This window comes from Humulus lupulus, chromosome 2, assembly GCF_963169125.1.
Source record: "Humulus lupulus chromosome 2, drHumLupu1.1, whole genome shotgun sequence".
Lineage (NCBI taxonomy): Eukaryota > Viridiplantae > Streptophyta > Magnoliopsida > Rosales > Cannabaceae > Humulus > Humulus lupulus.
In genome coordinates this window covers 230,896,302-230,968,390 of record NC_084794.1, presented here as the reverse complement: position 1 = coordinate 230,968,390, position 72,089 = coordinate 230,896,302, and the positions used below count along the sequence as shown (strand labels likewise).

The 72,089-nt window shown below is 39.6% G+C and overlaps 1 protein-coding gene across 1 annotated transcript; it reads right to left on the bottom strand.

The window, feature by feature from the left end:
* Nucleotides 1–21,747: 21,747 nt before the first annotated feature.
* LOC133815245 (uncharacterized) lies at nt 21,748–31,216 on the bottom strand. Its single transcript, XM_062248102.1, has 2 exons — nt 30,883–31,216; nt 21,748–22,160 (listed from the first exon to the last, which is right to left on the bottom strand). Exons 1-2 carry the CDS (start codon nt 31,214–31,216, stop codon nt 21,748–21,750), a joined length of 747 nt encoding a protein of 248 aa, XP_062104086.1.
* Between the last annotated feature and the right edge of the window lie 40,873 nt (nt 31,217–72,089).

The following is a 72,089-nucleotide window of genomic DNA, read 5'->3' as shown; positions in this document are numbered from 1 at the left end:
CCCTGCCTAAACCTCAACCGTGGCGGCTGAGCCGCTGGTCATGTACATTCCGCTCGCAGAGCTCTCCAAATCAGGGCTGACCAAGTTTGCCCTTGCCTTAACACCTAGTCACAATCAAGATATAGGGTTCCATTAATATTCAGATAAGGGTTTCCGGATACAAAACTAACTTCCGGGAAATCAAATTCCACCAAGCACGGTGGTGAAATCGATCCCGAGCACTCGAGTCTAGATTCCCGTGCTTTAAAATCCTAAATGTTCAAGTACACACCTAAGGGTTGCGGCCTTTGAAGCCTAGCCGCAGCCCTGCCCCAAAACTGAACCTAAGGCATCCTTGGAAGAAGACACGTGCCGCGGCCCTTGCTTTGGGCGCCACAGCGCTTAGCCCTGGCCAAGCCTCCCTGGCTCCTTTGCATCCTAGGGCCACAACGCTCTAGAACAGAGTCGCGGCCCTTCCCTTCGTGCCCAGAAATTCCACCATTTTCAACACCTAAACCTTAACCAAAATCATCCCAAAGCTTCCTAATTCAAAAACCAATCAATCCCAACACTTTTAGAATGATTTAAACAACATATCCCAATAGAAATCCAACCCAAAAACCTACTAAAATCCCATTTTCAATTTCTAAAACTCAAGAACTTCAAACACTAAAACCAGCCATACAAACTCAGATTGAAACCTCTAAATCATGAATTAGAGCTTACCTCTTCTGCTGAACCACTTCTCTAAGGAAAATCCAAGTCAATTCCCAAGATTTACCACCTTAATTCTGACCTTAACATCAAAATCACAACTATCTCACTACTCAGCCATAACTCAGAATTTCTAACCAAAAAGAAAGGAATTCAATGCTTACCTTAGTACTGATTAAATTTCTTGGATGATTCTTGAGCTAAGCCTCTAAATCTCTCCTTCAATCAATTGAAGTCCAGCTGAATTGCTCTAAAATTTTTAGTGTTTTCTTGTGTTTTCCTTGAGAGAGAAGAGAGAGAAAAGGGCTGAGAAAAGAGTCGGTCTTATTTTTGTTCTACTGTTTTCCTTTAACTCAATTTACCCTTATCCTGTTAAGTCAATCCCGAGGCTCGGGGTGCCAGAACCGTCCTCGAGGACCAAATGGTTAAATTCCCCAATATTCCCGCCTAGACTTCCTAATCTCAAATATATCTCCATATATTTATTTGCATATCCCGATAGTCTAAATAACTACTCGATACCTAAAATACCCCTAACTTATCCAAAGTCAACTGCTAAGCCTTGTTGTGACTTTTCCTGCTATCTAGCCCTAGGATCGCCTTGAGTTGTGCCCTACAAACCTACCCACATAATAACGTGGTTCTCACAATACCATATATATATATATCACATTAACATCAATATAGTCAAACAAGCATTATTATTCATATAATTATGATTTTCAATCAATAAAATCATTCAAATCACATTTAACCCAATCATGCCCTCCCGGCACACTAATCAAGGCCCATAAGCCTCATTAGCAAATTTGGGGATTAGTTACAAAAGCTAGCAAAATCTAAAGGTAAGAAAACTACACCTGGTTATGTATTGGTGATGGGACTAAGAGCTCCCTATATCTGTATGATGTCATAGATGGTATTATGCCATGGGACATGTGATAAACGGCTTAAGGGTGCCGTAAATAACCTGTGTGTGGCCCGGCCACTGGTAGCTGAGGATAGCTTAATATTCACTAAGCTCGGTTTAAGTGGGTCGGAGTCAGTGGGATAAATAGAGGGTGCAGCCTAAGGGCGTTAACCCTGGTTATCATATGTGAATTGATTATTGATATGAAATGATATACTTGATATGCTGAATACTTGAATAACATGAATGCTTAGCCTGTTGAGTACATGTTTATACTGTATGAGTTATCTGGTTGTTTGTTTGATGATTATGCTCTGTTATTGTGTTTTCTTGCAGGGCCTTGGCTCACGGGTTCTACGTGGTGCAGGTAAAGGCAAGGGAAAGTTGGACCAGTCCTGAGATGGAGAGCTTTGGGGATGAATGTACATAAACAGCTGATCGGCCGCCACGGCCGAGGAGCGATACAGGACAAGAAAAACTTAATTTTCTGTTTTTCCTTAGAGTGGCTAGTAACTGTATTTTTAATCCTGAGGTTTTGTAAACTGTCTTTTAACTTTACTACTTTTGGGATCCCATGTAAAAATGTTTCATTATAAGAAATGAAACTTTTGAGACCGAAATCTTTTAACCCTAGTTCCACTTTAGTTACTGTAACACGTTTCCAGCTACATGGCTTGATTAGCGAGTCTTGCGCCTTCATAAACACACAATGTAACGGTCTTGGCTATCTAGGGCATTACATATACCATTTTCTTCACAAAATGTATTGAATTCATTAGAGAAGTACTCTCCTCCTCTTTCACTTCTTAGCACCTTAATCTTTTTATTTAGTTGATTTTCAACTTCTAATTTATACAATTTAAAAGCATCAAACGTTTCATCTTTATGCTTTAAAAGAAGCACATAGGTATATCTACTAAAATCATCTATAAAAGTAAGAAAATACCTTTTACCACCTCTAGTTAAAACACCATTTATTTCACAAAGATCACTATGGATTAAATCTAGTAAATTAGATGATCTTTCTACACTAGGAAATGGTTTCTTAATCTTTTTTTCCTTAACACATGTTTCACATTTACCCTAGTTTTTAATATTGCATGCAATCATACCACATTTAACTACTATTTTCATCGTTGAAAATCCTATATGCGATAGTCTAAGATGCCACAAAAATAAAGAATCATACTCAATAATATAGGCAGAATTAGCATTTTTATTGACAACATTGAAAGTTACATCATTGGTGTACAATTTAACCATACCCTCACAAGAGTACCATTTTCCCAAAAATACATTTGATTTAGTAAGTATAAGTTTACCGGACTCAAAAACGGCTTTAATGCCGGGCTTGCCAAGCAAATCACCACTTACCAAGTTTCTACTCATTTCGGGAACATAAAGTACATTCACTAATGTAACTTTCTTGCCGGAGGTGAGAAAGACTTCAATGGTACCTTTGCCAAGTACCTTGGATTTGTCCTCATTGCCCATTTGAATCTCATGGTTGCCCTTTGACTCTTCAAAGGTCTTGAACAATGATTTGTCATAGGTGACATGGACGATGGCACATGTATCATACCACCACCCTTTCAGCTTGCCTTGGACCGCATTCACCTCACTAAGGGTTGCAACAATGTTTTCCTCTTGAGTTGCATTCACCTTAGGTCCTTGTTGGTCTTTTCTATGCCTACACTCTCTAGCATGGTAACCCTTTTTCCCACACACAAAGCAAGGACCTTTCTCGCCCTTAAACTTGTTTGGGTTGGTTTTTCGACCCAAAGGTTTCTCATTACCCTTTTTCCCTTTGTTTTTGGGATGTTTTGGTTGTGACACCGCATTTTCTTTGGAAGTCTCTCCATTAGACCCCTCCACAAGTTTATCTCTACATATCGATTCCTCTTCGATTCGAATATGCTTTTGGATTTCCTCGAAATAATAATCCTCATTTTTATGAAGGATTCTTTTCCTATAGCTCTTCCAAGTTGGTGGTAATTTAGCCACTATAACACCAACTTGAAAGGCCTTGGGAAGCTCAATCTTTAAAACTTTCAGTTTGTTAACAATTATTTGTAATTCATGAATTTGAGGAAGAATAGGTTTATCACTAAAAAATTTGAAATCAAAGTATTGAGATATCAAAAAAATTTTGGTACCTTCCTTTTCTGCCTTGAACTTTTTCTCAAGTGCATCCCATATCTCCTTGGCGGATTTGGTCTCGGTGTAGAGGTCATAGAGCCTATCAGAATGGGCATTGAGGATATGTACCCTGCAAAGGAGATTGTCCTCCTGCCTCTTCCTTCTTTTCTCCACCTCCTCGGGAGTGTCCTTGTCGGATGGCGTTGGGAGAGGTTCTAGAGTGGATTCTAGAATGTAGGCGATTTTGAGAGTAGTCAAAAGGAAGCTCACCTTGTCTTTCCACCTAGTGAAATTGGATCCATCAAACCTATCCAACCTCACTAGGTCTTGATTCATTATCTTGATGGTCTCTCCTTCCATTGAAACAAACAAAGGGATAAGCTTTTGAATGTTAGGAAAAATTACATCGCCTCAATAGAAATAGGTAAGAATATTACAACTCTAGGCAATATATTACAAATAAATATAGATTGATTAAATAAGGGTACAACTCAATGATTGAAAGTACAAATAAATATAGAGAAAGGAGAAGAAGAGGATTGAAATAGAAAATACAAATTTTGACAAAAAGATACAAATAAACTTGAGGTAGTAGAAAGAAAGATGTAGATGAGATTACAACTCTTAAGCAAAGATACAAGTAAATATAACAAGAATGATAAGAAGAAAAACAATAGAAGAAAATAAGAACAAGAACAAAATAATAAGATACTCTCACTCACACAACCAAAGTGAAGAGTGTTGGGGATCACCAACTTGAACAAGGTTTGAAACCTTTGTCCAAAAGCTTATTTCCCCCTAACTCAAACACTAAGGGATCTCTCTCAGATTTTGGAAATGCTTTCTGGAATTATCAAGCCTCAAGGTGTTTCTAGCCAAGTGCTCTATAGGCTCCTATTTATAGAGTTTAGAGACACCCTTTGAATTTCAAATTCCACCAACCCCCATGGTTGTTAGCAATGTTTAATTGGATTAATATGGAATTAAAAATGAGATTCGGGAGTTATTTGGGTTTTTTGAGACGTTCAACAAAGATTGAAAAAACTAAAAAAATGTTCAGTTTTGGCCTGTGGCCGCGGCCACTACTCTCTGTCCCACTGGCCGCGGCCACTGACCATTTTCAGCACTTAAAAATGTGCTATTTTTCCAAACGGTTCCAAACCCTCCCAAATGATTTTGTAACTCCCAAAACACATTATTGGGGTTAAAATCATATCTCTAACAACCATTTCACATATGGCTTAATGAAATTCATCTCAATATTGTGTAACACCAAATTTACACAATAATGGCTAATATTTGGAAGTTACAAATTTGTAACATATAATAGAGAGTTACAATATTTAGATATATGAGAGTTACACTCTTTGTCACACTTATTTAATCTAAAACATTATATTATAATATAATATAATATTACATTATATTATAAAATAATATAACAATTCCTCAGATCGCCCCCTCGGGGGTACATCTTGTCCTTTTGGGCCCGTTCCTTTCAGACATTTAGGCCATCGCATAAGTCTATCAAGAAAGTTTTGTGTCCTGAACTGATGGCTTCCAAATCTTCCACGCACTAGTGTCCTCTATGATCCTTGTCCACGGAGGCACTGGGATGAAAACGTTGTTCCCGTCCGGTCTGTCTAGGGACAATCCGGGGCTTGGCACCCTGCGGGCGCTTCCCTTGCGGATCGATTGGATGATCCCGTCCTGGGACAGGACTCGTCCATCCTTTCCTAGGGAGCTGCCCTGGGTTCACCCCAGTTTTTGGAACAGGATTAGTTTTCCCTCTGGGTTCGCTTTTCCCATAGGATCAACAATCTTTACTTTTCTTTTTTCTTGAGCTGGATTCGACGAGTCGTCTTTGGGGTATGGTCCCAGAGGAGGGATTAGGCTCGTGTTCTTAGGTGCACTAGTCCTAATCGGTGGGGCCGGCAGTTGCGTTCCTAGAATTAGAACGGTCGGAGGATTGGCTGCCAATCCTTGGGCAGCAATGAAGGCCCAAAGAGCTAGGAGGGACTCCTGTGTAATGACCCGGATTTTCAAGACTCGATAATGCAGAAATATAAATGTTTTTATTTAACAAAATATCTAAAAAACCTGTATAATTTTTTTTTAAAAGTCATATGGCCATACTTAATATTTAATTACAAACATATTTTATAAAGAGTAGAGTGAGCCTAGTTTAGGAAAATTACACAGCATTTCCAAAAATAAAATAGCTTCCCAAAAGGTCGGTCCACATGTACATTTGCAAGGTAGACTCCAGCGCTCACTACTCTCCCTTGCCCTTGTTCTTACGTACAATAGGAAACAACTAGGTAAGCGAAAACCCTTAGTAAGTTCAACCATAAAAAAAAAGCATGCAGACAATTAGGGTTCTGGATCCATCCGGACCCTACACAATCTATTTCAAGAACGCAAAAGCGTCCTGACAAACTTATGGTCATGCATGATAACCAATGATAAATTATTTCTAATCACCAGATAAATCCCTGCACGCACAAAATCCCAGAGCAAGTAGTTATATAATATCACAATTATTTCATAACAACAATTAAATCCCATAGCAAGCAGATATTATATATCACAATATAATTCGAGACCAACTCCAAAAAGTTTCCAACATTTCAGGAGTAACACGCCCTCTAGCATAAATGTTAATCTGTAAGAGAGAATCGAGTCTCAACACTAAGATCTAGCCAATAAATATCGCAACAAAGGGTAACTATCGCGTTACCTAGCATCACTACTTTCCAAGAGTGTAATCGAATTTACATGAGTTTACAGAGACATCTATGTTAATTCGTGGTGCTGGTGAGCAATTGCCCCTAGGGTGTTCAACCTCACTCAAACTTGGCAATCCCTAGTATCTCTAGGCACTCTCACCGAATGGCCAATATTCACGACTGCTATCCGGGAATAACTTATCAGAGCACTTGCTCGGGTTCTAACCGTTCACTGATTAAGTAAGCATGAGGGCCCTTAGGTCCCATTCATTTTGGTGCCCCTAGGTTTAACCAGCAATCCTCACCTCTTGGCCACTCGTCGCGGTAATGAACCGAACATAATAAAATCAAGCAGTGTGTCGGGGATCAGCCGTCTAGGATATGACGGATATCTACTGTTCATATTTTCTAAATCAGCACTCACTATACTAACGTCTCTAAGAAAATTTCTACGATAGTGTATATATGTGCATGTGTCCCTATACTAACATACAATACAATATTCGTTTCATGTTGCAGCCACACAATATAAGTTGACTTACTTAGAGTCCTTGACACTCAGCAGGTTTTCACCCTCCAACGTTCAGTCCAGTTACGCTTAGTCAATACTATAGTTATCCATATAGTATACTCAATTTAATTATGGCACTCATAATTCATTATTATTATTTTGGGCAGTTTGGTCATTTTTAAAATCATTAGTAAGGATTAAAGATCCTTATTTGGGGATTAAACTCATTAAGGAAATTCATATAAAAATACTTGAGACTAAACCCTAAGTCTCGGGGAGACCTACCCTATGGTCTCGATGCCTAGGCTCGGGTATCACAATAGTATTTTCTCACAATATGATAAAAATCTTTTTCTTTAAAAGTTCTGCTATAAACCCATACTTTCAACAGTCGGTAAAATATATAAAAGATTTTAGCTGGCATTATATCTCGAAAATACTACTTAATTTCCTTAATTAATTTTAAAGAAAATAAACTCTTAATTAGTTTAAGGATTGTGTGGTGCATTGTCAAATGGAGGACCTTAAATTTTCAGGGCGCTTCTTTACTTGGAACAATACGTAGAAGCCTGAAGAGAGAATTTTCTCTAAGATTGATCGTGCCTTGGTGAACTCGAAATGGACAGATTCATTCTTGAATTCAGAAGTTGTCTTCCTTCTGGAATGGGACTTTGATCACTGTCCTATCTTGATCTCGTTTTATAAAGATTTAAGTACTGGAAGGAAGCCATTTAGATACTTCAACATGTGGAAAACAACTCAGAATTATGTAGAAGAGGTTCGGCAAAGTTGGCAAACCCCTATTGCAGGTACACCTATGTATCAGTTGTTGGGAAGATTGAAGAGACTTAAGAAAGTGTTAAGAGCTATTAACAGGGAGGGGTATAATAATATGCACAAGGTTGAAATGCAAGCAAAACAAGAGATGCTAGCTATCCAGGAAGAATTGAATAGAGATCCTCGGAATAGTAATTTAATGGAGTAGGAACAAATGGCTCGAGACAAGTATTCTCATTACCATAAAGCTCACAATATGTTTTTAGCTCAAAAGGCAAAAATTAATTGGGTTAAAAATGGTGATGAGAATACTGCCATATTCCATGCATCTTTGAAAACCCGGAGAGCTCAAAATAGAATTAATTCTATCCGAAATGAGAGTGGCATTTGGATTGACAAACCAGAGGAAATCCAACAAGCTTTTGTGAGCTATTATCAGAAGTTGTTAGGGACCTTAATGAGCAACAGAAGTAAGGTCTTTCAATCAGTAGTGGCTGCTAGACCTGTACTTTCAGAGGAGCACATTCAAGTTCTACAACAACCTTTCACTATCGAAGAAGTTAAAGATGCCATATTTTCTATTCCAGGTATGAAGGCTCCTAGCCCGGATGGGTTTGGGAGTTCTTTTTATCATGATAATTGAGATTTGGTGGGAGAAGGGGTTGGAACTGTTGTGATTAATTTCCTAAACACAGGGAAGATACTTAAAGAGATCAATACAACAACCATTACCCTCATCCCTAAAGTAAAGTGTCCGAATAGTGTCAAAGACTTCAGGCCAATTTGTTGTTGTAATGTGATATATAAGGCTGCTACTAAAGTCATTTGCTCGAGATTAAGGAAAACCCTCCTTGAGATAATAGCAAAGAACCAAGGTGGGTTCGTTGATGGTCAATATATAGCTTATAATATTATGGTATGTCAAGACATTGTTAGGCATTACGGAAGGAAGAATTGTAAACTGAGTTTCATGATCAAAATTGATTTGAGGAAAGCATACGACACCATCGAATGGGGATGCATTGAAGAAATACTTGTTGCTTTTCACTTTCCTCGGAAGTTCATTGATCTCATTATGGTGTGTATCAAAACCTCGAGATTTTCTTTATTGCTTAATGGTGAAATGCATGGATTCTTTGAGTCCAAGAGGGGTTTGAGACAAGGCGATCCGATGTCTCCTTTCTTATTTGTTCTAGGCATGGAATATATGTCTAGAATAATGAGAGAAGTGGGTTCTCAGCAAGGTTTTAAATACCATGACTGATGTGCTACATTAAAGTTGAATCATATGTGCTTTGCGGATGACTTACTATTATTTTGTCATGGTGACTTCATTTCAATTTTGTTAATGTTGAAGGGCCTGAAACTCTTCTCTGTGACTTCTGGTTTGCTGCCAAATGAGGAAAAAACGGTTGTTTATTGCAGTGGTATGCAGGAGGCTGAGGTTACCCGAGTGCTCGAAATGTCAGGATATACAAGAGCTCATCTTCCTTTCAGGTATCTTGGCATCCCAGTTTGTTAAAAAAAAATATCAGCTGCTGAATGTAATGGAATTCTTGAGAAAATGATTGCTCGGATCAAAGTTTGGAGCTCGAAGAATTTGTCATATATGGGAAGAGTTACATTAATCAATTCTATTTTGATTACCATTCACTCTTATTGGGCCCAAATAATGATTCTTCAAAAAAAGTTGTTAAAGGATGTAGAAGCTATTTACCGGGCTTTTCTTTGGGTTTAGTGGCTTGGCAACATGTTTGTTTGCCAAAGAAAGCAGGGGGTTTGGGCTTTAGGAAGGTCCTCGATTGGAATATGGATGTAACGGGAAAATAAGTTTGGGCAATTGCCACCAAAAAAGATAACTTGTTCGTGAAATGGATTAACAGTGTTTACTTGATGGACAAGAATTGGTGGGAGTACCATCCACCAACTGATTGTAGCTAGTATTGGAAGAGATTAGTTGCTGTCAAAGAAGCTTTCAAAGCCAAGACAGATCTGTCATATTTTTCAGCATTGAGGTATAGCATTACAATTGGCCATGATTTACTATTTGATCAACCACTTGCAGTAGGTTGGAGCAAAGTGGTTTGGGATAGACTGAGCATTCCAAAGCATAGAATTGTGCTTTGGCTGGTAATGTTGCAAAGACTTCAAACTAGAGATCAGATTCAAAAGTTTGAGCCTCTAGTGGATCAAACATGTCTGTTATGTGGAGCTGATAATGAGAGCATAGGCCATCTATTTTTTCATTGTCATTATAGTAGTGCTTGTTTGCAAGAAATTAAGCACTGGATGGGTTGGAAATCAGCTTCATTGGATCTGCTGCAATTAATTCGGTGGATCAATAAAGCAAAGAAGATGAGTGCTATTCTGAAGAACATCATGTATGCTACTCTTGCAGCTATAGTCTACCACATTTGGAGAGTCTGGAATGATGTGTATTGGAATAAAAAATTATGGCATATTACTAATACTGTACAGAAAGTGGAAAGGGAAATAAAAGTTAGGATTACTCTTGTAATGCCAAAAAAGGCTCAAACCATAGATAGATATTGGTTCACTAAGATCTGTAAAAAATAGTTGTAGTAGTGGTTGAGATGTGTTTGGTGTTGTAATTGGTTGGTTGTAAACTTTGGAAGTTGAGCAATACAATGATTCTTATTCATAAAAAAAAACTCTTAATTTTCCTTTTATTTTTCTTAAGGTTTTAATCTCTAAAATTTGTTTTAAGAAAATTGCCTAATTTGTCTTAATTAGGAAAACAGTTAAATTTTTTCCATCTTGACTAGTTAATTTTACGAAGTCAATTAATCAAGTTTACTTACTAGAAAAATAATTGACTTTATTATTTTATCAAAATGTAGGGTTTTAAACCCTTTTTTAATTTATTAACTTATTCATTAATGAATTCTTTTATTTTTAGAAAGAATAAAAATTCTTTAATAAAAATAATTACCACTAAACTCAAAGTGGTATTTTAGGTCAAAATATTTTTTCAAGACTTGCCAAGTTTTTATCATGCAATAAGAAAAATTTTACTTTTTACCTTAAGTTCCAAAATCTCATTTTTGAACTAAGTGTGAAAACCCTATTTTTCACATTTTTAACTACATACTTTGTTAGTTCATAACATGAAATTTACTTACCCAATTACTACCAAAATTTTCCAATTCCATTTTTGATATACCTTTTAGGTCTTTGTAAAATCGTTGGTCAAAAAGAGCATTTTTTATTAGTGAAATTATTTTCCAACAATGAGGTAAAAATGACCTTATTTTCAAGTCCCTATTTTTTCCAAACTTTGACACTTAATAACTTTCAAACCATTCAGTATTTTCATACCAAATTTTACATTGGAATACTACATTATGCCAATATTATGTCCACCAAAGTTTAGAAAAAACTGGGTTCATTTGACCTATACAGTGGCTGTCCAAACTTGGTCCCAAAATTAAGAATACGAAAAAAACAGTTTTTTACCTAAACATTGAAATAGCATAACTCACTCATTTTTGAATATTTTTAGTGTTTCAAAAACTCAATTTTATGTACTCAATCTCAACAACATCACAGTACAAATAAATTTTACAAAATAAATATACAGTGGATGCTTGAGCCCTTGGAAGTCACAGCTCAAAACATGTATTTTGTTTTAAGGTTTCTAACAAAAGCCTTGGGGGTTTTGGTCCCTATTTTCAAAAATCAACACACAAGCATCATAAAAATTATAAAACAATTACCATAACCTTATTACATCACCAATAATAAACTTTAAGCATTAAATATTCAAAATAATTCTTAAAAATAAAAACCATACAACAATAACCATAAAAAGTAAACTTTTTACCTCTTTGTTGTTCTTGCTTAAGGTTTGGATCTTCCTATTAGCTTTGGCTCCTTCAAACCCTTCAAAACCTTAACCAACTCCCCTCAACAACATAGATAATTAGCTAATGAAAAATATATGGTTAAAACTTTACAAAAGTCTAGTTTATGGAAACTTTACCCTAGGGAAAACCCTTCCTAGACCAAGGCTTAAATGCTTCCAAGCCTCCTTAGTGTTCTTGAGGTTGAAGATGGAGAGAAAACTTGAGAGAGTTTTCAAAAAAGATGATAGTGAAAGAGAGAGAGAGAGAGAGAGTGTTCGGTTTTAGGGGGAGAGGGGGGGGGGGGGGGGGGGGGTTAGATGAGTTTATACAACTCTAAAATTATCCTAAAAACACTAAGTGTTTTACTACCCACTTGCCTTAACCCTTATCTTTAAATTGGGATTAAACTAAAAAAATTGGTCCACCCTAATAAACCATATCACATGGCCGGCCACCCATTTATTTTATTTGTAATCACATTTTTTTTTTATATAAATGTTAATAAATAATTCCTAAGAAGAAAAATCCAATTTGTCTTCCTATAACCTTTTTCACTCTTATTAACTTTTAAACACAAAACTTAACACATAATAATTAAATTAAATGTCTCTCAGATTTAATTTAATTAATCACAAAATAAAATTTAACCTAAGGTCCATTCATGGAATAAAATTCCCCATTTCGGTAAAATTAAGCATTTAACACAAAATGTCCTATTATTTCAATTTTCCCTTCTGTTTATTATTTTTGACCAAACTTTAATTTTTATGAATATATTTTATGCCCATAATATATTTGCCATAGTTTTTCATTCTAAGTCACAAAATTCATATTTTGACTAGCAATAACTCATAGAATAATTTCCAAACAAATATAATATTATTTAAAATAATATTCTTAACTCGGGGAAAAAATACTGACCCGAGTCGTTTAAAGGTACCCGAAAACGCAGGACGTTACAATACCTACAATTTATAGAGGTTTCGTCCTCGAAACTTAAAACAAATGAGGATACTACTCCCTCATCTTGTCTTCTGTTTCCTAGGTTGCCTCTTCAATGCCATGGTTACACCACTGCACCTTTATCAATGGCACCGTCTTTTTCCTCAACACTTTTTCCTTTCTGTCTAGAATTATCACCAGTTTTTCCTCATAGACGAGTTGAGGATCAATACTCAACTGCTAATAGCTGAGTACATGCGAGGGATCGCGCATGTATTTTCTCAACAAGGATACATGAAACACATCATGCACCTTAGAAAAGGCGGGCGGAAGAGCTAAACGATAAGCTACTTCCCCGATCCTCTCTATGATTTCGAAAGGTCCAACGAACCTTGGGCTAAGCCTTCCTTTCTTCCCGAACCGCATAGCCCCTCGTAGCGGAGCTACCATCAGTAGCACATTATCACCAATCTCAAACAACATGGTCTTCTGCATTGGTCGGCATATTTGCATTGTCAATCAACCGAAGTTTGCAAGCGTTGCTTTATCTGTCGGATGTCCTCAGTAATCTAATCTACCTCATCTGATCCAATAAACTTTCTTTCACCGGTCTCATGCCAATGAATCATTGATCGACATTTCCTTCCGTACAAAGCCTCATATAAATCCATCTTGATGGAATCATGATAGCTATTATTGTAAGCGAACTCTATTAGTGGAAGCTTCTCATTCCATGACCCTTGAAAGTCAAGCACGCAGGCTCTTAGCATATCTTCCAGGGTTTGAATTGTTCGTTCACTTTGACCGTCTGTTTGCGGGTGGAAAGAAGTGTTGAACTTGAATTTAGTACCCAACCTCGTTTGGATTATATTCTAGAATGTCGAGGTAAAACATCCGTCGCGATCTGATGCGATGGAGTTGGGTACACCATGCAGTCTCATTATTTCTGCAATGTAAATTATTCACCCAAAAATGGCTCCTGATGATGTGGCACGAATTTATTACATGTGGTTGGCACGTGGCAACGTTAAAGCGAGGGGATGTTGTTCGCCTATCGACCAGAGGTCTATTGCTTCATCATATCTCACGATTAGATGCGACCAGTCTGGTCGCATGCTTCGGTTTAATTCTTTTAAGATATGTAATCTTGTAATAACCATATTTATTATATTTTCTCTTTATTGCCTTGATATGCTGAGATTAAGGATAATGAGGGCCCATTGGCCCATGTATCCCCCTTGAGCCTATAAATATGAATGAGAGGGCTCAAGGAAGGGACTTTTGAACCTTGAACTTGAATACTCAGAGAGAGAGCATAGTGTGATTATCCACAGAAAGTTGTAATTCTCCTAAGGCTTGTGAAACTCAAGAACCCTAGTCCTTTGATCACGGCACTGGGCTTCAACTTCAATAAGAACACTAAGTGGCGTATGTTATTACCACACAGTTGGGGCCGGACCACCATAAATCATTTGTGTCACCTTCTTCCCATTTGATTTTATTCTTGATTTCCTTTTTGTTTCTTTGTTGTTATTGACTCCGAGTCATTGGAGAAATTGAGGGTCAACATTATGGTGCTTTCATTGAGAGATTAGTTAAAAAGCTTAAAGAAAATCAAATGGCGAAGACATCCAAGAGAGCTGGACAGGCTGCTGGCGCTGCATCATCTCAACCTCCTCCTCCAAATGGGGCTGAAAATGAACCACACTTGGATTTTGAAGAGGAGGAAATGAATTCCGAGATGCTGAGGGCAACACTAGCCGTGTTGCTAGATGAGTTTTCCAGTCTGAGGGCCAATCAGGAAAATGTGGCAAAGACTTTGGCGCTGCAACAAAGGGAGATTGAGCGTCAGTGCCAGGAGCTAAAAGAGTAGCAAACAAAAACGGATCGTCGGCAGAGAGGTGCCACGACCGCTCTTGAAGCAGCCATTCAGTTGGCCAGAGGGCATGCTGCGCCAGCCTCTCAACCGGATTTGCCACCAAGTGCACCTCCGCAACGGGCCCCTAATCCGAGTCCTCCGATCTGGCCAGCAAGCCCACAAAGGCTGGAGTAGCCACCTGTTGCTCAGGATGATGTTCCAATTCGGGATCCTGATCAAAAAACACCTTCTCAAGCTGGTCGCGGCAATCCCCAATGCCAGAGGCAGAATAAGGCCAGGAAACTGCCCCGTAGCCCTAGACGCCTAGGGGACAATGAGCCAAATCCACCGAGCAGGGGGCAACGTCCTCCTGCCCACGGAAGGCATAACAAGTCAGGCTCTGCGGTCAGGGGGCCCCCATGACATAATAATGCACGGGGACCCACCGACCAGCGCAGGCCTCCCCCTGACGCTCGGGAAATGCCAGCCAAAGGAGGAAACAGCGTGACCAGCCTGTCGCGCCAAAGTAGACCGTAATTTAGAGATGACCATGACTACAATGAGGTCGATTCTGGCAGGGGGAATGCTGGTCAAAGGCATGAAGAAAGAGGTGGAGACAGGAACCCCCCACCAAGAGACAATATGCCTGTAAGCCCTAACTCTGAGGGGCAACCCAGACAGCATAACGTCTTTGATCAGCAAGGAGTTAGTGAACAAAGGCGTAAGGATGATGACTTGAGAGACGTACTCAATGACAGGCACGATGAGTATGCTCCTCCAGCACCATTCGCCCCATCAATCCCAGACACGGTTCAGGCTCAAATTGATGCTCTGAACCAGGCAGTACAGCAGCAGGTTGGGAGCCGAACATCCCACATAGAGTACGACCAGAGGAGAGGCACTCTGTTTGTGTAGAGGATTATTATGGAAAAAACCCCTAGCAAGTACAAAATGCCAGTACTGCCAAATTTTGATGGGTACGAGGACCCAGTATCTCATGTCAACAAATTCGAAATACAAATTGATATTCAGAAGGTGTCGGACGAAACCTGCTGCAGGATCTTCCCCGCCACACTATCTGACACCGCCCAGGAGTGGTTCTTTAAATTCCCTCCTGCTAGTATAGTATCTTGGGAAATGTTCGTGAAGGAATTTTACGGACAATTCTACGCGGGTCGCGTACACCCCACTTAGGCCAACCAGCTGGTCAAGATACACCAAAAGGAGGGAGAGCCCTTAAAGGAGTATGTCCAGCGCTTTATGCGAGCAGCGGCTAGAGCCAAAAAAGTGGGGTAAAGGGTACCCAAGAATTCCTGGATCAAGCTGATCGATACATCAAGCTCGAAGATGCGATTGCCAACGAAGGGAAGTCGCCCACGAAAGATAAGGGACTGAAGGTAGATCCCACCAAGGCCGCCAACAGGTTGGATGAACCTAATGGCAATGTTAAAGGGAACGGGAACAGAAATGGCAAAAATGGTGGATAAAGGGCGAGCAATGAGCCCTCAACATCTGAAAATAAACGCCCCAAAGGCAATAAATATGAGGCAAGATTCACCAACTATACGACCCTTGTCGAAAGTAGATTAGAGGTCTACCGGATGACCAACTCTAATGTCCCTTACAAGCGACCAATGCCTATAAGGAAGGATATCTCCAAGAGAGATACGAAAAAATTTTGTCATTTTCACAGTGACTATGGACATGACACCAATGAGTGTAACTAGTTGAAGGACGAGATCGAGTTCATGATTAGGCAAGGACACCTAAGGAGATACGTACGAGCCGCATGAGGTTCTTAGTGAGAGGCTCCAGGTGGTAACGAGTTGGAACCTACACGCCAACGCTCGCCACCTTTACAGCCAACTCCTATGGCAGGAACGTTACTCACCATCTGTGGCGACCCACACATTGCAAGGGATAGTGGGAAAGCAAGGTTGCAATATGCTCGGACTTTACGCCATGACCAGGAGATCGAGATGATGAGTGTGGATGATCGAGCACCAAAGAAAGCTCGAACAGAGGAGGAATTGATAACCTTCTCTGAAGATGATGCTCAACACGTCCGATTCCCACACTCCGATCCGCTGGTCGTTGACGTCCAAATCGCCAACATGATGGTTAAAAGGTTGATGGTCGACACAGAAAGCTCAGTCAACATCTTGTACAAGTCTTCACTGGAAAGGATGAAGTTTCCTGTCAAGGATCTGGAGCCATGCAACCAAACCATATATGGTTTTTCTAGCGAAGGGCTCGCCCCGACAGGATCGATTAAGCTCCCAGTTACAGCTGGAACTAGACCTAAAAACAGGACATTACTCACTACTTTCATATTAGTTTATTGTCCTTCAGCGTATAATGTTGTAATTGGAAGGCCAATTTTGGTCGACCTGCGAGCCATTACCTCGATATGGCACCTTCCCATGAAATTCCCAACCGATGCAGGGATAGGATGCGTGTTGGGAAACTAGCAGGAAGCGAGGGAGTGCTACAACCCCTCAATATCTAAAGCGAAGAAAGGTGTATCGAGGGAAGCTGTTGGGAAAGAGTTGCATATGGCCAGTGATGTGCAAACCCAATAAGGTGATTGTGTCACCAAATAGGGTGTTGCCCAAAGTGAGTACAGGGATTTGGATCCTCACTTTGGGGATTTTGATGAAGAGATAGAACCCATCGAGGACCTTGAGGAGGTCCAACTCGATGACGCAAATCTGACCAGGGTTGTGGAAGTCGGTAAAAACTTAGAGACAACAACGAAGCAAAGGCTGGTGGAATTTTTAAGAAAGAACCAGGAATTCTTTGCCTGGTCGCATAAATACATGGTTGGAATAGACCCTGCGGTCATTAGCCATGTCCTGAACATAGATAAGAGTTTTCCACCAGTGTAACAGAAAAGGAGACTGCTCGACAAAGACAGATCAAAAGCTCTAAAGGAAGAGGTCGAGAAGCTAAAGGAGAATGGATTCATCTGGGTAGCATTTTATCCATCCTGGGTCTCTAATCCCGTACTGGTTCCAAAGCTGAATGGAAAGTGGAGAACATGCGTGGATTTCACAAACCTTAATAAAGCCTGCCCTACAGATTGTTTTCCACTCCCTAGAATCAACCAGCTGGTCGATGCCACTGTGGGGCATGAGATCCTGTCATTCATGGATGCGTACTTCGGGTACAATCAGATCAGTATGCATCCCCCTGACAAGGATCACAAAAGTTTTTGGACCGATACAGGGCTCTATTGTTACAAAGTAATGCCCTTCGGTTTGAAAAATGCTGGTGTGACTTACCAGCGACTAGTCAATCACATGTTTAAGGAGCTGATCGGAACAAACATGGAGGTATACATCGATGATATAATGGTTAAGTCGAAGAAGGCAGAAGGACATATAGGATACTTGCAAGAATGCTTCAACGTCTTGAAAAAATATTAGATAAAGTTGAATCCACTCAAGTGTTCCTTTGGAGTTGGATCAGGGAAATTCCTGGGATTCATAGTAAACTCGTGAGGAATTGAGGCCAATCTCGAGAAGATCAAAGCCCTGGTCGATATGAAATCGTCAAGAAAATTCAAAGATGTTCAAAGCTTGACCGGAAGAATTGCTGCTCTCAGTAGATTTATTTCCAAATCGACAAACAAATGCGTCCCATTTTTTAATCTACTCAGAGGTAACAAGAAATTAGAATGGACGGAGGAGTGCGAACAGGCTTTTCAAGCCTTAAAGACTCACATGTCGCAGCCACCGATTCTATCAAAACCGGTTGATAAAGAAACTTGGTTCATCTACTTGGCAATCACGGAATACGCTGCTAGTGTTGTTCTAATAAGAGAGGAAGAGGGCGTGCAGAAGGCCGTATATTATGTAAGCAACAGGCTAATAGGAGCAGAACTGCGATATCCACCTATTGAAAAATTAGTCTATTGCCTGATCTTATGCTCAATAAAACTGCAGCCATACTTCCAAGCTCACCCAATCAAAGTTTTGACAGACCAACCTCTACGACAAGTTCTGCAGATACCAGAAGTCCCAAGCCAATTGTTAAAATGGGCGGTTGAATCGGGGCAGTTTGATATCTCTTATTCACCATGAGCAGCAATAAAAGGGCAAGCTCTGGCCGACTTTGTCGTAGAACTCACTGGACTTCCAAATAGCGAGCAGTTAGAAGAGCCTAGAGAGCCTGAACCTCAAAGCCAAACTCCCTCATGGAAGTTGTTTACAGATGGCTCTTCTATTGAGCATCACGCTGGAGCCGGAGTGATTTTGATAATGCCTGAAGGGCATCGATTTCACTCCACAATTAGATTCGACTTCACCGCTTCAAACAATGAAGTAAAATATGAAGCGCTGCTTGCAGAATTATGGCTAGCCAGAGACATGCACATAAAGTCACTTGATATCTATAGTGACTCTCAGATAGTGGTCAATCAAATCATTGGAGAATACCAGGCCCGAGGCTTAAAAATGGTCGCTTACTTGAATAAAGCGAGGGATCTATTGGCGCAGTTTGATAAGTAAACTCTCCAGCAAGTACCTCGTGACCAAAATTCAAACGTTGATGCTCTGGCCAAGTTGGCAAGTGCCAAGGATGCTGACACCCTAGACATAGTACCGGTTGATCGACTATATATGCCAAGCATCCAAGCAGAAGAGGCCTCTTTGGTGATTCAAGTGGCGGATACATGGATGGCACCTTACATGGAGTACCTGACGAAGGGTGTCTTACCAGCAGACAAAAACAAAGCTAGGACTCATCGACGGCAGGATGCTAGGTATATCCTAGTCGATGGATACTCAATGTCACTCCTCAGGTGTATTTCGAGGAAAAAGGCCAAAGAATTGATGAAAGAGGTCCACGAAGGCTTTTGTGGAGACCATTCTAGGGGGCAGAGCTTATCAAAAAAGATCCTAAGGCAAGGATACTTCTGGCCAACAATGAATGAAGACTCGATGGAATTTGTGCGGAAGTGCAACAAGTGCCAGAGGCTCTCCAAAATTCCGCAAGCGGCCCCTAATGAACTAAAATAGATGCAAAGTCTGTGGCCATTCACAGTCTGGGGTATAGACCTAATCGGATCTTTGCCCACAGGAAAGGGCGGTGTCAAGTATGCCATGGTGGCCATCGATTACTTCACAAAATGGGCCAAAGTTGAGCCACTTGCAACAATAACGACCAAGAAAATGCTGGATTTCGTAGTTAAAAACATTGTGTGTCGCTATGGATTGCCAAGAAAAATTGTCTCAGACAACGGCACACAATTTGATAGTGATCTGTTCATATATTTCTGCGAACGGCATGGAATTATCATAAGCTTTTCTTTAGTTGCTCACCCTCAGGCAAACGGACAAGTCGAGGCAATCAATAAGACACTAAAAGATACTCCGAAGAAAAGACTTGAAGAAGTGAATGGGGCATGGCCAGAGCAATTGCCTGACGTCCTCTGGTCGTATAGAACGTCCCATCGCACAGCAGTAGGCCATACCCCATTTTCCTTAGCTTATGGATATGAGGCTATGTTGTCTGTTGAGTTATATCCGCCATCGCATCGAAGAATAACGTACGATCAAGGCTCTAATAGCCAGCTATTGATGGAATCTCTAGATTTGGTCGATGAAAAGCGAGAGTAAGCCCAACTCTGAGTGGCAGCTTACCAGCAAAAGGTCGCCTGGTATTTCAATTCTAAAGTACGCGAAAGGAAATTCAATGTCAGAGATATAATACTTTGAAGGGTTTTCCTCAACATCCGCGACTAGGCTACTGGAGTACTCGGACCTAACTGGGAAGGACTGTACCAAATTGAAGAAGTCCTCCACCCAGGCACTTACAAACTTGCTTTCTTAAATGGAGATCACATTCCTCGCTATTGGAATGGATAACACCTATGCAAGTACTATCAATAAACAATTCTTCTTAAAGAATTGGCTTGTATTAATTTTACTTTTTACAAGTTATGAAAAAGGGTTGGTCATTTTATGTGACTGATCGCTTATAAGTGTAAGATCATTTTGGTGATCACTCGTACAGACTCATTTTGTCCCTTTATTACGAGAAATAAAAGGGACTGTGCGCAGCCAGTCAATCTTGCCAACTATTGTATTTGTTACAAGTATTTGCTCATTATGTGCGTTGTTTTGCTATATTCTCATTTTAAAATTTATCCTACGAGCAGAAATGTTCGCACAGGTCTTAGTCAAGGCAAGTGACCAAGGACCTAAAGCTCCTCAATCACTTGGGGGGCATATAAGATACCTAGTAAACAAAGCATATCGAAAGGTATGTAAACACATGAGCAAAATAAGTGAAAGCATGATAGGGTACTTAGAGTATTTTTCAAAATTTTGTTATTTTGTTAAATCAATCCAAAGTACTATGCTAAGTTCGATCATGAGAACAGATGTTAGAATAAATGCAAGTATTATAACATCAAAAAAGAAAAAGATTTCCATTACACCACGAGCAGTACTGCTCGGAAGTAATTGGTTGATTAAAAGGAAAGAAGCTGCCCATGCAGCAATAAAAATTAAAAAGGAAATTATCCTTACATCACAACCTGTAGGTCGCGTATTTAAAAGATAATAAAATAAAGAGAAAAATAAAAGACTACGAGGCTAGAGGATCTTGAGGAGTGTCCTGGTCGACAGTAGTGCCAGCTTCATTGTCCGCACCGTCAATCCCCATTGCTAAGAAAATTTCTGGGGAAGCAGGAATTTTGGCTTTTTCTTCTTCCTCCAGGCGAACGGTGCATCGGGTTATTTGAGTTCGTCTCAAGCGCTCGGATAGATAGCTGAAGTCAACCTCGTGATTATGCTTCCAAAACTCGTAAAAGCAAAGGTGGGTGGCTTCCCTATACTTCTCCAAGTTTTTGGCATTAGTCTCTTCGAGCTCCTCAACGCGCCCCTCCAGCTCCTCCGTCTCCTTTCTGCTCGCAATCAAATCGAGCTCAAGCTGTTTGGCTTCTTGGTAGTTGAGTTTGGCACTCTGCCTAAACTTTTCTTTGTCTTCTTTAGATTTGTTCAGGGTAGCCCGACACTCCAACAGCTCTTCAGTCAGCTGGGCTTTCTGCTTGCGGAGTTCATTGTTCTGGTTGGTCAGTTCTGTGTTTTTCTCGAGTAGGTCAGCATTCTTCCCCTCAAGCACCTTCACCGCCACAGTGTGCCTGGTGTCAAAGTCCTTGGTCTAGGTGATCAAATTCCCCGTGCGGCGCAAACCAGCAGTGATATTCAGCAATCCATGCGATCAGATAAAAGTGGTAAGATGATAACATAAATTAACAATGTAAAATGACTCAGCAATAGAAAACAACTTACACTAGCTATGTCGTTCAGCCCTCAGTTTATTATTTGGTCGACCTCCATGGAGTTGGTGCCAACGATGGCCTCTTGGCTGCGTTTGTGCTTGGAGGGTTTGTATATTCTCTCCCTGGCCAAACTGACCACGGTGCTAGTCAGGGTGTCTTTGGGTTGAGTGTGGCGTGGCTGGTCGGTAGGCGCTGGAGGAGTAGAGTGCTGGTCGACCGGTGCAGTTGGAGATGGTTGGTCGAGTGGAGAAGGAGGTGGCGTTGTTTCCTTTGTAGGAGGTGGCGTGGTTTCCTTCGAAGGAGCAGCTGCTGAAGGACCCTCAGTCTGGGCCTTCTTTGAAGCAGCTTTGCTGCTTTCTCCGCGAACCCTCTTGCTGGCTTTCTTCCTGATCGAGGGAGTAGCAGCAGCAGTGTAGTGATCGAACATATCTTCGGATGACATACCTGCAAGTAAGGAAACATCGCCAGTTAGACAATAATCATAGATGGAACTGAAAGTAAAGACAAGGAAATTATAAGTGAAGTACTCATGCTATAACTACTGGTCACTATATTACTTATTGAACTACCGCTACACTCACTCACTGCCTGGAAGAAATCTGAATTTAAATTGGGAGTATACTTAAAGTTGCCGTCCTCGTCAAAAAAATGACAAGGAATGAGCAAGAAGTCTAAGAATGAGAAGACTGTACTGTTCTCATCTGAAGACTCGTCGATGGGTACAGAGGGTTTGGAAGCTTTCTTTTTTCCCTTTCCCAAAGGGGCAGGGGGAGCAGCTGCTCGCGGGGTGCTGGAGGGTTCCCTGATTGTCACTCCAGTTGGTCTTCTTCTTGGAGGTTGCGACACGTCTGGGTGCTGCTCGGGAATTTCTCCACCAGTGGCACTCCCCGTCGTTGACTCCCTCACGTCCTGGTGAGGTGCCAGATGCCCGACCAGCCTTAGGTTGGCTTTAGTAACCAACTGTTTGACCCTTTTCTCTATGTCAGTCATGCAGACAAGTAGTGCTGCTCGGACCTCCATTTCTGGAGTAGAAGTCGGTCGCAGCCATGGACCTGAAATGTGCTCATCTTCTAAGGGGAATGAAGATAAAATACAAGGAAAATAAACGACTAGAAAAACGAAGAGGTTACCTCCTTGGGCGAAGGCTAGGTTGTTGGCGACCAGGTTAGTAGTCAAAAAGTACTCTTGGTGGTACTTTTCTACATTAGACTTGTAGGTAGTCCTACTCAGGAAGGTGCGGTTTGTTTCCTGGTGGAAGAGATGAAAGAACCCCGTGTTGTCATGGTTGGGGTTATATTTGAGATCGAACAAGTAGTTGATCTCATGAGGCGAAGGGATAGGCCATTTTTTATGGTTGTAAAGGATATAGAGTGCGGAAAGCATTCTATACCCGTTCGGGGGTTATTTGGAAATGAGAGACCTTGAAGTAATTGGCCACTCCCTGGAAGTAAGGATGAAGAGGCAGGATTGCTCCTGCCTCAATGTGATACCTCGACCAGGCGCTGAAGGCGCCACCAGGCAGATTTGCCCATTGGTCGGTGGTAGGAAGGAATAAAGAAACCCCAAAAAGTTCGTACTTTATGAGGTAATTATTTACCATCCTAGGAGTGATTGTGCTAGGGGGAGCAAAGTACCATTCGACGTCTGGTTGAATGGCATTGTGGAGACAGGCTTGTGTTTGGATTTTAGGATCAGTGGTGTCGGCTCTACCACTGGTCGAAGGAATCTCAGCCCGAGGAGCAGGCTGATTTTCAGAAGGTTTTGATGGTTTCTTTTTCTGGGTAGTGGATTTTACTCTACCCATTTGGGATGGACTGGAAGGAGGTTTGTTGGGTGGAATTCGAGAAAAAGGGATTTCTGGGATGAGCAAGGACGGCTGTTCTTCATCCACGAGTAGTTGTCCAAGCAGGTCATCGTCAATTGGCCTCTCACCTCCCCACGGATCTTGCATGAAAATCTGCGAACAGAGAAGGGGAGATGAGAATCTACGGCCTAAAAAATTGTGTTAAAAGTTGGAATAACGTTGCTCGCATATAAAAGTTAAGCTTTTATACGACCAGTAGCATTCTAGCAAAAACACTATGTTTCATACGAGTAGTTTGGAAAATGGATAAAAAAGCATAATTATAAAGTTTTTCAGGAAAATCTTTTTCGACTCTAAAGGGGCGGGAAAAACCCAATTTTTCTACTAGCTTAAAAATCAAATTTTTACTTCGATTTTACGCCCTAAGTTCGTGATCCTAACTACCAAACTAATTCCTAACCCGAACAAGGTATTATTTCCCTACCATATTTAGCACAAATCAGCGTACCCATTTATCCCAAGACCATTTTGCAAGAACTAACAGAGATATTCAAGAACTCAAAGTTGTTGAAAATGAATGGAAAACAAGCATTACACGGCACAACGTGACAGAAAAGAATCTATTAGAAGACTTACTTTGATTAAGGATTGAGAAGATTTCAGAAAATCGGACAGGCGCACCGTGGATCAACAAACTTTTCCGGGTTTAATTTTGCTTTGTTCTTCAGAGTTCTTGAAGGCAAAAGGATCAGTAAAAGGTAAAAAATGAAAGGGATGGGTTATTTATGTTGATCGTAGCACTGTAAAAGAGGTAATCATGGAATTACTTTTTCAAGGCATGGGGAAATGCAATAGCCGTCAGACAATTTTTGGGAAACTAAAAAGACATGATTGGTTGCCTTTTTCGAGAAAGCATGGGCGGCTCTGACATATTTGGTGGGGTATGCGAAGGGTCAGTCTCATAAGTTTACTTTATTCTGGTCGCAGTAAAATAAACTTGGGGGGCAAATGTTTACCCAAAAATGGCTCCTGATGACGTGGCTAGAATTTATTACATGTGGTTGGCACGTGGTAGCGTTAAAGTGAAGGGATGTTGTTTGCTTATCGACCAAATGTCTATTGCTTCATCAGATCTCGTGATTAGATGCGACCAGTCTGGTCGCATGCTTCAGTTTAATTCTTTTAAGATATATAATCTTGTAATAACCATATTTATTATATTTTCTCTTTATTGACTTGATACGCTGAGATTAAGGATAATGAAGGCCCATTGGCCCATGTGTCCCCCTTGAGCCTATAAATATGAATGAGAAGGCTCAAGGAAGGGACTTTGAACCTTGAACTTGAATACTTGGAGACAGAGCATAGTGTGATTATCCACAGAAAGTTGTAATTCTCCTAAGGCTTGTGAAACTCAAGAACCCTAGTCCTTTGATCACGGCACTGGGCTTCAACTTCAATAAGAACACTAAGTGGCGTATGTTATTACCACACAGTTGGGGCCGGACCACCATAAATCATTTGTGTCACCTTCTTCCCATTTGATTTTATTCTTGATTTCCTTTTTGTTTCTTTGTCGTTATTTTGACTCCGTGTCATTGGCCAAATCGAGGGTCAACATAAATATCTGCTAACTTATGTGCCCCATAAGTTACCTTGATCGACAAGAAATGAGCAGACTTAGTCAGCCTATCTACGATAACCCAAATGGCATCTTGTCCCTTAGAAGTGGTTGGTAGACCTGTGACAAAGTCCATAGTGACCATCTCTCACTTCCACTCCGGAATTTCTAAGGGTTGTAACAATCTGGCTGGTCGTTGATGCTCGACCTTTGTCTGTTGACAAGTCAAGCAGTGTGCCACATATTCTGCCCTCTTCTTTTTCAACCCAGGCCACCAAAAGTACTACTTCAATTCTTGGTACATTTTCATGGTACCCGGATGCATGGCATAAGGAGCATTATATCCCTCGTTTCTCACTCGTGCATCAATCATTGAACCCAAGGATCAACTAATTGTCTGCCTTTTATAGATTCCATAATGGTAGGCTCGATAGAGAGGTTAGTCAATTGACCAACTACTATCTCTAAATCCAAGGTAGCAAGGTCGGCTTGTAACTACGACAAAATCTCTTTCACTGTCATCACGTAAGCACTTGGTTGTCGACTCAATGCATCTGCCACCTTGTTTTCTTTACCCGGGTGGTACAGAATGTCACAATCATAGTCGTTAAACACTTCCAACCATCGACGTTGTCTCATATTCAATTCCTTCTGAGTGAACAAATACTTTAGGCTTTTGTGATCAGTGTAGATGTCGCAGTGTATCCCATACAGGTAGTGCGTCCATATTTTTAGTGCAAAAACCACTACTGTAAGTTCCAAGTCATGAGTTGGATAGTTCTTCTCGTAATTATTTAGCTGTCGAGAAGCATAATAAATTAATTTTCTGTGTTGCCTCAGCACTGCTCCCAACCCTTGGCCTGAGGCATCACTATAAATAGTATATCCCTATGTGCCATTAGGGATTGTCAGCATTGGGGCAATCGTCAATCTTGTTTTCAGCTCCTAAAAACTATTCTCACACTTGCTAGTCCATTCATATTTGATGTTTTTGTGGGTGTGGGCAGTCATTGGTGCGGCTATTTTGGAAAATCCTTCCACAAATCGCCGGTAATATCCCACTAACCTAAGAAAACTTCTAACCTCATGAGCATTTTTTGGAGGTTTCCACTGCGTAATAGGTTCTAATTTGGTGGGATCTACTGAAATTCCGTTTCCCGACACTATGTGCCCTAGAAAACTTACTTTCTCTAGCTAGAATTCGCACTTCGAAAACTTAGCGTAAAGCTTTTCGTCTCGCAGATGCTGGAGGACCAATTCAAGATGTGTTGCATGCTCTTCCTGGCTTTTTGAGTATATTAGAATATCGTCAATGAACACAACGACAAACTTATCAAAATACTCACGAAATAAGCGATTCATGAGATCCATGAATGCTACAGGTGCATTGGTTAGTCCAAAAGACATCACTAAGAACTCGTAGTGACCGTAGCGCGTTCTGAAGGTCGTCTTTGGTATATCCATCTCCTTAACCTTGAGCTGATGATAGCCTGATCGCAGGTCTATTTTGGAAAATACTAATGCTCCTTGTAGTTGATTGAAAAGATCGTCAATCCTTGGTAATGGATACCGGTTCTTGATCGTCACTTTGTTCAACTCTCGATAGTCAATGCACATTCTCATCGAGCCGTATTTCTACATCACAAATAAGATCGGGGCTCCACATGGAGAATGGCTTGGCCTTATGAACTTCTTGTCCAGTAACTCTTGCAGCTACGACTGCAACTCCTTGAGTTCAGTTGGTGCCATTCTATAAGGAGTTTTTGAGATCGATGCAGTTCCCGAAAGTAACTCTATCTCAAACATGATCTCTTGGTCTGGTGGAATCCCTGGGAGATCTTTAGGAAATACTTCGGGAAACTAGCACACAACTGTTACATCAGATGGTTGTTGACTCGTCTCTTTATCCTTATCCATTATGTTGCCAGAAAATGGATGCATCCGTCACTCAACATTTTTCTCGCCTTTATCGCAGAAATAATGGGACACTTCTTTTCTCTTGACGTACCCTTGAACTCGAATGGTTCTTCTCCAGTTGGGGTGAAGACCACTTTTCTGCGCTTACAATTGATAACGACTCCATATCTAGTTAACCAATCCATCCCAAATATGACGACGTATTCATGTAGGTCCAAGACTAACAGATCCACTATCAGCTCACGACCTTCAACCTAAACTGGTACGGCTCTAACCCATGTCTGCACCAGCATATCCTCTCTCGAAGGCAAGGATACCCACAGAAAATAGGCATAGGCTTAGGACTTCTATTTAATTTTTCCACAAAGGATGCAGATACAAAAGAATGTGATGCACCAGTATCCATTAATGCATATGCCGAGGTTATGGCGATAGAAATCTGACCTGACACCATATCAGATGGTCCAGCTCCTTTGTCGCTTTGTGTAAGCACATAAACTCGAGGTGGAGTTCTAATTTTTTTATGTTGTCCATTTCCATAGCCCTTGGCTGGGATTTGACAATCTTTAGCAAAGTGCCCTGACTTTCAACAGTTAAAACATACCCCACATACGCCTCGATGGCGTCGGTTACACTTGTTGCATAGTGGCCATTGTTCAAACTCACATCTTGGCTGTTTATTGGGACTAGCCATTGCCTGATTATGAGGTCCCACTTTTCTTTTGTTATTTCCCCCAAAAATCAGTCTTGTGCCTCTTGGATTGTTTGTTCGCCCCAAGTTCTGGCCGAACCTCAGGTTGAACTTTCCCCTTGGGCCATTTTGATTGGCCTGAAACTATATGGGGTTGTTGGGAGTGTACCTCCTGTCTTCGTTCTTCTGTAGTTCTGGCTTGTCTGACACAACCCAAGACTCTTAGCGAAGAGCCCGTTCCACAGCTTTGGCATACGTCTCCAGGCCAGTTCTACCAGTGTCTACACATCTAGCAATGTCTCTACGTAGGCCCTTCATAAAACCCCAGGTCTTATTCTCTTTAGTGTTCACTTGGTTCTTCGCGAACCTAGACAGCTGATCGAATTTTTGAACGTAGTCCTACACACTCAACGTTCCCTGCTTCGGATTAGTGAACTCATTCACTTTGTGCTCAATCACTACCTTACTAAAGTACTTGCAATTGAACAAGGTCAAGAACTCTGGCCATTCCATCTCGACAATATTATGCCCTTTCATGGTTGCGCCCCACCAGATGCAGGCATCTTTTCTTAGCATATAAGTCACACAAACTACCTTATCTCTCTCGGTAGTTCAAATGAATTCAAAGATCCTTTCCAAAATACTGATCCATTCCCCTGCCATTGAAGGGTCACTGCTCCCCTTGAATATAGGTGGATTCTGGTTGCCAAACCTTTCTGATATAGATTTTGCTCGGGTAGCTCTTGGAGCATCTACTTGCAGTACATGTTGCTCTATTATAACCTGCGTGCCAAGGTTCTATTCTTCATTGTTTTCAAGTGGTACTTCGTTGTTTTGAGCATTATTGGGTGGCATGGGGAGTCGTCCCAAAAGGGTGTTAAATCTTTCAGCTTGGAGGGCATCAGCGTCCTCCTGTCTCTTTTGCCTTCTTTGAATTTGGGCCCCCTACATCTCCACTAGCCTTTGCAGATTATTTATCTTCTCAGCTATCTCCCGAACTTTAGCAGCTTGGTTTGTGTTAGGAGTGTGTCCTAAAAGCATGTAAAGACATTTGTTTTTCTGTGAATAAATAAATACAATGGTTTATTATTATTGTTATATTTAGATTGTTAAATTATTGTTTGCATAATTTTGTAAATATCAAAAAAATTCCATATTCATAATTGAGGATGTGATCTTGTATTAGTACTAGAGAATTAAGATCACATGAATGAATAAAAATAGTCAACAACAACAAATTAAAGTTATGGAATTCTTTAATTGGAGTTGTAAGTACGGTTTACTGAGTATCATAATGATACAAATAATCTAGATTCAGATTATTGATGTGGAAAGACATCTCGGTAAAGGTGCTTTATATAATATGATTATATATGACATGGACCGATATGAATTAAAGTCTTTATCCAAAAACCATTTAACAATAAAGACTTGTAATTCATATCATAACTGATGATCATTTGTAGATCAACCTAAATCCTGAGTATTCATGAACTCCTGTTCATGTTTATTAAATCTTTTGATTCATTCGTTAAGGTCTCTTCAAAGAATGAGGCTAATGACTTTTGTTTTGGATATTTAATATCATGGATGGCTTGGAACATGTATCAACAATACAGAATCTAATATTTCCTAACAGATCGTATATTAGTTCCCTTAAGGGTTAATTCTGGAACTAAATGATTTTGAGCTCAAATCTATATTTAGATTATAGATTAATTATTCACTAGTGAATTAATGGTACTTAAGGAATAAGAAGTAAATTAGAAAGGTAAAATGGTAATTCTTCCATTCTAATTTATGAACTAATTAATTAGAGGGTTGAACTATTGTAAGATGGTTATATCAATGGACGACTTAAGAAAAGATTTCTATAAAAGTATATCTATAACATAAAGAGTGCAATTTTGAATTTATAGTGGAGTAATATCAGAATTAATAAATTAACTATTATAATTAAAAGAGTTTAATTATTTAGTTTCAATTTATTGGAGCTTAATGTTATATGTCCATGGTCCCCGAAATGGCTCAAACAATCACTGACAAAGGTAAACACAAAAATGGGCAAAAATGACTTATGTGATAAGTAAAATATTTTTCTATGTATCAAACATAATTATTGCTTAATTATGTGTAATTAATTAATTAATAATTAATTAATCATTTAACAAAAATATAATTAATTTTGAATTAATTTATTTTTTTGGGATTTTTGGTATTTAAATAATAATAAAAATTGGGAAAAATCACATGCCATCACTGGAATGTGGTACACATGTAGCACAGTGCACAGTCACTGTGCTACACGCATAAGAGACTGTGATCAGTTTCTTGGTTCCACAATTTTAGTTATTTAAATATTAAATAAATAATGAGATATTTTAATATGATTAAAATATTATTATTTAAACAAAAATCTGATAACTGATTAGTTATTTTCAAATTGTTTAAAATAACTAAGATTTTATTTTAATATATTGGATATATTAAATATAGGATATCAGTTTTACAGAATGTAACTTTTCAGGGATAGAAAAATATCTAGAAATCTCTCTCAGAGAAAGAGAACAGTGATACAAATAAAAGTCACTATTCTTCACAAAACCTAGGTCCAAACTTTATCAAATCTCATGTTTGGAGCTCTAGCAGCAGGCGCATTCTGAGTTCTATCTGTAAACGCGTTCCGAGCTTTATCCGCAGGCGCGGCCTGGCCTCAGCCAGCAACACCCGTTCCTCTTTGAGCTCTTGTCGTTGACTTTTGTTTGATTTCAAATTAAAAGCTCCTAAGCGCATAAGGACAAGAAGTTAATATTGACACAGATAGTTAATCAACCTAATTAAGCACGCCAAACATATCAAGCACAACAAGCAATCAACACTTTTTAACAAAAGTTAGCAACTTCATTTCATATCCTATACCATATACAATGACGTTTTAAGTTTGGGTCAGCCAGTCTAAGGGATTTACAAAATTAGCCCTGAAAAAAAAATAGACTTATATCCCTACTAAACTAGTTACTAATTTCCTTAATCATATACAAGGTAGGTACATATTTCAAAAGTAGGTGGGTTTCTAACACCTATGCTGCTCCTAACACCTAGTCGGTGTCGCTATCACCGGCCATATAAGAACCTTCCTTAGGATCCTCCTCAAGATCTTCCTCGGGATCTTCCTCAGGATCCTCCTCGAAATCTTCCTCAGGTTCCTCCTCGGGATCTTCCTTAGGATCCTCATCGGGATCTTCCTCAGGATCCACCTCGGGATCTTCCTTATTCTGGTCCATCGACTCTTCATAAGAAATTTCCCCGTTGCTGAGTTCGTCACCAGTCACTTCCTCTGCTGGCAGGTTCTCAACTACCACTGGGTTTGCTGTCGCTATCGCATATGCATGGGCATTCCACGCAGCAAAGATCTCATGGAAGTCTATATGCCACCTAGATCTCCTACCTAGAGGTCCAAAGGTCATCTCTATGGATATTCTAAAGGTAGTTTAGTATGGAGTGGCTGGCCTCAAGTGCGTCTCCTGGTACCATAGGAAAGCTGAGTCTCTCAGGTATAAACTTGCCAATCCTACCCTGAACCTATGGGGGGTATCGATGTCCTCGAAAATGGTGTCCAATGAGTAAGTCCATGCCCAGACTATGTTGGAATGGACCTCTCTGTTGAATACGGCAGGCGCTATGTTGGTGAAGGCATGGTAGATTTGGACTCTCTGCCATTGATCATACACCATAAGGGGGTCAATTACGATGGGATCCATCGTCTCTTGTTCGCCAGCCATTTTCTTACTAACCTACAATTTATAAAATTTAGGTAAGAAAATGGAAACAACACACTAAAGGAAGAGATAGTACTTAAGCAAGTGCCGATCTATCTTTGCGAAATGTACATGTGGGTTGTCTAAAGAACCGGCTCAACTCGAGCTCTGATACCAACTGTACCGACCCAGATTTTCAAGACTCGATAATGCGGAAATATAAATGTTTTCATTTAATAAAATGTCTCAAAAACCCGTATAAAAAAAACTTTTTAAAAGTCGTATGGCCATACTTAACATTTAATTACAAACATATTTTATAAAGAGTAGAGTGAGCCTAGTTTAGGAAAATTACACAACATTTCCAAAACTCAAACGACTTTCCAAAAGGTTGGTCCACATGTATATTTGCAAGGTAGACTCCAGCGCTCACTGCTCTGCCTTGCCCTTGTTCGTACCTACAACAAGAAACAACTAGGTAAGCGAAAATGCTTAGTAAGTTCAACCTTAAAACAAAAGCATGCAGGGAATTAGGGTTCTGAATCCATCTAGACCCTACAAAATCAATTTCAAGAATGCAAAAGCGTCCTATCAAACTTATGGTCATGCCTGATAACCAATGATAAATTATTTCCTATAACCAGATAAATCCCTGCACGCAGAAAATCCCAAAGCAAGCAGTTATATAATATCACAACTATATCATAACAACAATTAAATCCCTGCACTCAGAAAATCCCAGAGCAAGCAGATATTATATATCATTATATAATTCGAGACCAACGCTCGAAAATTTCCAAGAATTTGGGCGTAACACGCCCTCTAGCATAAATGCTAATCTTTAAGAGAGAACCGAGTCTCAACACTAAGATCTAGCCGATAAATATCCCCACCAAGGGTAACTATCGCATTACCTAGGGCATCATTACTTATCCAAGAGAGTAATCAAATTTACACGAGTTTACAGAGATTATATGTTAATCAGTGGTGTTGGTGAGCAGTTGCCCCTACGGTGTTCAGCCTCACTCAAACTTGGCAACCCCTAGTATCTCTAGGAACTCTCACCGAATGGCCAATATTCAAGGCTGCTATCCGGGAATAACTTATTAGATCACTTGCTCGGGTTCTAACCGTTCACTGATTAAGTAAGCATGAGGGCCCTTAGGTCCCATTTATTTTGGCGCCCATAGGTTTAACCAGCAATCCTTACCTCTTGGCCACTCGTCGCGGTAATGAACCGGACATAATAAAATCAAGCAGTGTGACGGGGATCAGCCATTCACTAGACTAACGTCTATAAGCAACTTTCTACGACAGTGTATATATGTGCATGTGTCCCTATACTAACATACAATATAATAGTCGTTTCATGTTGCAGCCACACAATATAAGTTGACTTACTTGGAGTCCTTAACACTCAGCAGGTTTTCACCCTCCAACGTTCAGGCCAGTTACGCTTAGCAAATACTGTAGTTATCCATACAATATACTCTGATTAATTATGGCACTCATAATTCATTATTATTATTTTGGGCAGTTTGGTCATTTTAAAAATCATTAGTAAGGATTAAAGATCCTTATTTGGGGATTAAACTCATTAAGGAAATTCATACAAAAATATTTGAGACTAAACCCTAAGTCTCGGGGAGACCTACCCTATGGTCTCGATGCCTAGGCTCGGGCATCACAATAGTATTTTCTCACAATACACTAAAAATCTTTTTCTTTAAAAGTTCCGCTATTAACCTGTACTTTCAATAGTCGGTAAAATATATAAAAGATTTTAGCCAGTATTATATCTCGAAAATACTAATTAAATTCCTTAATTATTTTTAAAGAAAATAAAATCTAAATTTTCCTTTTATTTTTCTTAAGGTTTTAATCTCTAAAAACTGTTTTAAGAAAATTGCCTAATTTATCTTAATTAGGAAAACCGCTAAAAATTTCCCATCCTGACTAGTTAATTTTCCGAAGTCAATTAATCAAGTTTACTTACTAGAAAAAATAATTCACTTTATTATTTTCTCAAAATGTAGGGTTTTAAACCTTCTTTTAATTTATTAACTTATTCATAAATAAATTCTTTTATTTTTAGAAAGAATAAAAATTCTTTAATAAAAATAATTCCCACTAAACTCAAAGTGGTATTTTAGGTCAAAATATGTTTTCAAGACATGCCAAGTTTTATCTTGCAATAAGCAAAATTTTACTTTTTACCTTAAGTTCCAAAATCTCATTTTTGCACTAAGTGTGAAAACCCTATTTTTCACATTTTTAACTACATACTTTGTTAGTTCATAACTTGAAATTTACTTACACAATTGTTACAAAAATTTCCCAATTCCATTTTGGTATACCTTTTAGGTATTTGAAAAATCTTAGGTCAAAAGGAGCATTTTTTATTGGTGAAATTATTTTCCAACAATGAGGTAAAAATGACCATACTTTCAAGTCCTTATTTTTCCAAACTTCGAAACTTAATAACTTTCAAACCGTTCAGTATTTTCTTACCAAATTTTACAGTGGAATACTAGGTTATGCCAATAATAGGTCCACCAAATTTTAGAAAATATTGGGTTCATTTTCCCTATACAGTGGCTGTCCAAACATGGTCCCAAAATTAAGAATACGAAAAAAAACAGATTTTTACCTAAACTTTGAAATTGCATAACTCACTCATTTTTAAATATTTTTGAGTGTTTCAAAAGTTAAACTTTATGTACGCAATCTCAACAACATCTCAGTACAATTAAATTTAACAAAATCAATATACAGTGGATGCTTGACCCCTTGGAAATCACAGCTCAAAACATGTATTTTGTTTTAACGTTTCTAACAAAACCCTTGGGGGTTTTGGTCCCTATTTTCAAAAATCAACACACAAGAATCATAAAAATTATAAAACAACTACCATAACCTTATTACATCACCAATAAGAAACTTTAAGCATTAAATATACAAAATAATGCTTAAAAATAAAAATCATACAATAATAATCATAATAAGTAAACTTTTTACCTCTTTGTTGTTCTTGCTTAAGGTTTGGATCTTCCTATTAGTTTTGGCTTCTTCAAAACCCTTTCAAAACCTTAACCAACTTCCCCCAACTATATAGATAATTAGCTAATGAATAATCTATGGTTAAAACTCTACAAAAGTCTAGTTTATGGAAACTTTACCTTAGGGAAAACCCTTCCTAGACCAAGGCTTAAATGCTTCCAAGCCTCCTTAGTGTTCTTGAGGTTGAAGATGGAGAGAAAACTTGAGAGAGTTTTCAAAAAAGATGATAGTCAAAGAGAGAGAGAGAGAGAGTGTTCGGTTTTAGGGGGAGAGGGGGGGGGGGGGGGGGGTTAGATGAGTTTATACAACTCTAAAATTATCCTAAAAACACTAAGTGTTTTACTACCCACTTGTCTTAACCCTTATCTTTAAATTGGGATTAAACTAAAAAGAAATTGGTCCACCCTAATAAACCATATCACATGCCCGGCCACCCATTTGTTTTATTTGTAATCATATATATTTTTTTATATATAAAGTTAAATAAATAATTCCTAAGAAGAAAAATCCAATTTGACCCCCTATAACCTTTTTCACTCTTATTAAGTTTTAAACACAAAACTTAACACATAATAATTAAATTAAATGTCTCTCACATTTAATTTAATTAATCACACAATAAAATTTAACCTAAGGTCCATTCATGGAATAAAATTCCCCATTTTGGTAAAATTAAGCATTTAACATAAAATGCCCTAAAATTTCAATTTTCCATTAGGTTTATTATTTTTTACCAAAATTTAATGTTTATGAATATATTTTATGCCCAAAATATATTTGCTATAGTTTTTCATTTTATTTTCTGAGATTTTTACCCGATCAGGGTTTTTGTGTTGGTCCAAGACCGAAAATCTTATCTTGACTTTAAATCACAAAATTCATATTTTGGCTAGGAATAACTCGTAGAACAATTTCCAAACAAATATAATATTATTTAAAATAATATTCTTAACTCGGGGAAAAATTCTCGACCCGAGTCGTTTAAAGGTAACGGAAAACATAGGACATTACATCTTGCATCTGACAGGTGGCCTCTTTCTGTTTAGCTATCCTGACCTCTTGATCCAGGACTTGTTGTCTCAGACAGGCCACTTCTGGGTCCTCCTATTTGGGGTTCATGTCTTCAGGACCAACATCTTCGGCGTCGTGATCCAGATATTCCCCCTCATTCTCTTGTCTTCATCGTAGTAACCCTCGTCGCAGTCAACCCCGTCCTCAATGTTCTGGGACTCGTCAGGCAGGGGCTCTTGATAGGGTGTTCCCTCAGGTTAGTCCTGAGGGAATGGTTGATTGGGGAATGGTTCTTCATTTCCTTGTTGTTGTTGGTGAGCAGGATCGAATACGGTGTGCCTAGTGTTCACCATTGTTGTAGACGTTAAAGATCTTTTCAAGCTTTCTTCAGCTCTCAATGAAAGCACCAAAATGTTTGTCGAGTTTTTTGAAACCTAGAATTATGAGAGATAAGAGAACTAAAAAGAAAGGATTTAATGATAGACACACAAGGTTTTTACGTAGTTGGGGCGTTAATGAGCCTTAGTCCACGAGTCTATTGTATTAGAGCTTAGAAAGCTTTAACAAGGGAGTTTTTTGCAAGTTTGGGCAGAATAATTGCTTACAATAAAAAATTCTCGATCCCTTCTACAACACACAACTGGTCCTATTTATAGGTAGTTGGGTGCAATGGGCTTGAGCCAGACTAATCCGAGCCCAATAGGAATGTAATTATGGTTGGCTCGCTTATGAAGGCTTAATATAAAGGATTTTGCAAAATAATATACATTAATCAGGGCCCATTGGGTAGACTTGGGCATAACCAAGCTTTACTGCTGATAGAAATACGTAGCCTCAGATTGGTCCACGTGGGCTTCTAAGAAGATCCTGAGGACAAGATCTATCAGGGTAGTGGCAGTACTGTTTCCGAATAACGGCGTACATTTCGTATGTAACCTCTTCTGCAGGTTAGTTGAGTAAACCAAACTCCGTGTTTCTTGGGAATGTGTCAGCGTCAGTGAAGTTCAATCTTTCCCTATCCAGAAGCCTGGTCCGGGTTCATTTACTAATGTCCCAGTCCATTCACCGGGACCATAGTTCGTTTACCAGAGCTCGGGCTCATTCTTGACAAGGGTGTATTCTCAGACTGTTGAGCCTGCCACCCTTTCTTGCATCCCAGACGATGCCATTAGATTGAGACCGAGAAGATGAATTGGGTCCGCATCTTGCTCCTGATTCCCTCGTTATGGCGGCGCCCATCGAAAAATGTTGGGCTTACTGACGATTGGGCCAATAGGACTTTCTTCTTCCCCATCCATTGAGCTTAGGCTGGGCCTTTAATGTCTTTGAGAGAGCCCACGGATCCATTGTGTCATGCTGCATGTCCGGGGGGGAAAACAGGGATAACACTTACGTTATACGATAGTTATCCAACTCAACTTGGGTTATGTTATTTCATGATTTATGTTATATTTATCTTTATTGTTATTGTTTCGAACTCTTGGTTAAGGTTATGGGGCTGTATCCTACACAACTCTTCTTGTTAGGCTTTGGCTCATGTGTACTCTTTGCTGTAGGTAAAGGCAAAGATGTGGTTACTACGCAATAAGTTGGAGAGCTTTGGCGGAGGGCATACATGTCAAGGGTTTAACGACCATAAGGGATCGGGCCTACTAATTGGGAAATTTATTAAGTATTTTTAGAATGATGTTTTAGTTTTATTGTTTTGATTTAAAGTTTGTTTATTTTACTTTATTTATGATAATTACGAAATTCCGGAGTTTAATTCTTTTACATGTTTGGAATGTATTCACAATGGATTTTCTATAAATAAAAGAGTATTTTTATTTCAAAATCAATTATGGTAATAGTCAATTAACGCTTCAAGAAATTGGGGTGTTACAACATCAAGTGATCATATACAACATGTTTCTTTATGCATATGAAGTTCTTTGGGACTTCTCTACTCATAGTTTAATTTATGAACAAACAATATAATTAATAATTCTCAATCTAGAAGATGAAATTAAGTGTTTGTTCTTCAATATTTTATAAAATAATCAGAAGCTCTTCATGAGCCTTTTACAACATATAATTTACGAATACATATTGCATGGACATTCTTACTTGTATTTTCAAATAATTATTCACCTGCATGTCTTTAATCAATACAAAGATATTTGTCATATAATGCACACGACTTTAAATTTATATCTCTTAAGACATGTTAAATTCTTATAGAATTTTTAAGATAAGGCTTATTTCATATTCTCATATTACTAGGAGCTCCAAATAAATAATTTTTTTTGCAACGTTTATGTGACACATATAATTTCTTATAAAACATATATATGCCAGGCTATCATCAAATCTTGATTATATTTTCTCATAACAATATGTATATGCCTTTATTTTAATCAATATTTTGTCTACACAAATTTTGTACAATAATTCATTTGTGTACAAATATACAAACTTCTCATTAAAATTATCTTTTCTGGTACAAACAGTTATTTGTACCCTACAAGTTTTTCTTTACTTTAGGCGAGTAAATTTTATACTACATGGACTGCATCATATGATTTTGGCAAAAATTAGATACACGTTGATAATTCTCGACGAGTTTAATATCATGATCATTGCTATTTCATATTAGTTTATTGCATATGTAAACATTTAGTATTGTCAACAATAATTCATAATACGATAATTTCCTCCCATTTTGACATAACTCATAGAACAATTTTTTTCATCATACTTGTCAAACATGTATAATATTTGTAGGTACCTATATAACCACTTCAAGGGCAACATTTATAATCAAATTCCTTAAGTCTATAACTACTTTAAGGAGTCTCTTCTGGAGCACTATTTTTATTTAATGTTCAAATAAATTATCAAGACTTTATAATAGTAATGTATCTTTATGAGTACATCTTGCTTACAACATCTTCAGGATGGGACAAATGAACATTTGTTTTCATAATTCTACTTTCTTCACTTATGCTTCAAGTATTATTAGACTCATTCTAACTCAATTTAAATAATATTCATTTGCAGTTGGCATACATATATATATATATGATTTTATCATTTTGAGCTTTTAGTTCTTATTTTGTGCAATGTTCATTTTTTAGAATATTCATTGATCCAATTGCATTTCTCTCCCATTGATCAAGAGAATATTTTTAAAAAGTAATACAACCTGTAGGGATTTTAATATATTACAATATGGATTTCAATATATTACAATAAATAACTATTTCCTCAAACTCATATATATATTATTGGGTCATTGAACTTTACGTTCGATAAATCACAATTATGAATTTTTTTTTTCAAGAATGAGTCATATATATGTATAATTGATAATATGCAAGCTTATAATTCCTATAAGTTCATGATCATACGATCTTATTACATCGATAAAAAATTATGCAATATAAATTTAATAATTGTTCACGATTGTAAAGAGAACATAATCAAAATAATATAATTTTTTGTCTCATACAAATTAGACAAATAAATAACTATATAGCAAAATAATATATATAGGCGATATAATTTATGAAAAAAATTTAATTTCAACTTATAAATAATTATGAAAAGTTTGATAAATGAATGCACTGACATTGGACTTTTATAAATTATATGTAGTAAGCAATTTAACAGTAAAAATGTACAAGTTAAAATCTTTATAGAAAATAAAATATTTGAAAACTAGTTGAAATATACAAAATTTTCTTTTTAAAATTACACGATATTCAAATTTATTTTCACTTTCCATGTGAAAAATATATATACATATTTTCTTGAGCACCATATAAGAATTAATAATGAAAAGAATATTCTAGTTCTTCATTAAAATTTAGGGAAATTATTTACATTTTATTGCATATGATTGATCATGTCAAAATAATTCAATTAATGAACTTCAAGTTCACTATACTTTGTATTTCACTAAAAAAATTTAGCATATACATAACCGCTATACGTTTCATTTTTTTTATACAAGAGAATGAAACAATTTCAATGTCCTTCAAAACATATATTAACATCGACTCTTCACAAATCAGAAGTCTCCATTCGATTTTTGTAATATACTATGTTTAGCAACATTATATTTTACAATTTTCTCTATCCAATGGTGTGCTTGCTTAAAAGCACAATTGTTTTTCAAATATAAACAACTTCATCATTCAAGTTAATACACAATGACAATAATCATATTTGTTGTAGCCAAATAGATATAATCATAATATGAATATGTCACTCATTTTTTTCTCAAATATTTTCCAACATGTGGTCAAATATATTAATGAAATAAATCATTCCTCATTCTTATGACTTAATATATTATATATATACATATATTTGGGATTTTTTGTGGTGAAAGTACCTAAATTATTGTGTTTGTAGCACTTAAGTACCCATATTATATTTTTGGCCGTGAAAGTACCTTCCGTCAATGTTTTTGTGCAGTTTAGTGCAACTGTCTATTTTGTCGTTAAGTCTGCCTATATGGTGTGAAATTTTCTTATAGCGTGGGTACTTTCACCGCAAACATCTCTTAAATTGGATACTTTCTATAATGCCCAGGAAATCCCTAATGCGGTTTAATGGCAGGATTAGTAGGCTGGGAGGGCCATAACTAATTAATTATGTCATTAAATGATAATATGCATGTTTATGTGAATTATATTATAATATGATGTTATATGCATGCATGTGGGTCCACATTTGATTATTAGGGTGCTTTGGTAATTTGGCCCGTTGATGGCATATTTGTATATTTGGGTGCATATGGTGATTTTTGAATGAGATCCCATTATTATGGAGATATATTTGAGCTATTTAGCATGAGACGGTCTTATATTATAAAATAGCAGTTTTCTCATTACAGTGTCTTTTATTGGGATATTGAGATATGAGAAAGTTATATGATGATAAATTGGGAGTTATTGAGATCAGGAGGAAATTCTGGAAGTCTTGACAATAATGTCCCCGGGGGTGTTTTCGGGACCCCGAGCACTAGGTTTTATTTGAGGTTACTTAAGTTTGAAGTAGCTTGTCAAATAGAACCATACGTTAGAAAACATCTCGTTCTCTTCCCGTTAGTTCGTTTTGCCGTTTGAAGCATTTTTGAAGAAATCTCGAGTTCTAGGAGTCGGAATCAAGCGAGGATCGAGGCATAGTGATCCTAGGAAAGATTAGAAGCTTCTTGACCGAAGGATTTGACAAGAAACAACCCAATCAAAGGTAATCTAAGTTTTAAGTTTTGAGTTTTTAGCGTTTATAAGCTTTGAATTGGATTTTGTGAACTGTTGAGTTTTTGGTTCGTTTGAGCCTCGGCATTTTATGGTTTTGGATCATTGGGAAGCTTGGGAAATTTGATTTTTTGATTTGGGAGTGATTAGGTATGTTTTTGGAGGGTTTGGGATGAAGAAAAATGAGTTTGGGGATGGTTCTGGGTTGAGGGCCGCGACCCTGTTCTTGGGTGCCGCGGCCCTAGCTCGAAGAAGCAGGTGGAGCGATTTTGCCTTGCTGGGCACCGCAGCCCTAGGCGTAGGGCGCCGCGGACCTTGCTCCTTGAGTGGCTGGGGGCCGCGGCCCAAGGTTCTAGGGTCGCAACCCTTGGGCAGGTTTGAGCCCGTTTGATTGTTTTGGCCCCGGGAACTTGGTTTTAGGCCTCGGGATTGTTCCTACTACCCGGATTAGTGGGGATTGATGTCCCGGTGGCTAGATCTTGGTTGAGGAACCTTTGTTAATCATTTTATTGATGGTGTCCCATATTTGGTTATGACTAGGTGACCGCTAAAGGACTAAAAGTCAGATCGTTCTCAAGGGTCGTTCTTTTATTCATTCTCACTCGAATCAGAGGTAAGAAAACTACACCCTGTGTATATGACATGCATGATTATTGTTGAGGCATGTTGATTGATAAATGTGGACATGGATTTCATATTAAATGCTAGATAATGTTGTTTTCTTGTGTAAAGCAATGACTAGTCAGGGACGGCACTGGTCGGGTATTACTAACCTAAGAGTCAGAAACGACATAAGCGTCTTGAACGCAGGGCCGAATGAAGATTAGTCTAATCGATATCAGCGTTGAATGACTCTAAGGCATTAATTCTGGACCGACCCTAAGGTCGATGAATCCTACTAGCGCTTGACTAGTCTAGGACTAGTTACTTAGAGCCAGGGCCTAAGGCCTAGGTGACTACTTGTCACATAGCTAGGGAACAGAGTTCCATGGTTATGACTCTATGGTCATGAGGTAGGTTATGTTGGTGACTATTCATCATGCACTTAACCTGTTTAAGCTAGTGAAAGGTTCACTTATCTGTTAAGCCTTGATGACCCTATCGTCACATGGTTAAAGGGAGTTGTACCCACCTCACTGACTTCTCTAATTGTCACTCCTTTATTTTGGACTAATAGTCCTGAATGATTATTATGATAATTGTTGATATTATATCATGCTATATTGTACTTTCTTGCTGGGCCTTGGCTCATGGGTGCTATGTGGTGCAGGTAAAGGGAAAGAAAAGCCCACCCAGCCTTGAGTGGAGAGCTTAGGTGGTGATGTGTACATACGCGGCTGCTTGACCACCACGGCCAACGAGTTCTCAAAGGAACTAGGGGGGTTACCCTATTTTTGCCGCTTAGGTCGGCGGGTTTGTAAATTTGGAACAGTAATGACCATTTTGAGTTGTAAATAACTTGTAAAAGTTTTTGATGGGCCCATGAACAGTTTTATGTACTTAATAAAATATATCCTTTCCTTTTTATTGGTTTTTCACCTAGCTTGTTAATAACACTTAGAAGCACGCTTTTAACCAAAGGACTCGGGTAGCGAGTCAAATTTCTGGTTCACCGTTCACCGTAACTGTTCTGGGGTAATCAGGGCGTTACAACTTGGTATCAGAGTGTGCCAAGGTTAGGGTTCCTGTAGACGTGCTGGGCATGTACACATATCACTGAAGTCTAGCTCGACTCATGGTTTGGTAACTATTTATGTAGTTATATGTATAATTGTTTAAATATAGTATACATGCTTTACCTGTATGCATGAGACATCATGTTAAACCTGTGCCCTGAAATAATATATCCTCAGCAAATGTGTGCTAATTAGGACTGAGATTGCTGGATCATACTTATTAGTATTGTTGTTTGTGAATTATTATGTGATACATGCTAAGTGCTAAATGCTATAAACATGTATCTGCTTGTATAGTTGTATGACTGTGGAATGTGATAATTGTCTACTTGTTCTTGGACCGTAAGGCGGCAAGAGGTTTAGTTATTACTACCTGACTGGCCGTATTGATCGTTGTTTCAGCAAGGTATAACAGATAAGAATGAATTCAGGGCAGATAGATACATCAGCTGGCCAAAGTGATCAAGGCCAGAATAATAATAGTCAAGGCCAGAAAAATGACCAGTCACAGATTTCACAGCCAGCTTCTATAAACTGGTAGCAGATAGTTAGTGATCTGTAGGCAACAATGTTGAGACAGGGGGAAGAGTTTTGTCTCCTGAGACAACAACAAGCGCCTGCAGTGGCCAGTGTATCAGAGGCACCTCCTTTGTCGATGCCAACAGCTGGGCATCTGCCTGAGGTTGGAAACAAATGGGAGCCTCTTTATGAAAGGTTTAGGAAGCAGCAACCTCCAATTTTTTAGGGTAGTGCAGATCCTGCCAAGGCAGAACAATGGATGAGTATGATTACCACTATCCTTGATTTCATGAGGGTATCTGGTAATGAGAGGGTGGCCTGTGCCACTTATATGTTTCAGGAGGATGCCCGAATTTGGTGGGAGGTTATTACCCAGACCAAGAATGTTAATGCCCTGAGTTGGGAAGAGTTTCAGACTCTGTTCAACGAGAAATATTATAATGATGCTATTAGGGCGACAAAGGCCAAGGAGTTCATCAAGCTACTTCAGGGGAATTTTTCAGTCACTGAATATGCCTTAAAGTTTGATTGTTTGGCGAAATTTTCCATGGAGTTGGTGCCCACTGATGTGACCAGAAGAGAGAGATTTATGTAGGGGCTACAGCCCAGATTAGCCCATGATGTATGTATTACCACTGTGGCTGGGGTTACTACCTATGCACAGGTGGTTGAGAAGGCACTCACAGCTGAGAGTGCAGAGAATAAGATCTGGTGAGACAGTGCAGCCAGGAAGGATTTTAGGAGGACAGGTCCTCCATTTGTGGGTTCTGGTAGGGGTGTAGGCCCCCATGAGCAGAAGAGGAAGGTTCCTGACACCTTCCCAGTTCCAGGTCGCGATAAGTGGCCCCGTGGTATTTCACTGGGTCATCTAGGTTGTAATGAAGCCTGGAAGTCTTATCATGAGTGCCCTAGATGCAAGACGCATCATTTGGGAGAGTGTAGGGCAAGGGCTTGCTTCTCATGTGGAGCAGTGGGTCATCTTAAAAAGGATTGCCCTAAGGTCAGAAAAGAAGAACCCAGGAAAGCAGATAGCTCAACCCCAGCTCGAGTGTTCGCATTGACACAAGCAGAAGCTGAGGCTTCTCCCTCAGTTGTTACAGGTCAGCTTCTTAGTGCTGGAACCCCTTATAATGTTTTGATTGATTCTGGTGCTACACATTCTTTTGTTGCTAGGAGTATTATTGATAGACTGTGTAGACCCTGTGATTTTTATGCTGTGGGGTTTGGAACTTTGTTACCCACTGGAGAGTTAGTGGTATCCAGGAGATGGGTCAGATCTTTCCCAGTGACAGTGGATGGCAGAGAGTTATCAGTGGATTTGATAGAGTTGGTTATGACTAACTTCGATATGATTTTGGGTATGGATTGGTTGGCAAAGTATGGGGAAACTATTGATTGCAGAAGGAAGATTGTCACCTTTGAGCGTGAAGGTGGGGATCCTTTTGTGTTTGTTGGTACTATGCATGGACCTCGCATACCTATGATTTATGTATTAAGGGCTAGGGATTTATTACAAGGAGGTTGAATTGGATTTTTAGCCAGTGTGGTTGATACCACTCAGGTCGTGCCAGTGAGACCAGAAGAGACCAGACTTGTTTGTGAATTCCTGGATGTGTTTCCAAAAGATTTTCCAAGGTTGCCACCACAAAGAGAAATTAAGTTCATGATAGAACTGGCACCAAGGATGGAGCCAATGTCTAGAGCACTTTACAGAATGGCCTCAGCTGAGTTGAAAGAGTTAAAGGTACAATTGCAAGAACTGTTAGATTTAGGTTTTATCAGACCTAGTTTCTCACCTTGGGGTGCTCCAGTTCTATTTGTGAAAAAGAAGGATGGTTCTCTGAGAATGTGTATTGATTACAGAGAACTGAATAAGCTGACAATTAAGAACAAGTGTCCTTTGCCAAGGATAGATGATCTGTTTGATCAGTTGCAAGGTAAGAGGGTATTCTCAAAGATCGACCTTTGTTCTGGTTATCATCAGTTGAGGGTCAAGGAAGGATACATACCAAAGACTGCTTTTCATACCAGGTATGGGCATTATGAGTTCTTAGTCATGTCTTTTGGATTGACTAATGCCCCTGCTGCTTTTATGGAGCTGATAAACAGAGTGTTCAAGGATTATCTGGACCAGTATGTGATCGTCTTCATCGATGATATTCTGGTATATTCTCAGTCTGAGTCAGAGCATGAGCAACATCTAAGGTTGGTTCTACAGAGACTGAGGGAACACAGACTGTTTGCAAAGTTCAAGAAATGTGAGTTTTGGTTATCTCAAGTATCTTTTTTTGGGCACATTGTCAGTAAGGAGGGGATTAAAGTAGATCCAACGAAGATTGAAGCGGTCAAATATTGGCCAAGGCCAAAGAATGCTTTTGATGTTAGAAGTTTCCTTGGATTGGCAGGTTATTATAGGTGTTTCATGGAAGGGTTCTCAAAGATAGCTACTGCATTAACTGAGCTGACGCGCAAAATTCATAAATTTGTGTGGTCAGATAAATGTGAGAACAACTTCCAGGAACTGAAGCAAAGATTGATTATACCTCTGATTCTGAGTCTTCCGACAGATCAGGAAAAGTTTGTGATTTATTGCAATGCTTCTCATCAGGGTTTGAGCTGTGTTCTGATGGAATCAGAGAAGGTAATTGCTTATGCTTCTCGTCAGTTGAAGGAGTATGAAAAGAGATATCCCACTCATGATCTTGAGTTGGCGGCTGTGGTCTTTGCGTTAAAGATGTGGAGGCATTATCTTTATGGAGAGAAGTGTGAGATCTATACAGACCATAAGAGCCTAAAGTCCTTCTTCACCCAGAAAGACTTGAATATGAGACAAAGGCGTTGGCTGGAGTTGGTGAAGGATTATGATTGTGAGATTTTGTATCATCTAGGAAAGGCGAACGTGGTAGCTGATGCTCTAAGTCGGAAGGGTCCAGGATAGATTTATGGTATGAGGCTGATAGCCAGAGAGTTAGCAGATGATATGACCAGAGCTGGTATAGAGTTGCTGGTGGGCCAGTTGGCTAATATTACGCTACAGTCTACACTGTTGGAGAGAATCAAGAAGGGTCAGTTGAGTGATCCACAGCTGATCAAGATCAGAGAGGATGTTTTGGCTGGAGCATCCAGAGATTATGCAGTGTCTGAGTTAGGCTTGTTGAGATACAAGGGGCAGATATGTGTTCCATTAGACACTGCTTTGAGGCGGGAGATTCTGGATGAATCTCATACTACACCTTACTCTTTGCATCCAGGCACCACAAAGATGTATCAGGATGTGAGATTGTTGTATTGGTGGCCAGGGATGAAGAGGGATGTAGTAGAGTATGTGGCTAAGTGCTTGACATGTCAACAGGTCAAGGTTGAGCATCAGAGGCCGGCAGGGTTATTGCAGCCTCTAGATATCCCAGAGTGGAAGTGGGAGGACATCACGATGGATTTCATGGTGGGTTTACCCAGGATTGTTGGTCAACATGATTCTATTTGGGTGATAGTGAATCGTTACACCAAGTCAGGTCACTTTCTGCCAGTGAGGACTACTTATACAGTTTATCAGTATGCAGATCTCTATGTGAGAGAGATCGTGCGCCTCCATGGAGCACCGAGGTCGATCGTATCAGATCGGGACCCCACTTTTACTTCCAAGTTCTGGGGGAGTTTACAGAAGGCCATGGGGATACAATTGAAGTTCAGTACTGCTTATCAACCTCAGACAGATGGGCAATCTGAGGGGACTATCCAGATATTCGAAGACATGCTGCGAGCATGTGTACTAGACTTTGGTTGATCTTTTAGTAAGTATCTACCTTTGATAGAGTTCTCCTACAACAACAATTATCAGTCTACCATTGGAGTTGCACCTTATGGTAGGAAGTGAAGATCTCCCATTCATTGGGATGACACATGTGAAAGGAGATACTTCGGTCCTGAGGCGGTTCAGAGGACCAGTGAGGCCATTGAGAAGATTAGAGCTTAGATGCTGGCTTATCAAAGTAGACAGAAGAGCTATATAGATCCCAAGCCTAGGAACGTGGAATTCCAAGTGGGAGATTATGTCTTCCTTAGAGTCTCATCATGGAAAGGGGTGAGAAGGTTTGGGAAGAAGGGCAAGTTGAGCCCTAGATTTGTAGGTCCATTCGAGATCCTTGAGAGGATTGGTCAGGTGGCTTATAGGTTGGCCTTGCCACCAGCATTGTCAGCCATGCATAATGTATTTCATGTTTCATCTCTTCGGAGGTATGTATCTGATGTGAATCATATTTTGATCTATGAAGATCTGGAGCTTGAGGCAGATCTCTCCTTTGAGAACCAGCCAATTCAAATACTTGACAGAAAAGACAAGGTCCTCAGGAATAAGACGATACCTTTAGTTAAGGGGTTGTGGAGGAACAGCAAGGTCGAGGAAGCGACCTGGGAGCTGGAGTCAGAAATGCAGAGTCAGTATCCTGAGTTGTTCAGGTAAATTTCGAGGACGAAATTTCTGTAAGGAGGGGATAGTTGTAATGCCCCGGAAATCCCTAATGCGGTTTAATGGATGGATTAGTAGGTCGGAAAGGCCATAACAGTTTAATTATTCCATTAAATAATAATATGCATGTTTATGTGAATTATATTATAATATGATGTTATATGCATGCATGTGGGTCCACATTTGATTATTAGGGTGTTTTGGTAATTTGGCCCGTTGAGGGCATATTTGTATATTTTGGTGCATATGGTGATTTGCGAATGAAATCCCATTATTATGGAGATATATTCGAGCTATTCGGCATGAGACGGTCTTATATTATAAAATAGCGGTTTTGTCATAATGGGGGTCTTTTATTGGGATATTGAGATATGAGAAAGTTATTTAATGATAAATTGGGAGTTATTGAGATCAGGAGGAAATTCTAGAAGTCTTGACTATAATGTCCCCGGGGGTGTTTTCGGGACCCCGGGCACTAGGTTTTATTTGAGGTTACTTAAGTTTGAAGTAGCTTGTCAGATAGAACCGTACATTAGAAAACCTATCGTTCTCTTCCCGTTAGTTCGTTTTACCGTTTGAAGCATTTTAGAAGAAATATCGGGTTCTAGGAGTTGAAATCAAGCGAGGATCGAGGCATAGCGATCCTAGGAAAGATTAGAAGCTTCTTGACCGAAGGATTTGTCGAGAAATAACCGAAACAAAGGTAATCTAAGTTTTAAGTTTTGAGTTTTTAGCATTTATAAGCTTTGAATTGGATTTTGTGAACCGTTGAGCTTTTGGTTCGTTTGAGCCTCGGGATTTGATGGTTTTGGATCATTGGGAAGCTTGGGAAATTTGATTTGTTGATTTGGGAGTGTTTAGGTATGTCTTTGGAGGGTTTGGGGTGAAGGAAAACGAGTTTGGGGATGGTTCTGGGTTGGGGGCCGCGACCCTGTTCTTGGGCGTAGCGACCCTAGCTCGAAGAAGCAGGTGGAGCGATTTTGCCTTGCTGGGCGCCATGGCCCTAGGTGTAGGGCACCACAGCCCTTGCTCCTGGAGTGGCTGGGGGCCATGGCCCAAGGTTCTAGGGCCGCAGCCCTTGAGCAGGTTTGAGCCCGTTTGATTGTTTTGGCCCCGGAAACATGGTTTTAGGCCTCGGGATTGTTCCTACTACCCCAATTAGTGGGGATTGATGTCCTGGTGGCTAGATCTTTGTTTGGGAACCTTTGTTAATCATTTTATTGATGGTGTCCCATATTTGGTTATGACTAGGTGACCGCTAAAGGACTAAAAGTCAGATCGTTCTCAAGGGTCGTTCTTTTATTCATTCTCGCTCGAATCAGAGGTAAGAAAATTGCACCCTGTGTATATGACATGCATGATTGTTGTTGAGGCATGTTGATTGATAAATGTGGACATGGATTGCATATTCAATGCTAGCGAATGTTGTTTACTTGTGTACAGTACTGACTAGTTAGGGACGGCACTGGTCGCATATTACTAACCTAATAGTCAGAAACGACATAAGCATCTTGAACGCAGGGCCGAATGAAGATTAGATCTAATCGATATCAGCGTTGAATGACTCTAAGGCATTAACGATTGACCGACCCTAAGGTCGATGAATCCTATAAGCGCTTGACTAGTCTAGGACTAGTTACTTAGAGTCAGGGCCTAAGGCCTAGGTGACTGCTTGTGACATGGCTAGGGAACAAAGTTCCATGGTTATGACTCTATGGTCATGAGGTAGGTTATGTTGGTGACTAGTCATCATGCACCTAACCTATTTAAGCCAGTAAAAGGTTCACTTATCTGTTAAGCCCCGATGACCTATCGTCACATAGCTAAAGGGAGTTGTACCCACCTCAATGACTTATCTAATTGTCACTCCTTTATTTTGGACGAATAGTCCTGAATGATTATTATGATCATTGTTGATATTATATCATGCTATATTATACTTTCTTGCTGGGCCTTGGCTCATGGGTGCTATGTGGTGCAGGTAAAGGGAAAGAAAAGCCCACCCATCCCTGAGTGGAGAGATTAGGTGGTGATGTGTACATACGCGGCCGCTTGACCACCACGGCCAAGGAGTTCTCAGAGGAACTAGGGGGTTTACCCTATTTTTGCCGCTTAGGTCGGCGGGTTTGTAAATTTGTAATAGTAATGACCATTTTGAGTTGTAAATAACTTGTAAAAGTTTTTGATGGGCCCATGAACAGTTTTATGTACTTAATAAAATATATCCTTTCCTTTTTATTGGTTTTTCACCTTAGCATGTTAATAACACTTAGAAGCACTTTTTTAACCAAAGGACTCGGGTAGGGAGTCAAATTTCTGGTTCACCGTTCACTGTTCACCGTAACTGTTCTGGGGTAACTAGGGCATTACACTTTCACCGCAAACATCTTTTAAATTGGGTACTTTTGCCGCTAATATCCCTTTAATTGGATTATTTTGCCTATGTTTTACAGACGAACTTAATGGTGAGAATTGACGGTTGTACCAAATAGTGTCAAAGCATGGATGGAAGGTACTTTCGCCGTCAAATAAATAACTTGGGTACTTAAGTGATAAAATAGTAATAACATGGATACTTTCGCCACAAATAACCATATATATTTAACTGTACGACTAGTACATATGATAAGTTATTTTTTTCCACATTCACTATTAGATAGAAATTGTACGACTGGTACATATGATAAGTCGTTTCTTGCTACATTCACAATTAGATAGAAGTTATACAACTAGTACATAAAAATATATTTAACTTTACTTATGTTATCCGTGTTTTCACCAAGTGACATGTGACAATCATTAGAGAGTAATTATGCTTCAAAGAAGATAGTAAGGCTCTGGTGAGCTCACCCAGAGCTCTTCGGAGGGTAAGACTCATCATATTGATCTTGCACTGCCTCCGGAAAAGTACGTCCTCAGGCAGGCAAAGCCTCTAGGACTACCGTTAGGATATCCTCCGTCCTTTCCACTCAAGTTCTCCAGGCTTGTGAGAATCGTCCTCCGAGCCTGGAATATAGTGCAAGGTTTCAAGCGCAGTGACCCTGGACCCCAAGTAGTCGTCTGACGTGTTACTATGACCCAAGTTGTAGTGTCAAGTTCGTACAAGAGATAATAAGGATGTCTCACGACACAACATGCCATTGGAAAATGTGCATATACCCCTTGAGATTGTCAGGGGCATGTTACCCCAAAAGGTTGTGGGTTGTAACCTCGTAAATGGGCCCCGTGAGATACGCTTGAGCTCACTAGCTCCTTATTTATTTCTCATTACATGGTTGGGGGAATGTTTTGTAATAAATCTCCATTAAGGGAGTTAATTGTCTTTAGGCATCTATAAATTGAACTGGGGCACACTTTGTAAAGGATCGGATCCCACTTTTGTATTCAGAGTATTTCTAAAACACTACCGGAAACTCCATAGAAGTATGATACCTCAAGCTCCTCAAATCCTAATACAAGTGACTCATGGACTAGGGTTAATTAATAATCTGAACCATGTAAATCCTTCTGTTCTTTACTGCATATTCTTTAAGCTTTTGTTTATTAAGTTGATAGGGAAAAATGTAGTCAATATTTTGGTGCTTTCATTGAGAGCTTGAAGAAATCTTTGAAGATACAACCATGGTGACTACCAGACAGAATGTTCCTAAAGAGATTCCTCCTCCAGCTGATCTGAAGGTGGCCCACAATGACGGCTATGATGAAGATGATGGGTATGATGGCGAGGATAGATGCAAATATTATCAGTGCAAGTACTCTCAGTCATTTTATATGAAGGAACCACCAGAAGTGGTGGCCTTGAAACGTCAAATAGCCTCCCCAAAGCAAAAAATAGAGGCCCATGAGGGTAGTATTGCCACATTGCAGGAAGTAATTAATGCCATGAAGGCCACTTTGGAGGCTCAAGGGTTGCAAGTGGGACCTCATGGCGAGTACCACCTAGGCAGCCAACTGGCGTGTCAGTTGCGCACCCAACTTGAGTGCAACCTACTCCATCAGCAGGCGTCCTTCTTGAGCACCCCACTAATATGGTGCAAGATTCACCACTTGGCGTGCCACCTGTGCACCCAGCTGGAGCTAGAGCACCCTCCGCGCCTCAAACTTATGGGAAAGAGAAAGTTGAGCCCTCTTAGAAGAGAAAGAGGATTTGTCGGGCCTCCAAGATCATTCATGTCCTGAGAATGGCCAAAAAACTCGAGTGTCATGGTGCTCAAGGACACCGCCAGGCCACTAGCGTCTGTGGAGCCTAGGGCCTTCCGCCCAGGCACTGTGACAGATCGTGCAAGGCTAGGATGCGGTGTTCCACCAATGTCTCAACAACCCGAAAGGAACCCCGGAACAAGGGCTAACATGAGAAACTTCTTCGCTAAATGAGGGAAAGGAATTAGCATCTTGGTTACAATTAACATGTTGATTCCAAGGGGAAACAAAAGTAGGATTCCCCGAGGATGGCTGTCGACGCAATGCATGACCCGACCTGCGAGATGACTTTAATGCTCGTAGGAACATAGTAGCTAATGAGGACTTCCCTAGAAAACAACCACAATCAGACCTCCGAGACAACCTCAATGCTCGGAGGAGAGAAGCAGTGCCTGACTAGAGGGCATATCAGGCACATAGTGCCAACCAAAACCATGACCCTCTCTGCGCGAAGTTGGAGAGCTTGAAGAAAATCATGCCGAAGATGGCCCAAAGACATGGCCATGACTCCGACTCAGAGGATGAATATGGGGAGCCGTGTGCCCCACACATTGTTAATTCCCCATTACCTTTAATCTTCAAGATGCTAGATATTACTCCCTACACTAGAGTCATAGACCCTTCTGACCATCTCTCCAAGTTCAAAACATTGATGTCGGTCCACTGCATCTCCGAGGATGCACAATGCCATGTTTTCCAATTAACCTTGATGGGACTCGTAGATGATTGGTTCAAGAAGAACTGACCAGGATCAATCCACTCTTGGCAACGACTCTCAGTCGCCTTCTGAAGACAATTCATAGCTGCTTGGAAGGTGCACTTTGAGGTCAATGCTTTGGCCAATATAAAGCAAGGACCTCTCGAGACCCTTAAAGCATACATCAAGCGCTTTATGGGGGAAGTTTCTTGGACCAAGAAGGTCAACGATGGCCAACAATTGATGGCCTTACAAGCAATTATCCGACCAGGGTCTGCACTATGGTACGACCTTTAGAGAAAGGGATGCCATAGGCTCAAGGACTTCATACGTCGGGCCTAAGAATACATTCACTGGGAAGATGCCTAGATTGGAGCCTTCAGAGGACCAATTTTCTTCCTGGGTCGAACAGTCCCAGCCGCCATTGGTCTAGGGCCACAGTTCTCACCATACACTCTGAAACAAATGAGTGTTATGAGTGTCTCACAATACAGTCCAATAGTTCCCAGTCTGGTTTTAGTACTGCTCTTACCGGGTATGGATACAGTGCTTTTTAGCCTGCGTTTAGTGCTAGAACAATGGCTCATGCGAATTAAACGCGAGGTAAAATGCAAGAGTGAAAGGCCCAAGAGAACTAGCACTCACGAGGAGAAGTATCCTCCTTAGTATTCCGAGTACACAAACCTGGTTGATACTCGGGAAAACATTTTCTTGGCCATAGAACAACAAATCCATTACCGAAACCTCAGTCGATTCGGAAGGACTGGGAGTGAAGCTACTTAACAAAGTTCTGCATATTCGACAATGACGTTGGTTTTAGGATTTGTGCCCTAAAAGCATGTAAAAACACATTTTATAATCTTAAATAAAAGTACAATTTTATTATTTTGAATATTATAATTATTGATTGAATAATTTATATAACTATAAAAAAAATTCCATATTCATTTATGAGGATATGATCTTGTATTAGTACGAGCGAATTAAGATCATATACAATGAATAAAATAGTAAGTAATATATTAAAGTATGAAATCTTTAATGAAGGATTAGTACAATTTACTAAGCATACGGGATGGGATGCAATGAATCTAGATTTTGATTACTGACGTGGATAGAAATCCTGGTAAATGTGTTGTATATAATAGTGATTATATATGACATGACTGATATGAATGAACTTCTGTTTGCGCTTATTGGATCTTTGGATTCATTCTTTTAGGTCTCTTGATATAATGAGGCTAGTGACTTTTGTTTTGGAGATTCAATATCATGAATGGCTGGGAACATGATTTTACAATAATTGAATTCATGCTTTCCTAACAGATCGAATATTGGTTCCCTTAAGGGTTAATTCTTGAACTGAATAGTTATTGAGCTCAAATATATAATATGATTATAGATTAATTATTAACTAGTGAAAAAATAGTACTTACAGAACAAGAGGTAATTAGAAGGGTAAAATGGTAATTTTGACCAGCACTAATTGAAGAACAAATAAATTTTGGACATAACTACATTTATTGATTATATCAATGGACTATAAGAGAAAAAGCTATAAATATATTCTATAAATACTTAGAATGAATCCATATTTATAGTGGGGTAATCATGGAATTAATAAATAAGAATATTGAATTAAATAGTTTAATTAATATTCTTGTTGATTGGGGCTTTGTATTATATGTACATGGTCCTCAGGTCACCTCTGTCCTACACTGTCAAGGGTAAGGATGTCACAAGGAAGACTTATAGAAAGGAGGACTAAATTACAAATGAATTAATTTTCCATGGCAATGAAATAATTATGTGATAATTGTGGGCAATTGATTATTGTAAATTAATTAATTAATTAACTATATAGCTTTCATTTGAAAAACTTTATATTAGTTAAAATAAATATTATTCATCTTTGGATTAATATTTGGGAGTGTTTAATTATTATCTTATTATAAGATAATTATTTAAAATTGATAGATTTTAAGATAAAGATAATTTTGAATTAACTGATACCTATTTTGGGATAAATATCTTGTCTTAAAGTTAATTAAACAAACAAATGAGAAAATTAGGGATAGAGTTTTCTATACTTGAAATTCTAGAAGTTTTCATAGCCTTTCTCTTCTTAAATCTCTATAAATCTCATGTGCTGAGTACATTTAGAGAGCCTAAATCAACCTGTGAATCCTACTTGTCCACACACGTCCTTGTGTGTTAGAATAACGACTTAGAAGGTTAAGGCATGAGCTTTCATAAGGATAGGAAGATCGTTGATTTTACAAAAAGACTCAAGGACACTTGATAGGCTACGAGAGGTAATCTCTATTCCTTATATGTGTTATTTAATATATCTATATATGTGTGATCCTGACTGGTATTAATGATTTTTTGAAAATTCCTCCCATTACATTCCACTACGTATTTTGATATTTTTCTTAATTAATACCAACAGTTTGATACCACACTAATGAGTGCAGTCAAATTTGTGATGAGACTGAGAATATCATCAAGTTAGGGCACTTACATCAATACACCAGGGCTAGAGCACGCCCTGCTCAGGCTTTGGCCATGGCTTTGCCTCCTCCACAATAGGTGGCTGCTCCTCAAGCCCCAAGGCAAGTACCTGCTGCACCGCAACAAGTAGCTCATGGTCCTCTTCTGGTGAACGAAAGAGTAGGGACGATATTTGAAGGACCCCACCCGGGGGCACGTCAAGGGGCTCACAGAATCGTTAGGCACGAGCCCTAAATCACGATGATGAAGTGATGGCACTGGCCCAGCTCCCAACACAAAATGCCTTGGATGAAAAAACTTGGTCATCACCTTCTCAGAGGATGATGCTCAAAGAGTGCACTTCCCAATGATCCATTGGTGATCGAGAGCCAGTTTTCCAATAAAATGGTCTCCCGGATCCTGGTAGATAACGGGAGTTCCATGAACATATTGTTCAAGTGAGCCTTTGAGAAGAACGTGTTGATGACAAGCAATCTTTCCCTGTGTACCTCAACACTTTATAGGTTCTCAGGAGAAGGTTTGATACTGATGGGCAGATCAAGTTGACAGTGAAACTTGGAGAAGTGCCTCGCCAGGCCTTCAAGTACAACACCTTTGTGGTTGTAGATTGATCCTCCGCCTATAATGCCATCCTGGGCTGACCGGCCATGGTGGAGTTTGGGGCAGTGACTTCTATTTGACATTTGAGTATGAAGTTTGTAACACCCCAAATTTGCTAATAAGGCTTAGTTCCTTGATTAGCATGTCGGGAGGGAGATAAATAATTTAATCATATTATTACATGATTAATTGTGATACATGTGTATCAGTACGTGATTACTCGAATTATATTATTATATGACTAGATATGCATGTTTAGGTGAATTAAATATGCATGTGGGTGTTCGTGTTGTTAAGGGCATATTTGTAATCTTGGCCCGTTGAGGGCATAAATGTAAATTATGTGTGTGTTATGATTGAGACCACAGTATGGCGGAGATATATTTGGGATGTGTGATCTAAGGCGGTCCTAGGGAGGAGATTAGCAAAGTAGTCACAACGGGGTCAAATACCCAGCTCAGGGTGAGCCTACGGGTATTTTGGGAATGTAGTACATATTCAGGGTTTCCGGGTAATGGGTAGCTATTTAGCAATTATTTGGGTATGTCAAGAGTAATTGGGGATTTATAGGACTATTCGAGGAATTAGCGGGAATGTGGCAAATGACAGGATTGCCCTTGGAGGCGTTTAGTGGCTAAGGGTTAACCTAAGGATATTTTAGTCATTTTGGAGCAAAGGATAAGCTTAGGTAGGCTCTAGACCTCAGCTGGGTACTTAGGAAAAAAAGGGAAAAACCACTTAGTCTCTTTCTCTCTCTCTCCCCTTTGCAAGTAGTTCTAAAGGATGTGAAAGGGATTTGCTGAATTTCAAACTTAGGGCTTTCTTTGGTGAGAATTGGGAGCTAGGCTTTGGGAATTAGAGGCTGTCAACTAAAGGATCTATCTGGGGGAACTCAAATTCCACGAGGTAATCTCAGCTCTCAAGCATTTAGTTTGTTGTTTTTGGTGTTTTGGTTGAGATCCTAGAGTTCTGAATTTAATGGTGTTTAAAGGGTGTTTGGTGACTGCTTTGTAGTAGTTTTGTATTGCTGATGAAATTGAGTTTGGGGTGGATTGGGAAGGATTTGCAATTTCTAAAATCTCAAGAAATTCAGGGTTTGTGAGGTCACGCCGCTGCCAGCATGAACTCAGGGGCCTAAGGGGACTTGCTTAATCGCCTTGGCACCGCAGCGTTGGGCAAGGCGCGTCGCGTCGTGTGTCCAGAGAAATTGAGGGCTAGGTTCTCTAACTTGTAGAGGTTCGCAAATCTAATTGTGGGGGCACCGCACCTCTAATTGAGGGTGTCATGGCGCAAATGGAGGTTTTTGGCCAGATTAGGGTTTTAAGCTCGGGAACATAATTTTGAGGGCTCGAGAACGATTCTACTACCTGGATTAGTGGAATTCGAGGTCTCGGAGGCTAGTTTATTATTCTGAAGGTTTAAAATTGATATAGATTGCGATGATTATGTACTATTACATTGTGACTAGGTTTTACTTCTAATGCTCGGATTTAGGGTTCGTGCTCAGGATCACCTGATATTGTCAGCTCAAGACTCAGGTAAGAAAAATGTTTTTGCTCGTAGAGCAGGGCATAGACCGATTATTTGTATTGAATGCTATGTGTGAATGTTTATAATTGTTATGCTATGTTTGTATGATCATGACTGATCAGCGAAGGCCGAGAACGGAGAAAAGTGGGTTGAATGCAGGCCGCCATGGCATACCCATCTAGGGCGTCGTAGTCAACCGTTTGGTGAAGACCGTGACCCTAGTGCCTTGTAATGCACCTAGGTCAGCATAGGCTATTATGTGAATAATCTCTTATTTGTTTAAAGTTATGCATTTACTGGAATGGATTGCTATATGCTATGTGCGTGAGTTTTCTTGCTGGGCCTTAGCTCACGGGTGCTCTATGATGTAGGTAAGGGCAAAGGTAAAGGCTGAGCAAGGATGAGTTGGAGGGCACAGAGCGGCGCATACATGTTTGGCCTATGTGGCCACCACGGCTGAGGTTGTTTTGAGGGATGCATTGTAAATATTCGGTTTTGTCGCTTAGGTCGACTATACCCTAACTTTTGGATTGTAAATATATTTTAAAAACTATTTTGGGATCCCAATGTAACACTTTTATAATTTTAGTGAATGTCCAAACCTTTTATACTTAATTTTCAGTAACTGACTCTTTATTTTGATTAATCACACTTTTCAGTCTAAAACCTCGATTAGTGAGCAAATGCCACATTTTAAAATCACTTGATAATGACTCTAGGTTAGTAGGGCATTACAACATGGTATCAGAGCGGGCCAAGGTTTATAGTTCCTAGAGATTAACCGAACATGTACGTTCGTTGCCAGAGACAAGCTTGACTCAGGGTGGTCGGTATTAAGTGAGTTATATGTTTAATTGCTTGTCTGAGCTTCCCCGTTTGTTTAATTAATATAAATGGAGCATGAAGAGTGTATATAATGTTAGGGCATGGCCCCTTTAATTCCTATATGGTTATCTTATGTGTGCATTTTGTTGATTCGATAGTTGTGGTTGATCATTTGACCTGGGAGGTGGTTTCTTGGGATGTTGTTATCATGCCTGATGTGCGGCGTCATTAATTGTAAGCATATTGAAGTTATGCCCTGACAATCAATTAGACTCCGCGAAAATATGGCCGAAGATGAAAACCAGGGTCAAGACCCTCCACCTACCCCACATAATTGGCAAGAAATGTTTGCAGAAATGCAAGCTAGACTTCAGAGAACTGAAGATGATCTCCAAGAGCTAAGACTGTTGGGAATAGTGCCCTTAAAGAGATTGTAGTTGACAAATGTTTTGAATGAAATAAATAATTGAATTGAATTATGATATACATAGACTCTGTTTGATATTATGTTGATAATATTAAGTAAATATCAGAAAATTCCAAAGTTTATCTATGTGATCTTATTCTCATATTGGTATGAGCGGATCGAGATTAAGATAATAAACTTAAAACAATTCGTAGTAAAATAAATTTATGGAATCTTTAGATTAATTACTGCTAGTACAGTTCGCTATTATTATGAATACAAGTGACCTAGATCCAAGTCACTAGTGTAGTAGGACACTTTAATGAAGGTACTTTATATATAGTGATATATAGAACTGGACCAAATGTGATTTGTTAATACTTATTTAAACACAGTTTCATAGTATTAATCAAACACATCAAACGATGATCATATACATGATGATCTTAATCTTGAGGTTGCTTTGAACTCCTATATATGTCATCTGATCCTTTGATTCATGCATTGAGGTTTGTTAGAATGATCTGGCAAAGAACAATTATTTTGGGGACTCAATGATATATATGGCTGCGGACATAGTTTAACATATATGGAATATATACCTTCTTATAGATTGAATAATGGTTCCCTATTAGGTTGACTTTTGGAACTGAATAGGTTATGAGCGCGCACGATTCAAACTTATTGTGACACAACCTTCACTAGTAAAGTCAATAGAACTCTAGTAACAAGATATAACTAAAAGGGTAAAACTATAATTTTATTCCCTTTTAATTATGAACCCTTAATAGAGGATTATCGTTGTATGTAATGATTATATCAATGGACACTTTATTCTTTAATAAAGTACTCAGTAAATATATGCTCATAATTATCAAGAGATCAATCTCATATTTATAGTGGAGTAATCATGAGATTAATAAATATGATTATAATCAAAGAGATTTGATTAATAATCAAATATTTATTAGAGCTTGATATTATAGGTCCAGAGGTCCCTAGGATGGCTCTATAAAACCATATCAAGGTAAGAGTTCATACGAGGGTAAAACTGTAATTTGGAAATTTGAGAAGAATTTTAGTCCACAGATCAAGTATACAATTATATGATAATTTAGATTAAATAATTAATATGGAATTAATTGTTAAATTTTTTAAAATATGTTTATTAATTTAAATATATAATTTCGAAATTCATATAAATAAATAAAATATTGAAATTAATTATTTTATATATTCTTGCGCGCGCTTATTATTTTTTGCGAGAAGCGTCCTTCTCGTCGTTATTCATAGTACTATTTTTGCAAGGGTCTCTTTTAGGACCCTTTTTGTCTAGACGGCTTGGTGGCCGCTCTAGACTTATTATTGTTGTTACTATACCTTTTTTTTTTGTTGTAAGACCCTTTGGCCTCCTTGATGTTCACAAGAGTAGCTAATCCTTGTGAACCCAAGGGATGCCTTGTAAGGTCCTCTCCCTGTTTTATACATATAAGGACTTCGCTTAAGGCCCTGATACAAGGGGTCCTTTTGGGATCATGGTCTCTTTTAAGGTCCTCCTGATAGAGGGTCCTTTTTAGGATTCTCCTGGTGCATAGGGTCCTTTTTAGGATCCTCCTGATAGAGGGTCCTTTTTAGGGTCCTGGTGCAAGGGGTCCTTTTTTGGATCCTCCTGTTTGCTGGGGGGTCCTTTTTAGGCTCCTCTTGTTAGAGGGTCCTTTTTTTAGGATCCTCCTGCTAGAGGGTCCGTTTTTTTTTTTTTGGCTTGCTATATGACGTTGCCTCCTGTCCTTCCCCCCAAGTGTTTGGTGAAATTTTTTTCGGCAGGCACTTTGGCTGATTCTCGCATAGAGAAGAAAAATAACACGCGAAGTTGCAAACAGTTTCATTTCATACCATGTGGTTTACAACGGCATATTTAAAGAGGGGTTACATCTAATTATGAGGTTACCTAGGTAGCCTCTTTGATTCTTACACACTATGATAACATAACCAGGAACCCATTAAACATAGGTCCTCTGTGCACCGGGGGTCGAAGCCCCACTGGTAGCATTTCTCGAGGTGTTCCGTAACGCGTGGGTCCAACTCGTGTGGGTCGCGCCTTCATACACAACCATTGCCATCAGCACCGATGGTTTTGTGGCTGTGCGGAGGGACATGTTATAGCATTCCCTCGCTTCCTTCTGCTCCCCTTTCATGCATGCTACTCCCCCAGGGGTTAGGAATTTCATAGCTAGGTGATACACAGAAGTTATTGCCTTCAATTCTCTCATCGAGGGTCTTCCTAATACCGCATTGAAGGCTGAGGCGCAATCCACCACGACAAAGTTTGCCATTATGGTGGTTTGCTTGGGTTGTTCCCCCATGGTGAGGGCTAATTCAATCGCACCTAGGGGCTGTATCGAGTCCCCTGTGAACTCGTAAAGGGAGGAATTTTAGGGTTTCAGGTGCCGGATGCTCAGTCCCATCTTCTCCAAAGCGGGGCAATGCAGGATGTCCACAGAGCTTCCATTATCCACCAGGACTCGATGTACTCTCATGTTTGCAAGCTTGACAGTTAGCACCAGGGGGTCATTATGAGGGAAATGCACCCCCTGCGCGTCTCCTTCAGGGAAAGTTATTGAGTCATTCTCGCCCTTGAAACTCTTCGGGGGGCGTTGCTCCAAACTTAAGACGCACGGTGGTGGACTTCGTCTGGCCTCCTTTGCATATTTGTCTAGTCCCTTCCTTGAATCGCCTCTGAATCCAGGTCCTCCAAATATGGTCCTGACCTCTCCTTGTACTTCTGGGGCCACCTCTCGCGCCCGCGGCGGGGACGGTCCTTCTTCTTGCCTCTGGTTCTCCTTATGCACATATCTACCCAAATGTCCCCTGCGAATGAGCTCCTCGATTTCCACCTTCAAATGGTTGCATTCCGCGGTGGTGTGGCCGACATCCTTGTGATACTGGCAATACCTACTAGGGTCTCTTTTAGACTGGTCTTTCTTCATTGGCGGGGGCCTTTTGAAAGGGACCCGGTTTTCGTTCGTAACGAAAATATGCTCTCTCACATGGGTGAGGTCAGTGTAAAAGGTGTAGGGGCCCTGTAGGCGCTCCTCAGAGCGTTGATGCTTTCGAGGTCAATCATCTCTCGTTCCCTCATAAACCCCCTTCTTCTTTGCACCGCTTGGGTTCTCTTGGGCTGAAGGTTTCGAGGGCGACGGACCTTTTCCGGCCTTGAGGTTCTCGTGACCATCCTCCACGCGAATGTATTTTTGTGCCCGCTTGTAGAAATCATCCAAGTATGTGACCTCCCTCTTGAGCATGTTATCCCATAACTTGCTTCCTGGGTGTACTCCTGCTGTGATGGCCATTTTAAGCTCTCAGCGGGTCAGGCTCCCTACTTTAGCTGCCTCCATATTGAACCTGTGAATATAGCTCTTTAGACTCTCATTTTCTCCTTGCTTCACATTCGCGAGGCTGGTGCCTGGCATCGTGTAGTCTTGCACGGCGTGGTGCTGCTGGAGGAATTCATCAGAAAGCTGTTGCCAAGATTTGATGGACCCCGGTCTAAGTCTTTTGAACCATTTGTACGCAGGTCCTCTTAAGGTGACAGCAAAGCAGTGGCATCTGGCTCCGCTGCTAATTCCCCTCAGCTTCATCAGGTCGTTAAATGTATCTAGATGGTACTTTGGATCTGTGCTTCCTTCATAGGGGGTCATATGGGGCTCCTTAAAACTGGCGGGCAGCTGGATGGCTTGGATCTCCCTAACGAAGGGTGACTCATGGTAGAACTCTTCCTCAGCAGCTTGAGCTCCAGAGGCGGTGACGATCTTGCTTCGCAGGCTCCTCATTTCTGTGTCTAGGTCTTGTCTCCTCTTGCTTAGGGAGTCCCTTAAAGCGGACGGGTTAAGATCCCCCTTTCCTTTGCCCTCTCGAGGCGCCATAGGGGGCGTGGTCCTTTTACCCGCCCTCTTTTTGTTGAGCTCCTCCCGTAAATCTGAGGGTGCTCTCTTAGAGGTGACCTCGTCCTCGTTGTGATGGGCCGCATTGGTCTTCGGCTCTGGTTTCTGGGCCTGCTTCGGTGGCTCAGGATGTTCTCGTTGCTTCGTTCGAGGGGTGTTACTGGTGGAGTGTCGAGTCCTCCCATTGTCTATTGGAATGGTGGTTTCTGCCCCCTCGCGAACTTTCTCTTTTCTCTTGGGCAAGGTCACGCTTGACTTACCTTGCAATAGGCCATTCAGCACCTTTTGCATATTCTCCAGGGTAGTCTCCAACCTTTGGTTCTTACGGTGCAGCTCACGTATTTCTTCTTCATGGAATCGAGACTTAGAACTCGAGCTCACGAAATGGACCCAGGGATGCTTATCATGTCTATGCGTTGAGGGGCCTAGGTCCTGCCGGCCGGAGTTCGGTACTTGTGGTGGTTTAGGAGGCGGAAACTCGTTGGCATTTCCCGACGGTGCCCTTGGAAGACTCTCTCCGGGCGGGACGGCCGGTGACGTGACCTCTCTATCACCCTCGTGAACTTCAGGGTCCCTTGGGGGCTCCACATCTCTGGGTGGAGGAGGGTCCTTCATGGAGGCCTTCAGCTGGACTCCGTTAAGGTGGACCTCCACCTCTCGTGGTTCCCTGAGTCGCTTTGAACGTCTCGACAATTCTCCTTGCCGGAAGTAATGGTAGAATAGTAGCTTGGTACTTAGATTCCCACAGACAGCGCCAAACTATTGACGGTGAGAACTCGTCAACTAAGTTAAGTTAGAAAAAGTGCAAAGTAAAGATTATAAAAGGAAAAGCTTTAGAAATCTCAGTATAAACTCCAAGAACAATTGCAGAAGAACAATGGTGAAATCAGTTTGTATTCACTATGGTGCACTTGCTACAGTAAATTTTCCAACCCCCCTCCATGTGGAATTGGGGTTCATTATATAGTGGGCTCTAATGTCCCTAGATACAATGTGGCCCAGGGGACCAAGTGGTACATAAGTACACTGTCATGAGAGTGGTTTCAGAGGTGGTGTTGTTGGTACAAGTACATGGCCAGGTACCATGAGGATGTCTCCACTACTCGACCGTATGACTGTCAGAGGAGTGGTGCAGGTGGTAGTGGTGTCGACTCTGACATCTGGTTGGAAGCCTGCAGGCCAGGCCCTCTCTCCCAGTGCTCCAACTACTTGTCTTGCATGAGTGCCATGGTCAGGCGTACAGGGTCTTAAAATCCGTACCCCATACAAGATTGTACCAACATGACCTTTCTGAGTCATACTTGGGATTTCACTTCTAGATGGTGGGGTTTCCACAGGTCTCCATAGGAGATGCATCTCTAGGTGAAGGGTGCGAGATGCTCCCCCGCGAGGCCCTCGTGGCGCAGCCGAGGCGAGGCACGCGTGGCCCTTAGATGAGGCCCTTGGGGGCAAGGCCACCCTACGCATGTGTGGCCCTTGGGCAAGGCCCTTGGGGGCGAGGCCACTAGGCACGCGTGGCCCTTGGGGGTGAGGCCACCCTACGCATGCATTTTCCTTGGGCGAGGCCCTTGAGGGCGAGGCTACTAGGCACGCGTGGCCCTTGGGCGAGGCCCTTGGGGGCGAGGCCACCCTACGCATTCGTGATCCTTGGGAGAGGCCCTTGAGGGCGAGGCCACTAGGCATGCATGGCCCTTGGGCAAGGCCCTTGGGGGCGAGGCTACCCTACGCGCAGATCTGATGGTGTTGCGCGGCCAGCGTGCGCGGATCCTGGTGGTGTCGCGCGGCCAGCGCTCGCAGGCCCTTGGTGGCACGCGAGGCCATGGTGCGGGGGCACGCGTGGCTGTGTCGTGCAGGGGCGCAAGATGGGACCCTTAAATAGTTGGTGCGATATGCCCGTAGCATATTGGGTGTACCCACGAGGCGTTTATGGGAGCCTATCACGCGCATTTGGCCTTTTTATAACTGTTGAATTTTGAGCATCAACAAAGTCATTTAGTAAAACAGTTTAATAATCATAAAGAATTACAAAAGAGTTTGTATCTCTTCAATGCTTCTTTAATGAAGCATGATTATTATAATTACCATATTTTCTAGTTAAGTTTTACTAGAAATAATGACTACAAGTCAAGTAAGCAAGTTACAGATAATTAACAATGATAAAACCAAATAATGTCACAAATTTTGTAAAGCATTGTTGTAATGGGAGTGTTAGTTAGTGACTACTCCATTACAAATGTAAAGATAGTTAAATTGTGTGTAACAAAATCTAACTATACTTCATTCACATACTAGTATGAAATTAAAAAGGTTTTACAGAAAACCATGGTTGAAATACCATGAATCTAGAAATAGAATTTGGAATTCTATGACATCTAGATTCTTGAACATCCTACTAAAGTACATTGAACTTCAGTTTGAAACAGGATATTCAGGATGAAGAGGAGAACAGAGAAAAGTACATACTTTTCAAAGTTAGGTTAATAGCCTAAGGCTATGAACAGAAAAAATAATTTATTACTTGAATAAATATCTTCTATTGTAAGCAAACTTAAATATGTTTACATACTCTTTTCAACTGCTTTATGCATGGATTATGAGATTAATTTAAATGGATGTCTAAGTAGTCTTTATTGAATGGCTGACATGACAAAATAATTTGAAGATCTCGACCAGAAAGATTCTGTCGTGATTCTTACTCTTAATATTGACAACGTTCTAATCATTGAGAATGATGTAGAGAAATCGTCAATAGAAAAGAAATAGTGAGCTTAACATTTCTAAATATTAGATTTAGAAAAGCCAAGGATATTCTATACATTCAACTCTATAGAGATTGAAAGAACAATCCTCAGGCACTGTCTAAAGCAACTTATATAGATAAGAAGCTCAAATGCTTTAGTTTACAGAAATCAAATAAAGGATTTTTGCCTTCCCGGTTAGGAAGATGTATTATCTAAATATTAATGTACATTTATTCCTTGACTAGAAAAGGAGGACATGAGACAGTATTCCTACAACTCAGTGACAGACTATTTAATTTATCGAATGTTATGTTTTTGAATTGATATTTGTTAAACGGTGGGAATAGTTAGCAATTATCAATCCAATGATGGATTGAGCCATTGAATAATTATAAGGACTTAATTTTGAGTATCTTGAATATAATAGAGATTATATATTTGTGCATTTAGACAGTGACCTAAAATCCCAAAGGATGAACTTATTTTAAATCTTCAAAGATTAATATCTTAATCAACTTCCATAACTGTGGAGGAGACACATTAATCTAGAAATGTATTAGACATTTCAGATTTGTATGTTTCACCACAAAATCCGAAATATAACCGCTACGAGCAATTATATAGGCTATTTGATTTAGTTCAGTTCATTTCCATTCTAGAAAGGTTTTTAGACTAGAATAAGCAACTAGTATCTCATTGAGAAAGCAATAGAGATATAACATTATAAAGAACTAGAAATCATGAGAGGGTAAAACAAATGAAATGAAGGATCATTGAATTCAAAGAAAAATTTACATAATTGATGTAATGATCTTGAAGATAACTTCAAAAAAAAAATTCTTACAAAACTATTACAAAGACTTTGTTAGAAAATTTCGGTCAGGAGAATATGATTGACATATTGAAAGAGATTTCTCAATTTGCTTTAGGGAAAGTGGGAGATTGTTGGGAATAGTGCCCTTAAAGAAATTGTATTTGACAAATGTTTTAATTGAAATAAATAATTGAATTGAATTATTATATATATAGACTATGTCCAATATTATGTTGACAATATTAAGTAAATATCATAAAATTCCAAAGTTTATCTATGTAGTCTTAATCTCATATTGGTATGAGAGGATCGAGATTAAGATAATAAACTTAAAATAGTTTGCAGTAAAATAAAGTTATGGAATTTTTAGATTAATTACTGCTGGTACGGTTCAATATTATTATGAATACAAGTGACCTAAATCCGGGTCACTAGTGTAATAGGAAACTTTAGTGAAGGTACTTTATATATAGTGTTATATAGAACTAGATGAGATGTGATTTGTTAATACATGTTTAAATATCGTTCCATAGTTACAATCAAAAACATCAAACGATGATCATATACACCATGATCTTAATCTTGAGGTTGCTATAAACTCCTATATATGTCATTTGATCCTTCAATTCATGCGTTAAGGTTTGTCAGAAAGATTAGGCTAAGAACAATTGTTTTAGGGGCTCAATGATATATATGGCTGAGGACATAGTTTAACAGACATGGAATCTATATCTTCTTATGGATTGAATGATGGTTCCCTATTCGGATGATTATTGGAACTGAAAAGGTTATGAACGCTCACGTCGCAAACTTGTTGTGACACAACCATCAATAGTAAAGTCAATGGTACTCTAGGAACAAGATATAACTAAAAGGGTAAAACAGTAATTTTATTGCCTTTTAATTGTGATCCATTAATAGAGGATTATCGTTGTATGTAATGATTATATCAATGAAAACTTTATTCTTTAATAAAGTACTCAGTAAATATATGTCTATAAATATCAAGAGTTCAATCTCATATTTATAGTGGAGTAATCATGAGATTAGTAAATATGATTATTTAATCAAAGAACTTTGATTAATAATCTAATATTTATTGGAACTTGATATTATAGGTCCATAGGTCCCCAAGGTGGCTCTATCAACACCATATCAAGGTAAGAGTTGATACAAGGGTAAAATTGTAATTTGGATATTTGAGAAGAATTCCCTTCTTTGGGTCAAGTACAATTCTATGATAATTGAGATTAAATAATTAATTTGGAATTAATTATTAAAATTTTGAAAATATATTTATTAATTGAAATATATAATTTCGAAATTCAAATATATAAATAAATAAATCTTTGAAATTAATTATTTTATTTGAGTGGGAGCAAATAAAATTGGTAAGTCAAAAATAGTTTTTGATTTACTGAATTTTAAAAGATAGTAATAATGATGATCATCAATTTAAATCTTGAATTTAAAATTTAAATTTTGAAATATAGTTGTCATCTTTTTCTTAAAAAGATAAATACCTTATTTTGTGGAAGATTGATTTTGGTTAAACAAATAAATAAAAGAAAAATGCAATATCCCTGAAAAGGGAATTAGCAGTTCACCCATGGCACAATCTAGGGACTGTGCCATGCGTGTAGCACTGTACTGATATTGTATGAGTGTTGTTTTTATTTTATTTATTGAATTAATTAATAATTTGAAAGTAGATATTTTCAAATTTTGTAAGTTAGATATTTACCTAAATCAATTCGTATCATAATTTTTATATTATTATTGTATTGCTATTATTATTAGGAATAATAAGGTAATAGAATGATCTCTATATATGTGATATAGAATAATAAGAGAAGAGATATACAATACAAGAGACATACACAATTTTGAATAGTTTTTAGAATTTTTTGTTAGACAAATGATTATCTTCTTCTTTTTTATTATAACCTTTCTCAGACCATAATCCAAGTTCTCATGTGTTGAGAAATACTTGTGATTCCTAAATTACAAATCCATGTTCTCTAGGTGCCCACACACATCTTGAGGTGTAGAGAACACTCCGGAAGATTGTGGATTGAGTACTCAAAGCGTTGGATAGGAAGATCGATATATATACGAAAAGACTCAAGGACACTTGCTAGGTTTCAAGAAGTAAATACTCATGTTCTTGTATATTTAAGTATATTTTTATATGATATACATAAATCTATATTATATTTATATATATATATGTTGCATGATTAATAATATTGTATGTTAATGTTTCTGTCTGGATGTTTTTTTATCATATAAACTTTTTATATGAGTGATGGAAAAAATTTATTATTGTAAACAATGGGCCAACCATTCCTATTCCTCTACATACTCTGGTTTTTTTTCCAATAGAAACAGCAGGCTCCACCTCGGGATGTTGGACTATAGTTCCCATAGGCTGTGGCACCAATGCCAGCCCAGCCTGTGATGGAAAATAGGTGGAAGCCTTTGTATGAAAGGTTCAGAAAGAAACACCCTCCCACCTTTGAGGGCAGTCTGGACCCACTGTGGGCAAAGCAATGGATGAATATGACTTCTTCTATCCTAGATTTGATGAAGGTGGAAGGGAACAAGATGGTGGCTTGTGCTAGTTACATGCTGATGGAAGATGACCGTGTTTGGTGGTAAGTTGTGTCTCAGAGGAGAGATGTGACTATTATGACTTGGGATGAATTACGGGATGTCTTCAATGAGAAATACTATAGTGTTGCAGTTTGAGCTGCAAAGGTGGATGAATTCACCAATCTGACTCATAACATAATGATTGTTACAAAGTATGCCTTGAAGTTTGACCGGTTGGCCAAGTTTGCACCAGATTCGGTGCCTACTGACATGGAAAGGAGGGATCTCTTTGTACGGGGCTGATATGATGATAGCCCATGATGTTAAGATAGCACTGGATCCGAGGACTACCAATTATGCTCAGGTAGTGGAGAAAGCCCTTACAGCTGAGGGGGCTAACGATCAGATATGGAGTGAAGGTGCTGCAAGGTGCGATGCTCAGAGGATGGTGCCTCCTTTCACTGGTTCTAGCCGAGGTAGTGGCCCTAGTGAGCAAAAGTGAAAGGCCCAGATTCTTTTGTTTCTCCTGGACCGAATAGGACGGCACAGACTGCTTTTGGTGGCCATCAAGGAGGGGGAGAGAACTAGAGAAGCTGCCCAGAGTGTCCACGGTGCAAGTGATGACATCTGGGGGAGTGCAGAGTCAGAGCATGCTTCATTTATGGGAGTGTCGGTCACTTGAGGAAGGACTAACCACAAGCTAGAAAAGAATAACCAAAGAGGAGTGACAGCCTCACTCCTGCCAGAGTGTTTACTTTGACCTAGACCGAGGCTGAGGCTAGTCCCTCAGTTGTGACAGATCAGATATCTAGTGTCGGTTCTTCATTTACTGAATTGATTGATTCAAGAGCTACCCATTCGTTTGTATCTGCTAGGGTGATAGATTGTTTGTGTATACCTTGTGATAGGTATGCTTGGGGCTCTAGGACTTCGTTGCCAACCGGGGAACTGGTAGTCTCTAGGAGGTGGATTAGAGCATTACCAGTAGAGATATATAGTAGGGAGTTGTCTGTGGATCTGATTGAACTAGTGATGGATGAATTTGATATGATTATGGGGATGGATTGCTTATCAAAGTACGGGGCGATGATAGATTGCAAGTGTCGGATGGTGACTTTTGAGCCAGAAGGAGAGGAACCATTTGTAGTTTTGGGGATAGTGAGTGGACCACGAGTACCTATGATCTCTGGATTGAAAGCTAGAGACCTATTGTAAGAAGGTTGCATAGGATTCCTAATGAACATAGTGGACACCTCTAAGATCATTTCAATTGGACCATATGAGACCAGATTATTGTGTGAGTTTCCTGATGTATTTCCAGCAAACCTGCCAGGGTTGCCACCACACCGAGATCGAGTTTGTTATAGAGTTGGCATCAGGAGCAGAACCAATATCGAGGACACCTTAGACAATGGTGCCAAAAGAGTTGAAGGAATTGAAGAATAAACTGCAAGAATTACTGGACTTAGGATTCATCAGACCCAGTTTTTCACCATTCCCGTGTTGTTAGTCAAAAAGAAGGATGGTTCCTTAAGAATGTGCTTCGATTACAGAGAGCTAAATAAGTTGACTATTAAGAATAAGTATTTACTGCCCATGATTAACAACTTGTTTGATCAGCTACAAGGGAAGACAATGTTCTCTAAGATTAATCTTCAGTTTGCCTACCATCAGTTGAGGATTAAGGAAGAGGACATACCAAAGACTGTGTTCCGTACAAGGTATGGACATTATGAATCTTTTGTCCTATCCTTTGGATTAACCAATGCCCCGACAACTTTCATGGATTTGATGAATAGGGTCTTTAGGGATTATTTGGATAAGTTTATGATCGTATTCATCGATGATATACTGGTGTACTCCCAATTAGAAGCAGAGCATGAGTAGCATCTTCGTTTGATACTACATCGGTTGAGGGAGCATAGGCTATATGCTAAGTTCAGTAAATGTGAGTTTTGGTTACCCCAAGTAACATTTCTAGACCACATTGTGAGTAAGGAGGGGATTCTGGTGGATCCAACCAAGATAGAGGCGATGAGAAATTGGTCGAGACTGAGTAGTGTACCAAAGGTTAGAAGCTTCTTGGGATTAGCGGGGTACTATCGCTCTTTCATTGAGGGATTCTCCAAAATAGCCACACCGTTGACTAAGCTGACGCATAAGAAGACCAAGTATATTCTGACAAATACATGTGTTAATAGTTTCAAGGAGTTGAAGCGGCGACTGATCACCGCTCCAGTACTGAGTCTTCCATCAGACAAGGAAAAGTTTGTGGTCTACTGTTACGCTTCGAGCCAGGGTTTGGGATGTGTATGGATGTAAGCTGGGAAGGTGATAGCCTACGCATCTAGACAACTAAAGGAGTATGATGAAATGTATCCCACACATGATCTAGAGTTTTCAGTGGTGCTATTTGCACTGAATGTATGGAGGCATTATCTGTATGGAGAGAAGTGTGAAATATACACCGACCATAAAAGTTTGAAGTATTTCTTTACTCAAAAGAATCTGAATATCCGCCAAAGGCCTTGGTTGAAATTGGTAAAGGACTACGATTGTTAGATCTTGTACCATCTAGGAAAGGCCAATGTGGTGGCCGACGCATTGAATCAGAGGGGCCCAGGGAAGTTGTTCAGTTTGAGACAAATATTAGAAAATTTAGCTGAAGACACGACGAGAGCGAGAGTTGAACTGGTAGTTGGTCAGCTAGCACACATTACTCTTCAGTCCACACTCCTTGAGAGAATCAAAGTAGCACAGAAGGAGGATCCATAGTTGAGAAAACACAGGGAGGATGCCTTATCCAGATTGGCTAGAGAATTTTATATTTCTAGGATTGATTTGCTGAGGTATGAAGGCGGGATAGATTTTGGTAGTAGATGAGAGATTCTAGATGAGTCTCATACCACTCCTTATTCTCTACATCCAGGTACGATGAAGATGTATCAAGATCTAAGGACTCATTTCAGGTGGCCAGGAATGAAGAAGGATGTGGTGGATTATATAGCCAAGTGTTTAACCTGTCAGTAGGTGAAGGCTGAACATCAAAGGCAAGTAGGGTTGCGACAGACTTTAGGAATTCTGGAGTGGAAGTGGGAGGATATCACCATGGACTTCGTGGTTGGATTGCGGAGGACAATGGGGCAACATGATTCTATATGGGTGATTGTGGATAGGTACACCAAATCAGCATACTTTTTGCCTGTTAGAACAACTTATATGGTAGAATAGTATGCTAAGTTGTATGTAAAGGAGATTATACGACTCCATGGAGCTCCAAGGTCGATAGTGTTCGACAGGGACCCCACCTTCACCTCTATGTTTTATGAAAGCCTGTAGAAGGATATGGGCATGGAATTGCGGTTTAGTACAGCCTATCATCCTCAGACGGATGGACTATCTGAGAGGACAATTCAGATACTAGAGGATATGCTGCGGGTCTATGTACTATACATTGGGGGATTTGTGAGTATCTACCTTTGATTGAGTTCTATTACAATAACAGCTATCAGGAAACTATCAGATTGCCTCCATATGAAATGTTATATGGGAGGAAGTGTAGATCACCCATTCATTGGGATGAGACAGGTGAGAGGAAATACTTAGGTCCTGAGGCTGTTCAGAGGACTAACGAGGCGATTGAAAAGATTAGAGCTCGAATGCTCACCTCCCAGAGTAGACAGAAGAGTTACTCAGACCTGAAATGTAGAAGTGTAGAGTTTCAAGTCTGTGATCATGTGTT

Excerpts from the sequence above, each read along its gene's own strand:
- LOC133815245 (XM_062248102.1), bottom strand. The coding sequence starts at position 31,216 with ATGACCTTTGGACCTCTAGGTAGGAGATCTAGGTGGCATATAGACTTC. Across the intron at positions 22,161-30,882 it reads TGAGGAGGATCCTAAGGAAG|GTATGTCATCCGAAGATATG; the intron begins GTTCTTATATGG and ends CCTTACTTGCAG.